The sequence below is a fragment of the Enhydra lutris genome, unplaced genomic scaffold (assembly GCF_002288905.1).
Source record: "Enhydra lutris kenyoni isolate GAN:26980312 unplaced genomic scaffold, ASM228890v2 scaffoldscaffold14, whole genome shotgun sequence".
NCBI classification, from domain to species: domain Eukaryota; kingdom Metazoa; phylum Chordata; class Mammalia; order Carnivora; family Mustelidae; genus Enhydra; species Enhydra lutris.
Window position 1 is genome coordinate 30,707,358 of NW_019154098.1, and position 60,948 is coordinate 30,768,305.

Here is a 60,948-nt window from a genome sequence, read left to right on the forward strand (position 1 = left end):
ACCTTAAACCTTCCTTTTAAAACATTTCTTTAAGATTGTTAAAAGAAATTGATATGGAGGATATAAGCATTTTTAATACTTTTGATATCTATTACCATTCAACTATCTATTGCTGTATAACAAAATATCCACAACCAAGTGGTTTGAAATAACAACTATTTATTATTTCTGTACATAATATTGGCTGGGTTCACTCATCAAGTTGCATTCAGCTGAAAGTTCAGTTGAGGTGGGAATACCTGAGATGACTTCATTCATGTGTCTGGCACGTTGCTGGGATAGTTGGAATAGCTAGGGGCTGGCTTGGCCTCTCTCTGTCTATGTAGTCTCTCATCATTTATTAGTCTTTCCTGAACTTATATGGCAGCTAGATTCCATGAGAGTTAAAGTGGATATTACTAGGCTTCATAAGACCTAGATCTAGAAGTCAAAACAAGTCATGGCGCTGGTTCAGGTTTAGGGGGGAAGAGAAACAGACTCCATTTTTTAATGAAGAAACTACAAAATCACATTGCAGAAGGGCATGTGAGATTGGAGGCGTTGTTGTGGCCAGCTTTGGAAACAAGTGACCACATATTGCTATATTACTTTATAAAGTACCAATTTATTATAAAAAGTGTAAGCAAAACACTCCTCCATCAGACTGGCATGAATTAAAAAGTGTCAGCAAGGATGTATAGCAGTAGTAACTCTCATGTATTCCTGGTATGGATATAATCTTGAATGTCCACTCCAGAAAACAATCTGGGATTGTCAAAGGCCAGAAGTATATGCCGTGAAGAAATGGGTGCACTGATAGATCAGAATGCATGTATAAGAAAGATCATAGCAGCATTACTCATAATTCATTACAACCCCAGACTGAAAACAACCCTAAAGTTCATTGATTTTAGAATAGACTTTAAGAAAATGTAGAATATTACAGAGCAACATAAATGAACAGATTATATATTCAGTAAGATGGATGGATCCTTCAAACATAATGTTGAATATAAAATACAAGTCATAAAAAGATTTATGGAATTTGATTTCACTTACGTAAAGTTCTAAAGCAAATGCAAACTATTTTTAGGGATACATTTACAAGTGAATATAACTATAAAGAGCAGAAAAGTATTACCATATTAAAGCCAAAGGATGAGTTTGGCCTGGTAAGGGGGTGGGGGGGGCAGAAGGATGGGGACGATGATCCAGACAGAGGAAATAGCTGGACCAGGTGATAGGAAGGAGTTGACTGAATTTGAGAAATTTAAAGGAAATCAGTGACCAAAAGGAACAGGAATTTAGAGTGCATTTTAAGGATTTTCAGACTTCATGCTAAAAACAATGATAAGCCATTGAGTGGTTTTAGGCAGAGGACAAACTTAATAGATTTTCACAAAGAGTTAATTTTGTCTGTCATATGTAAAATAGATGAGAGAAAGTTAAGAGTAGATACAGGAATAGAGTTAGGAATCTATCTTAAAGGGCTTCGGGTGAGAGATTATATGGCTTTGAGGGGTGCAGTGACAGTGGATTAGGAAAGAATTGGAGCTGAAATAGGCTTGGAAGGTGGAATCAATAGGACTTGATGACTGGAGAGTTGAGAAAACAGTGATTTCGCGTGACTCCTGTTTCCTAGCATGATCAATAAGGGGCCACTGATGAGGAAAGGGAACAGTAGTGGACATCTGGATCCTGATTTCAGATTCCTGGGAGACATACAAGTACAGATGCTACTCAATCAGTGAATAAATAAATGATCTGAAGCTCAGAAGAAGTACCTGAGCCAGATAGAAATTTGATTTTTTTTCCTTTTCACGTACCATTGCAATAAATGAAATAGGGCATAGCTACTACCAAGTAGGAGGTAAAGTGACTCAGAAAGGACAAGTAGAAGCAAGAAGCAGTGAAACTATTAAAATTATCTATGTGCAAGGCATTGTATGTGATGTGGGACACATAGAGGTAAGATATGGTCCCTAGTTTACTGCCAAGGGGACAGGACAGACATTTAAGCAGACCATATACATCTTACCTGGTAAATGACAAGAAGCACAAAATGCTCTAAGATCCAAGAGGAGGGTAATGAAATCTGGAAAGTCAAATAAGAATTAGCCGGAAGAAGAAAGTTGGGAAAGGCAAGCATGGCAGTACTGAGGCTTGAAGCAATGTCATATGTGTGTGACTGCAGCAGGCCAGTGGTATAAACACACGGAGTTTGAAGGTTGTGCAGCAGGTCAGACAAGAGAAAGGCCCCAGTTATGGAGTCTTGCGTGCCTTGCCAAGGAGTTGGGGATTTAATCGGTAGGAATAAGAAATGAGCTGCTATATGCATGGGGAGTGATGATATGGAAAAGGGGAAGTACACATTTGATAAACATTTAGCACCGCTCTTTAATTCAAAGAGCCCGTGTGGAAGTCATATCTACTTCATCTCAGAATTCTCTCAGCTTTAGATGCAGTTGACGGATTCGGGGGGGAGCTGATGGAACCCCAAGTTTTTAAATCTTTAAATTCCTACCAAAAAAAGAAGAAAAAAAAAAAGAAAAAGCGAGGAAACAACTAAAAACAAAACAAAACAAAAAGAAACAACAACAACAAAAAACACAGCAACTAGGTGGTAAAGCCAAAACGCCTGGGCAAAATTTATGACAAAGCTACGGCACCCCCAAATAAAAGCCAATGGAGCCAAATCCCCGTTAGCTTCTCAGGGTCAGGGCGGGAGGAAGAAGGAAGCCAGCAGGCGGCGGCTGCGAAGAGGCCAGAGGTCTGCCATAGGCGCTCGCAGGGGAGCTCAGGTAGGTGCAAGCAGGTGCCGGCAGGTGAGCTCCGTCATCTCCGCTTCCGGCGCGGCAGTTCCAGGTTCAGCAGCCGGCAGCGCGCAGCTCGCGTGGGAACCAGCGCTTTGTCGGTTCCCGCCGCCAGGGCGGCGCTCCAGCCCGAAGAAGGGCGGGGGCCCGAGCAGGAGGAGCGCTCCCTGGGACTCCCAAAACCTTCGACTCTCCAGGGCTCTGATCTGACGCCTGGCTCCACACTGAGGAGAAGCTGCGGCGTGTAGAATAAATCTCGGCAACAGCTGGACAACTGGGACAAAGGACAGAAAAGGCCCAGAGGGGGAGGAAACTTGGTCAGAGAATTCCAGACAGCAAGCCACCAAGGTTTTGACCACTACTCAAGAACAGAAGAGGGAGCACGCGGAAGTTAGAAAAGATTTTCCTCCACTGGCCTCACTGCAAATGTTCAGAAAAAAACTAATTTCCCATAGAAATGAGCACGAGGAGGGTATCGAGGGAAAATCCCATATAAAAATATAAGAAATAGGAATAAGGAGCAAACTGACATTCCTACAGACAAGGAAAGCAGGCAGGAAAGATGTGCCAACAAAACAGCTCCAAACTGTAACCAACATTTCAAAACAAGCCTAAAAGACATTGAGAAAGTGATTCAAGATGTGAGAGAACATCATCAATCAGAATTAGAAAAGCTCAGCACTGAGATGACAGAACTCAGAAAAGAATTAGATGATTAATCTGTAAATTAAAAAGAAATATGTTAATGCTTTAAAAAAGAAAGTAAAAAAGGAAATTTCTAATTTAAAAAAAAAAACAAAGTATTTTAAAAAATTAAGAAGAAAGAGATTTAAAAACAAACAAACAAACAAACAAACTGTCAAGTTAGGACACAGGTCTTCTCTAGCAGCTTTAGACTGGAAGCTCTGGTTTTTACCTGTTGCTGCTTTACGACCTTCCTCTTAGCCATCTTTGTATCCTGTGGCCCCACTCAACTCTTGTCACAAAACAGGTACAGAATACTTTTGCTAAGTAAATGGAGCTTAATGCCTATAACAACTCCCTCATTCCTGATCTCTAGGACTCAGAGAAGCCTTGAAAGATTGATACTTGAAAGTATCACTAACCCAGTGCCCTTCCACCATGGCATTGAGTTCATTTTTCATTCTCACATAGGAGAATAAAAAGGGGAGATTTCTCTTTTAGAGATCAAATACCAGGAATCAAGGCATTTTCACATTCTTTTCTTTTTCAATAGTCCTACCTCTCCTTGTGCCCACTGTATCCTGGTGTATAAGCTCTTTGTATCACGTAAGAAATTTTCAGGACACAAACGCATTCTGCCTAAATAACACATATTAATTCATTCAGAGATCCACTCAGCAAAGTTATTAAGCAACAAATAGTTATAAGACAGTAATGAACAAGACCACAGATTAGGTTCCTGCCTTCTTGAAATCACCTTGAGGTGAGAAAGATTTAAACAAGTAAACAAATAAACAATGTCATTATAGATGGTGATAAGCACTGGTAGGGAAATAAACAAGGTGTTGAAATGCTAGAGAAAGCTGTTCTAAATGAGAAAGTCAGGGAAACCTTCACTAAGGACGTCCATAGTCTCTTATCATCTGGTTAGTTTGATAATATCAAAATATTTAAATGCTTTCCAATGAATCCCTCTTATTATTCTCCTTCAGGGCTACCTACAGGACTCCTCCCCCCCAACTTTTCTTTATTTCCTCCAAAAGGTACATGGGTATAGACATAAATATGCTTCATTCCTGACCTTGTAGAACTCATAGTTCAGTGGAAGGGACAGACATGTAAACAGATGAAGTAAATACATATGACAAAGGGTATACCACAAGTATGAACAGTGTTACTGTTCTTCTACTTAACTCTTCTGCTTGGAGAGCTGGAGTCCCTGGAAAACTGTATTTCCTTGTTTGGGTTTCAGGCTGAAAATTCTGCCTGGCTCCCTACAGCATCTCAATATTTACTTTTTATTTTTTGGCTAGATCAGCAGTAACCGGACTGGCATGCAGTACTAGCTTAGTTCCTTCATAGCCAGTAGATACCAGCACTGCCTGAGATATGTAACTTAGAGTAACACGGAAACTTTATTTAAAAGTTGTTTTCTTAAAGAGTCCACATTTTTTGCATCAAGATTTCCAAATAAATGCTAAATAGGACTTTTAGCCAGATAATTGGAGCTGGTTGTTATCATATAAGAGAATGTGTACAAATGGCAAATGCCATTATCAGAAGCCTGTACTGCATTTCAGTACCTATTTCTATCAGTTAATATGTTAACCAACCACATCGGTCTGGTAATCAGGCAGTAAGCATTTATTTGGACTGCAGGAATTTTTAAAGACAGATTAATACCAACACAGAATATTCTATAAAAGACACACAGAATTAGAAGTATTTGAACAGATACACAGGTATTTTAATTATGTTTTGAAGTGGCTAATGGTTTATATTAGCTTGTCAACTCTTTTAGATTCATCACAATTCTTTCAGATTCCTCTGAAATACTCCCAACTACTGGTAATTGCTACTTGCCTCAAGAATGGGGTAGCCACATTCCAGGTCCTGGTGTTGGAGACAGATAAGAGCAGTGATGGTTCCCTTTGCCTAATATCCTTCACTGTTCTTATTTCAAGGTGTCAGAGTAGAATAGAATTAGCTGTCAATTCCAGCTTTATATGAGGTGGTAAGTGAAGAAAGAAGGGGATTCAAGTCCTCCAAAGGCGCCTTTTCTCTCTGATACTTTAATAAGGATGACGGCAGGACAGAGGCTTCTGGAAATTCTCACACAGGCATTGGGTGGAATTAGTACATAAGGAGTTGCAAAAAGGTTCCTCCAGTGCAAGAGAATAAGGTCAAGAAAAAGTTATCTTCTGCAGATACACACTCCAAGAAGCAATAATTATTTTTTTTGGGGGGGGGCTTAACACCTAGATGCAAGATATGTCTGTGCTTTCAATCTAATTAAACTAGTCCATTAATTCCTCATGTCCATTTCTATCATTGCACTGACCACACTGAAGTATAACTACTGGTTTATGTCTACGTCCTTTCTACCTAACTATGAGTTCCTTTAAATAGAAACAGCATTTTAGTCTTTTTTTTTTTTAAACCCATAGAATCTAGCACTGTGTCTGGCACAAAATAGGAACAAATGTGTTTTGAATAAATGAACTGGAAATATAACTAAAGAAGGCAGATAGTAAAATGCAATAGGCGGGGCGCCTGGGTGGCTCAGCTGGTTAAGCATTGCCTTAGGCTCAGGTCATGATCTTGGGGTCCTGGGATGGAGCCCCGCATTGGGCTTCCTGCTTAGCACGGAGTCTGCTTCTCTCTCTCTCTCCCTCGTCCCCTTCCCACTGCTCATTCTCTCTCTCTCAAATAAACAAAATCTTTTAAAAAAATGCAATAGGCATCTGCATGCAGTATATAAAAGGGGTAACTGGATTACAAATAATGTTATTTAGTGTTATTTATAAATATCTAAGAAAGCTATATAAGAGCTATTAAATCACAAAAGCATCTTAAAAAATACGTGTCCCGGGGGTGCCTGGGTGGCTCAGTGGGTTAAAGCCTCTGCCTTCAGCTCAGGTCATGATCCCAGGGTCCTGGGATCGAGCCCTGCATCGGGCTCTCTGCTCAGCAGGGAACCTGCTTCCTCCTCTCTCTCTGCCTGCTTCTCTGCCTTCTTGTGATCTCTGTCTGTCAAATAAATAAATAAAATCTTAAAAAAAAAATACGTGTCCCCTATAGTAGTGATAGGTATTTATTAAACTATTCCAAAATACAGCTGAATTTCTTCCAAGAACATGTAGGTCTGGATATTCAGGCTCTACACACATTTATTCATTTCCATAGCAGCTACTGAGTACTTGTTATGTGCCAGGTACTAAGACAGGAATGAGGACTATAAAGACAGATATTCATGGTCCTTATACCCAAGTCCTTATACACACGTAGTCTTTAGTATAGAAGGAGGAAAAAAAAATGTAAAAAAAGAAAAAGTGAGCTAGACTGTTATAGGCTGAGATAAGTTTGTTGCCAGTAGAAAGGGCGCAGAGAGACTGATTACTTCAGATGTGCCCCGCTAGTGGGAAACACAGAATGGGAAAGACTTAAAAGTGAAAAGTTAGGGGCGTCTGGGCGGCTCAGTGGGTTAAAAAGTCTCTGCCTTCGGCTCAGGTAATGATCTCAGGGTTCTGGGATCGAGCCCTGCATCGGGTTCTCTGCTTCTCTGCTCGACAGGGAGCCTGCTTCCCCCTCTCTCCCTACCTGCCTGTATGACTACTTGTGATCTCTGTCAAAAAAAAGAAAATATATATATATAAAGTGAAAAGGTGGACAATGAGGTGGGAGGGGGCAGAAGGGCATTTTAGTTTGAATGACCTGCTGGAGAGAAAGTAATGAAACAATGACATGTCTGGTTCCACATAGATTTTAGAAGGTTTTTTTCCTTACTTCTGTAGAAAGTAGAAGATTCCATTGGGATCTTGATTGGGATTGCATTGAATCTATAGATGGCTTTGGCAGTATTGATATTTTAACAATATTAATTCTTTTTTTGATGGGGTAGAAGGCCAGAGGAGAGGGAGAGACTCTTATGCAAGCTCCACATTCTGTGCAAGCCCAGCATGGGCCTTGATCTCATGACCCTGAGATTATGACCAGAGTCTAAAGCAAAAGTCAGAAGCTTAACTGACTGAGCCACCTAGATGCCCCAATATTCTTTTATTCTGTCAACATGAGGCACATTTCCATTTATTTGTATCTTCTTTTATTTCTTTCACCAATGTCCTATAGTTTTCAGAGTAGTGATTTTTCACCTTGTTGGTTAAATTTACTCCTGAGTATTTTATTTTTGATGCTATTGTCAATGTGATTGATTTCTTTCTTTTCTGGAAAATTTGTTGTTAGTGTATAGGAACACTACTGATTTTTATGTTAATTTTGTATCCTGCAACTTTACTGAATTCACTGATTAGACCTTAGAGTTTTGGGTTGAGTCTTAGGGATTTTCTCTATATAAAACCATGTCATCTGCAAAGAGAGATAATTTTACTTCTTCCTTTCCAATTCTAATATCTATTATTTCTTTTCCTTGCTTGATTGCTCTAGGTAGAACTTCCAGGACTATGTTGACTAGGAGTGGTGAGAGTGGACACATGTCTTGTTCCTGATCTGAGAGGAAAAGCTTTCAGCCTTTCACCACCATGATGTTAGTTCTCAGCTTGTCATGCATGCCCTTTATTATATTGAGATGTGCTCCTCTATAGCAAAATTATTAAGAGCTTTTATCATAAATGGTTGTTGAATTTTGTCAAATAATTATATTGGAAAAAAAGACTTAAAAAACACCTAGATGTCTAGATGTGGATAGACATGTGTAATACACACTTTGTCTATTGAGATATGATTATTTTTTCATTCTATTAGTGTGCTGTATCACACTGATTGGCTTGCATATGTTGGACCATCCTTGCATGCCAGGGATAAATCCCACTGAGCATAGTGAATGATCCTTTTAATGTGCTGCTGAATTCAGTTTGCTAGTATTTTATTGAGAGTATTTCCATCTATATTGGCCTGTAGTGTTCTTTTCTAGTCATTTTCTTTTCTGGTTTTGTTATCAGGATAACGCTGGCCTCATAAAATGAGTTTGGGAGTGTTCCTTCCTCTTTGCTATTTTGGAAACGTTGGTGTTAATTCTTACTTAAATAGTAAAAATCACCAGTGAAACCACTTGGTCCTGGGCTTCTCTTCATTGGGAGATTTTTTTGTTACTGATTCAATCTCCTTACAAGTAATTGTCTATTCAGATTTTCTGTTTCTTCCTGATTCAGTCTTGATAAGTTGTATGTTTCTAAGAATTTGTTTTCCATTTCCTGTAGGTTGTCCAGTTTGTTTGTGTTTAGTTGTTCTAGGAGCCTCTTATGATCCTTAGTGTTTCTGTTGTACCAGTTGTGATGTCTTTTTCATTTATAATTTTGTTGATCTGCATCCCTTGTTTTTGTTCCTTGGTTAGGCTAGCTAGAGTTATCAATTTTGTTTATCTTTTCAAAGAAACAACTCTTCATTTGTTTAATCTTTTTATTAATGTTTGTTCTTGACTTCATTTATTTCTGTTCTGTTCTTTATTATTTTCTTTCTTATACTAACTTTGGGCTTGTTCTTCTTTAGTTCCTTTAGGTGTAGGGTTAGGTTGTTTATTTGGGATCTTTCTTGATTCTCAATGTAGAAAAGCAATAAACTTGGTGGTTTGAGCAGAACTTAGCATGGAAAGGCACAAGGTTCTGAAGAGATAAGTTTCTAAAGAACTTGATATAGTAAGCTAAGAAGTTTTGACTTTTACTATATGAAATAGGAAGTGCAAAGTGTATTAGTGTTATTAGGGCTGCCGTAACAAAGTACCACAGATTGGGTGGCTTAATAACAGGCTAGAAGTCCAAGTTCAAGGTGTTGGCAGAGTTCTTCTTTAAAGGCCTCTCTTCTTGGCTTGTAGATGGCCATTTTCTCTCTGTCTCTTCACCTGGTCTTTCCTCTGTACATGTATGTATCTTAATCTCCTCGTCTTATGTGGACATGAGTCATGTTTGATTAGGGTTCACCGAATGACCTAATTTTAATTTAATTATCCACTTTAATTTTTATTTTTTAATTAATTAATTTATTTATTAAGGAGAGAGAGAGAGAGTGTGTGTGTGTGTGTGCTGAGCAGGGAGCCAGCCACAGCACTGGACTCCAGGACCCTGGGATCATTACCTGAACTGAAGGCAGATGTTTAACCAACTGAGCCATCCAGGTGCCCTAATGACCCGCTTTAAAGACCCTATCTCCAAATACAGTTACATTCTAAGCCGCAATGGGTTAGGACTTCAACATATGAATTTTGATAGTTGGGGGGCACAATTCAGTTCATAGCAAAGTTAGATGTATATTTAAGTTATCCAGACAGTAGAGGGAGGACAGGTTAGATAAGTGCAGGATCTGGGGCAATGAGAACCTCTGAAAGACTTTCCAGTAATCTATATGTGAGATGATCAGGGACTGAACTAGAAAGCCAGAGGAAGAGGATGTGTTGAAGGGAGATTTTAAAAGAGTTATCAGGAAGACTGGTCTGCAAGCTAGAATTCGAACTTAATAGCAAAATCCTCAGTGCCCTTGACATTTTTGCCAAGATCCCTCAATGCAGACTCATGTTCTGCCATTCAACATCACACATGGCACCCTCTAGGCATAAAGACCTTCCCAATGTGATCTTTGATCACGCTAAGCTTTTTTTCAAGGCCAAGCCTGTGTTCCTGCTTATCTCTCTGTCAGAAACATTCTTTCCTCTTTTCTTAGCTACATCTATTCAGGTAGAGGTAGTCAAACACTACCTTCCCCACGAAGCTCCAACTTCCTCTGGCAGCAAATCATTCCCTCCCTTGGACCCCCAAGAGTCCTTTGTGCTTGGACTCTCTCACACTATGCCAAGATTATTTTACATTTTGCACACCTGCTACCACCCATTAACTATAAGCTCCATGTAGGCTGAGATTGGTTTCTTTTTTTGTTTCCCTAGAGCCTGACTTGGTGAAAGCCAATGGAAAGTATTTAATCAATATCTAATAAATGAATGAGAATCAAATACCACTGAGTACCAGGTAAGGCCTTGCCTGTTCTTCTGTAATATCTCTTTTTATCTAAAACACTAGGAAGAGACTAAAGCAAGACAGTCAGATTTTCCATATTTGGGGCTAAATCTCTTATAAAAAGAAACAAGATATTTTCATAAACCAGCAAGGAAAATTCCAGGGGAAAAGCCAGGCAAATCAACAGAGTTTCCAATCTGTCACCACTTTAATCCAACTTGTAAATCACTTCTAGTTTAATTTTAAAGGACAAAACACCACTGTCCTCATTTTTTTTTAACCTTTTTTTTTTTTTTTTTTTTTAAATTTAAGAACTTAATGAGTGGCTCCCATTTCCTATCTGATCAAATCCAAGTTTCCCAGTATGGTTTTGAAGACCTTCTACAGTCTAGCTGTGTTTCACTATCTAATCCATGGTCCACAAACTGTCAGAATTATCTTCCTGAAACACAGAATCTTTCATTTTCATACTCAAAAATACTTTAAGCTTCCTCATGACCTCAGATAAATTTCAGATTCCTCATATAAGCTTTCTACTATTTGACCCCTGTCTTATTTTCTGGCATATCCTCCCCTAGTCTTCAATCTTCAGCTACCTTCCCAAGCTGTCTTTCTCAAATATTTCTGCCATTTTCCTGTTTTTGTATCTCTACATACAATGTTCAAATTGTTCCTCAATCACCTGCAAGGCTCTCTTCCATAGCTGTTGTAAAAAGTCAGCAGTCCAAATACAAAAGATATCCAACCCACCAAGATTTCTCCATTCTCTCTACTCCCTTTGAGAATCAGTCTCTGGGATCAGCCTGATTGGGATCCATGATCTTTTCATATTCCCTACAGTTTCTGCTAATACTCTATCCTTCCGTAACGGTTATATACAGAACTATTATATCATTTCAATCAGTATACACACAACTTTTAAAACACCCTCCCTAGACTGCACATCTATAGCTCTATTTCACTGCCTTCCTTTCTAGTAAAATTCCTCAAAGGATATGTTTATATATGTTGTTTCACTTTTTCTCCCATCTTTTGAGCTTGCACAAAGTAAGCTTTCATCTGCTACTCACTGAAACTGCTTTTATCAAGATCAACAATAACTTGCATATTTTTGAAAGCCAAAGGACAATACTCAGTTGTCTTCTTGAACCAACAGCACCAATTGACACAGTTCTTTGCTCTTTGCTGCTTGAACCACTCTCTTCCTTTGGGGCCTGGGACACCATTTTCTTGCTTCTCCTCTTCTCTCCACCAACTGCTGGCCCATCCTTCTCTAGCTTTTTTACTTGATTTAAGTTGTCCCAACCTTTATAAATTGAAGTGCCTAAGATTTAGCCTTCCTTCCAAACACTCTCATACTCCTGATCTTGTCCAGTCACAAGTTTATAAATTTCACCAATAGGTTAACAAGATCTAGTTTTCTGTCTCCAGCTTTTACCTATCTCCTAAATTCCAGATTCCTATACACCACTGCCTAATCAGTTGTATTTAGATGTCTAATAGGCATCCAAAACATAGTATGTCCAAAACTAAACTCTTGACTTCTCTCCTCTAAAACATGCATCTATCACACCCTTCCTCATTTTAGTAAATGGCCTCTCAGTTCTTCTACACCTTGGTGTCATCTTTGACCCTGCTTTTTCTCATCTAATCCATTAGCAAATTTTGATAGCTCTGCATTTAAAGATTTTATTTATTTATTTGACTGATAGCTCTGCATTTAAAATATATTCAGAATTTTGTTACTGTGCACAACTTTTTCAATGCTATCACTCTTGTCTAAGCCACCATCATCTCGTGCTTGAATTATTTCAATAGTCTCTTAACTGGTTTCTCTATATATATGCATTCAGTTTTGCTTCAGTACTTTTATATTTAATATTCCTTTACCTGGAATTTTTCTCCTCTAGAGAGCCACAGGTTCCCTACTCTCTTCAGGTTTCTTTTCACATTCTACTTTACCAGAGAGGCCTTCCCTAATCACATTATATAAACCGGAAGTCTTTCTCCACAATTGTCTAACTTCTGCCTTGCATATTGTTCTTCGTAGTATTCATCACCACTGGACAAAGTATGTATTTATCTGTTTGTATCCATCTCCTCCCCCTTGAATATAAACTTCTTTAGAGAGGGTAGTCTGTTTTTATATTCCCAGGGCCTAGAACATTGTATTTGATTTATACAGAATGAATAAATAATTGCCACCTATTAGTTTGAAAGCTCCTATATAGCTTTACTGATTATATATTCCCATTAATACCTTCCATATGGTAAAATTTCAAAATGTTAATCAAACTGAATTGCATCTTATTTCTCTCTCCTTCTCGAAAATGTCCTCTGTTCCTTTTTTGGCAAGTTTCCATACTGTACCTGCTTGCTTTCTTCTTCTGCTCCAGCTCACTTGTGCTGGAAGCCTTGGCTGCTATTTCTTTAACTTCCTCTTTTCCTGTCTATATTCTATTACAACTTTACTTTCTGAGCTTCCAGGAAACTTTGTACCTAATTTATAATTTAAATTTTATCATGTAAGTATGTATGTACGGGCAAAAGCATAATATATATAAGGTTTTGTACTGTCCATGGTTTTGGGCATCCACTAGGGGTCTTGGAATGTACCTGCTATGGGTAAGGGGGGAGGGTCTACTGTACAAGGTTACATGCATGGTAAGTGGTAACAACTATATCAACTGATCAAGAATAGTATCTCAATTTGTATACTACACATCACCACTTGGATATCTAATAGGGATCTTATTCTGTCTGAAACAGAATTCCTGACTTTAGCACCCATACCTATTCCTTTATCATTCTCCCTTCATCTACGAGTCACCAGTGGGAACCCAGTTTCTTATGCCCAAAGTCTAGGAATCATTTTTTTAACCAAAACAATTCTGAGATAGTAGATTCACAGGCACTTGTAAGATCCTGTGTATCCTTTATGCAATTTCCCCCAGTGTTAACATCTTGTAAAATGATAATACAGTCTGGCAGTTCCTCAGGTGATTAAACATAGTTGCCATATATCCCACCAATTCCATCTTTGGATGTATAACCATGAAAACTGAAAACGTATGTCCACACAAAAATCTGTACACAGATGTTTACAGCAGCATTATCCATAGTAGCCAAAAGAGAGAACAACCCAAATGTCCATTAGTGGATGAATGGGTAAACCGTATGTGGTATAGCCATATAATATTATTTGGCCAGGAAAAGAAAAGAAATGCTACAACTTGAATGAATTTTGAAAATATTATGCAAAGTGAAAAAAGTCATTCAGACAAGGCCACATATTATATGATTCCATTCATATGAAAGTCCTAAATAGGGAAATCTATACAGACAGAAAAATAGTGTTGTTTAGAGCTGGGGCAGAGTGAACAAGAAGAGATGAGATGAAGATGAGGTCAGTGCGAGATAACAAGGCGTGGATAGTCTCAAGCATATTTAAGTTTTAAAAGTCATGCTGGCTGCTTTGTGAGAATAAATCACAGGTGGAAAAGAGGGGAAGCAAGGTAATTAGTAAAGAAGCTACTCCAAAAATCAATGCAAGATAGGATGATGGTTTGGACTAGGGACTTTGGAGGTGGTGTGTGAACTGACTGGATCCAGATATGCTTCAGATGTTAAAGCCAAAGGGTTTGTTGGTGAATTCAGTGCACAGTGTAACAGAAAGAGAAAAGTCAAAGATGACTCCAAGGTTTTGGGTATGAGCAACTGGACAGATGGAACTAGCATTCACTGAGTTGGAGAAGAGTACAAAAAGAGCAGGTTTTGATGACCTACATGGGGGAGTTTGGTTTTGGACATGTTAATATTGAGATATTGAGTAGCCTGCTAGATATATGTGCCTCTGCGGTTAATATTCTGTATTGGCTTATAATTTGGAAGTTGTCAATGTACAGATTACACTTAAAGCCCCCAGGTTGAATGATATCACCGAGGGTATTGACTTACATAGAGAAGAGGTCCAAGAGCCTGAGGCAGTCCAAAATGAAGAGGCCTGAAAGATGAAAACGGACTAGCAAAGGAGACTTCAGAGCACTTAAAATAAAATCCACGCTCCTTACCTTAATCATGACCTGGCCCTTCCCAACGTCTTTCATCTCACAGGATATTTAGCTTTTGGAATATACCAAGTCCTTTCCTGTCTCGTGACCTTTTTGTTTGCTAAGCCATCCACCAGCCCTGGTTTTACCCTGGCTCCAGTTTTAGCCGCTTCTTTGTCACTACAGCTCTCAGTTAAATTGTTGTTCTGAGTTTTTTCTCTAACTCCCCCCCAATTAATAGGCCCAGCCCGACCACCCCCACCCAATTATGGCTCTTACCATAATCGATAATTACTTGTTTCCCGCCTAGAAACCCGTCCACCTTAATTTAACAAAAGATTAAAAAACGATCACTATATGCCAAATAAAACCTCAAGAATTCCTTCTACGCAACTTTCCAGAGAGCAAGGGCTTCGTTATCTCGTCTTCTGCCGCATCCCAATGTAACCGACTATTCCTTAGCAGTCAATTCTCAGATTTTTGCAAAATTTATTAGCCGAACGGAGAGTAGGTACCGGCAAACTTGCCAACAGAACTTGCGCCCGCGGCTCCGCCCAATCCCAGAGTAGCCCAAAGGAAAGGAAGATCCGCACGCATGCGCCGTTGTTCTCTGAGCTCTTCGGACTGAATCCCACCCCTTACCCTTGAATTGTTTAACCACTGCGCCTGCGCAACACGGACCTGTTTGTTCTTTTGTTGGCGCTGTCAATAAAGTTTTAGTGGGCCGACTCCCTTTTTACTTGGCAAGATGGCGGAGTACGACTTGACCACTCGCATCGCGCACTTTTTGGATCGGCATCTAGTCTTTCCGTTGCTCGAGTTTCTCTCTGTAAAAGAGGTGAGGGGGGCTTTGACCGCGAGGAAGGCGTGGGAGCGTATGAGGCGCGGGGCGAGGCCTAGAGGCGGTGGCGATAGCCGTAGGCCTGATACACGTGTGAGGCGGCCGCGAGTTTGGTCCTGCGTTCGGGAGTAAGGATCTGCTGGTAATTTAGCACCGTCCCAGTTAATTAGCACCGCAGAATTTGGTTGTGATGAGAAGTGAGAGGACAGGCGGCAGCTTACGGGAGGAAGAGGTCTCTGCTTCACTACTGGAGGTGACAGTGCCAGAGGGACTTCCGCGTCAGTTCCTCTCTCAAGTTGACCAACCATTCGCCGCTTCCCTGTAGTAACGCTTGCTTCAAAAAGCAAATTGGAATGTTACAGATCTTGTTTGCTCTTTCGGGAGCTGTGGGAAGGGTGTGCTTGGCTTTGTTTTTGTTTGCCGATCTTTGGAATAATTTTCTTACGCTTAAATACCTAGTATTTTAATTTACATTAAGTTGCGAATTCTTCGCAGAGAGTTCCTGGTTTTTCGGCAAGTAGCCACTTCCTAGAAGCGTGCCATATTTTGTCGGATGGGGACGCCTCCCCCCACCGCACCACCCCCGCCAAAAGGAAAAAAAAAACAACAACTGGACGGTTTTTTTTTTTTTTTTAACTTAAAAGTGGTTTTCCGGTGTATACAAACTCGAGTTAACATGAAGATTAACTTTCATTTAGCTACTCAAGATACCTAGAATTAGCCTGTGGTTCTGGTACCTCATTTCAAAACGTCTCAATCCTGAAAGTTTTGAAATACTGGGCTTAGTTATACCTTGAATTTGTTGGGAAGTTGGTACGTTTTAGTAATTATAATAATGTTACTATGTTGAAGGGATTCGATTATTGGCCAGAAAAGTAAATGCATTCTGTATCTGAAAGCAGGTTACAACATAAGCCTAATTAGGGAACTCTAAATTTGGGGAGTGGATTTATGGCTCAACAGTAAAACAGAAAAGCTCTGCAAATAAACATTAAATTGTTTTGGTAACGTCAGATCTTCCTGGAAGTTACTGTTCATTAGACAGGTTTAATCCTCAAATTTATCTGCTCCTTTTCTAAACACATAGCAGGATTCTAAAGTTGTGATGTTAGGGAACAAGCAAAGTTTATTTTCAATAAATTTCAGGAATGTAAAAATAAAGTAATATAAAGCTTTGTCATGAGAGGTTTTTTTTTTTGTTGTTTGTTTGTTTGTTTTTAATTTCTCCTTAGGTAGGATGTACTTACACCTGTATTTTAGAGCTTGCATAAAACAGTACATTCTGCCTTTTTTCCTTTTCTGGATGTTTGAGGATAATTTACCAAAGATCAAGGAATAGAAAAACGCCATATTTGAAATCCTTTATCAGCTACTTGTAGAAATGCTTCTTCTTTTTTTTTTAAATATTTTATTTATTTATTTGACAGACAGACATCACAAGTAGGCAGAGAGGCAGGCGCAGAGAGAGAGAGAGGAGGAAGCAGGCTCCCTGCTGAGCAGAGAGCCTGATATGGGGCCGATTCTAGGACCCTGGGATCATGACCTGAGCTGAAGGCAGAGGCTTTAACCCACTGAGCCACCCAGGTGCCCCTGTAGAAATGCTTCTAAATCAGCCAAAGTTCATATTCTTGTACTGTGTTCTTTACACTTTTGTCTTATAAGGCAGATACATAACAGGAAGGAATATGTGAGTGTAAATTAGGTTTTCATAGGGTAAGACCAAAACTATGAAGGGCAGCTGAGAAATGGTGGAAAATAACTGCTCAGTACTTGCCTCTTTGTAGATAATGTTGGTAAAATGGCTGGAATACACCAAGAGGAAGACAGGTTTACTTAGCAGTTACTAAGTATAGCCTATCATGGAGTTGTGTTAAATCCAGGATAACACCTAGACATCTCACCGCTGAAAAACTTACCTATCCTTTAGAGGAGATAAAGGTCTATAATTACATATGAGGCAAAAAAAAAAAAAAAAAAAAAATTAGTAGGGGCAGAGTGCTATCAAAATTGGAGATTCTATTGGGTGATCAAAAAGGACTTTGAGGATAGGTTTTAAGTTGAGTTTTAGATGGTTAGGATGGAGGCAGGGATCATGATTCCTAAAAGTAACAATTTGATATATTTGTAATATGCTGGATAATGTAAGCTCCATGAGAGCAGGATCTTTGTTTTGTTTTCTGTTGTGTCCTTAGCTGTAAAATAGAGGGACGTAAAAGCTTTTAATGAGTATTTAATATCTCTGTACTTCAGAGCTGTTTTTTATTTTAAGAAAGCCTGTCTCACGCGTAAAGTGTTGATACTGCCACAAATCTTATGGGGTTAGAAAAATTACATGAGATAATGCATATAAAGCACTTAGCCTTCTGGGACAAAGTGAGTATTCCTGAATATTTTCCATTAGGAGGCTAGGCCATCCTGTGTGAGAGTAGAGTGAGATAAGGAGTGGAAATGGGGACTGAGAAAACTGACCAAAGTATAAGGATTGGGAAGTGTGGATGGCCCAACTGAGATTGAAAATTATACATTTGTAAGAGTTGATGACAATCACTCTGTGAGTGATAGGAGCAGTGGAAGGTTAAGTAGTGTAGAAATGTTTGGAGGTAGACTTACATGTCATTTTAGAGATTGCTTATTAGCAAAGAAAAGCACAGATGTGATTAAATAGCATTATTGCCTGTTTCTGAAACATTTTATAGTCGTCCCTAGCCAGAACTTAAAAGACAGACGACTTTTTTCCAGAAATAAAGATTGACATTGAATTGTGTTTAGTTGGAGAGAATGGATGGAGTCAATGATAGTACTAATGAGAAGATCTTTGAAATAGCTAAAAATGGATCTAATGTGGTAAATAACAACCAAAAAGGGGGATATAAAAATTAAAAAGAACAGAGGGTATAATGAAGCATTTTAATGGTAATGGTGAAAGAGATGATGAATTTAAGTTGAAATCTTAGAGATGAGGTACTAAATGGAAGTTGTGGAAAGTTGTGGGAAATTTTAAGACTTGAGTTTCTTAGGAATCATCAGTATGGATGTTGGATTTGTAGAGGATGACAGCAGGAAGAAATGTCAAAAGAATATTTTCTTTTTTTAATTTTTAAAGATTTTATTTATTTGACAGAGAACGAGACCACAAGTAGGCAAAGCAGTAGGCAGAGGGAGAGGGAGAAGCCGGCTCCCTGCTAAGCAGAGAGTGCCATGTGGAGCTTGATCCCAGGACCCTGGGATCATGACCTGAGCCGAAGGCAGACGCTTAACTGACTGAGCCACCCAGGTGCCCCTAAAAATAATTTTTAACTGATGAACATTTGCAAACAGTTTCAATTATAGAACACTAACTTTGTCCCCAATTAAGTGAATTCCACCCCCCCCCCCCAAATTTCATACTTCCATGAGTAGATCTCTTTTACAAAAAAGTTTAGTCCATTATTTTTTGCTTCAAAAAGAAAAGGAATTGTGAAAACTCTTATAGTACTTATACTATCTTGGTTTTCTGGGTTTTTTTTTTTTTTGAAGACTTGTTTATTTTATAAGTACCGCGCGCTAACCGATTGCGCCACTGGAGCTCCAAAGACTTGTTTATTTTAGAGAGAGAGCTTGCAAGAGAGCACTTGTGGTGGGGGAGGGCAGAGTCAGAGGGAGAGAGAAAATCTCAGACTCCCTGTTGAGTGTAGAACCCCATGTGGAGCTCTATCCCAGAACCCTGAGATAATGACCTGAACTGAAACCATGAGTCCATTTGCTCAGCTGACCACCCAGGTGCCCCTAGTTTCCTAGATTTTTGCCTCTTAGCTCAAAAGTCTAGAATATTTACTGTCTGCCCTTTACAGAGTAAGTGTGGGTATAAGGCAGAATTTAGGGAAGGTGATAATAAGCAGTTACGGATTTAAGAGGCCAGTAAGATCTGATGGCTGAGGAGCAGGGTTTTGAATCTACAATAAATAAGAGACAATACAAATTAAAAGCTATTAATGGAGTGGCAAGAAGAGGTTGGCATGCTAGGGAAAGATGTTTTCACAAGATTAGGTTCTATAGGGTACACTGAAAGGAAGCCTTGATTTTTTTTTTAAGTAAACTTTTTATCAAATATTACATTCATACAGAAAAGTGCCAAATATAAGCACCTTTTTTCAAAGTGAACCCACTTATGTGACCACCATCCAGATCAATAAATGAAACATTACAGTATCCTAAAAACCTTCCCCTGATCCCTCTTAGTCACTACTCACACCTCCCAAAGGTAAGCGCTAGTCTGATCTAGAATAGTTTTGCCTGGTTTTGATTTTACGTATAGGAAATTAAGCATTGTACTGCTTTGTATGACTTCTTTTATTCAACATTGTGAGAGTCATCCAAGTTGGTAGGATAACTGTAGTTCTTTGATTCGAATGCTGAATGTTAATCTGTTAAAGGGGTATATTACAGTTTAACCATTCTAATGTTGATAAACTTGGCTATTACAAGTAGTACTGCCATGAACATTCTTGGAAATGTCCTTTGAATATTTGCACCCATTTCTCTTGGGTATCAAGGAGCAGAATTACTGGGTCAAAAAGTATTTTTGATTTTAGAAGATGAAAACAGTTTTCCAAAGCAGTTGTACTTCTGCCAGACGAGTAAGTGTTCAGTTACTCTAAATCTACACCAACACTGGTATTGCCATTTTTTTTGGTTTGTGTTTGTAATGTGGCTTAATTTGCATTTTCTGTACAATGAACGAAGTTGAGTTATTTGGTTTGTTGGCTGTTTGGTTATACTCTTGTAAAGTGGCTATTAAAATTTTATAGCCATTTTCAGTTCTCTCTTCTTACTATTTTGTTAGAGTTCTTTGTAGAGTTTGGAAGATTCAGTTTTGATCTCATGGCTGTACCATTTGATCACCTTCATCTTTTTACAGGCTTGAAATGTGGAATCTTCCTACATTTTTCTTTCCTTAACAAAATTGGATTTAGTATGCAAAGCTTTTGCTGAAGCTTTATCCTGATGACAGCGTATTTAAAAAAAAAAATTTTTTTTTTTTTTAAATTTTGGTTACTATCTCCTTGAATACTATTATATAGGATCCTTACATTTTGCTCATTGCTCTAAACATTTATGTGAGTTTGCTAGTGTACTTATTTGGTCCTTGACCTATAGGTTAAATTGTTTCCTGACTTCCTTGCAAAAACCTGGTATGACATGGTTGACTTAGAGAATGGGTGCTAGTTCTGTTTTAGTGGTATGGATAGGGAAGGATTATGAAGGATTCAAATGGTTTAGAAAAAATATATATGGGGGTAGACAAAAGGCCACCCCAAGGAGAGATGAGTACCTATCATGTGGATATGAGATGGTGAGAAGATAAAAAAATTTAGTTGATTACTAATTACCTGGTGTGGCAAGAAAACAACTACATGTGCTGTGCCTGTCGGTAGAGTTGGTGTGGTTTATCAGTTTGTTTGGGAGAACTTCGGCATACTCATTAGAACGTAATTTTCTCTTGCAGATATATAATGAAAAAGAATTATTACAAGGGAAATTGGATCTCCTTAGTGATACCAACATGGTAGACTTTGCTATGGATGTGTACAAAAACCTTTATTCTGATGATATTCCACATGGTAAGTTTTGTCAGCTTCTCTCATGAACTGAGGATGTGTGTTAAAGTTTTATGATTTATAAAAGAGCTTTAGTCAAAAGTCTTTAATAACTATTTGAATGGTTTAAAAGTTCTATGAATGAAAGTTAACATGAAGGTTACATGTCATCTAAAGTATATTATTTTCTCACCACAAAAGGTGTGAAACTTCTTTAAAACGTGAATTTCAAATATGTTCAGTTTATAGAATGTAACATCAGAATTGGGGTTATGAATCATATTGTCTCCTTAGAAATGATCTGAGAATGTTGCTGGTCTTGGCCTGCTAACTTTTTCAGTTAGTATCTGTGTGCCTTAGAGACTTCTTTTCATCTTGAAGCGTCTGGGTAGAGCCAAGGTTCTCAAAAGTATTGTTCCCAGTACCAGATCATCAGTGCACCTGGGGAGCTTGTTAGAAATGCAAATTTGGGGGTCATACCCCAGATCTACTCAATCAGAAACTGTTGGCTGAGGCCCAGCACTTAAATTGGAGAACTACTCTGGTATGGTGTTTTCTACATTCTTGTTTTCTGTGGTAATAGATGTTCCTTTAAAAAAAAAAAAAGTTTTCCCGTAAGTTTGAAAAATGTATTATTTCTCTTATGAACCTGATATTTTAAAAAATTCTAAGAATGCTTTCAATAAAGAAATACAATTTACTTTGTTTAAATTGACATTTTCCAAAATTTGATCACAGATACCCTTTTATGTTTAAGAAATGCTGTTGTAGTAATCCTTCTAATATATAACACAAATTACTACACTAAATATTGTCACCTTTTTTAATTACAGTAAATGACAGTAGCTCTTTAAGTTTTAGTTTGTGATGAAAAAGTTAGCTATTTCTTAGTGACAGTTTAAAACACATCTGCAGGGTAGGTTATCTGCAAGTTTTCTCTGACTCTTTATAATACAGTTAAAAGAAACTAGAACTGGGTTTGAGAGATTATAGAATTAGATTTATAGTGAAAAGAGATTACTGACTGGATTTAAATTCCATTCAGCCTAATTGAAAATCTATAGTCATATGTAAACCCTCCGAGTCTCTGTTCAGAAACTCTGGGATAATATTCATCTGAGAACATTCAGTGAGAACAAATATAAAAACATGAAGCTTCTGAAATGTGGAATTAGATAATTGTTCCTTAGCAGCCACCCCTCCCCCAGACTGTATCTGCATATTCCTCAGTTTTCTTTAAGAATTAGAAGAAGATTCCCTCTTTAGGGAAAGAAAGAGGTACTAGAAAGAAAAGAAAATGGATCTGGGAGACTTATTGAGTTGGTGTTGCTGCCATATGAATATATTGGGGGTAAATAAATTTATGCATAATTTGAATAACTTGAAAATTTTCCAGAGACATCCTCATGGTGAGCAGTATAGTTTAACATTAGAGTACTCCTTTGCTTTTTTAATTAGCTTTGAGAGAAAAAAGAACTACAGTTGTTGCGCAACTTAAACAGCTTCAGGCAGAAACAGAACCAATTGTGAAGATGTTTGAGGATCCAGAAACTACAAGGCAGATGCAGTCAACCAGGTAACCTCCCTTAATTTGAATTCTGAAAATTCTCTTTTCTGGATTAAGACAAATATTAATTCAAATTGTTGGGGGAAATCAGAGGGGGAGACAAACCATGAGAGACTGTGAACTCTGAGAGACAAACGGAGGGTTTTTGGGGGGTGCCGGGGGTGGGGTGAGCCTGGTGGTGGGTATTGTGGAGGGCACCTGTTGCATGGAGCACTGGGTGTGGTGCACAATGAATTTTGGAACACTGAAAAAAATTTTAAAAATTCAAATTTTGTCTAATATTCCATCATAAAATTCATGGCTTAATTGATACTTTATCTGTTTGTTTTCACTTATCCTTATGGTGTAGGGACCAGGAATTCCTTAATAAATAGTAATACTAATTTTATTTTTAACTTCTTTACCATTTATCCAAATCTGATTATGCTGGAGCGGTTTTGCCTTCTTCCTCTCTTTCTGGGGGACATTGGCAATGTCTGGTGACATTTTTACTTATCCCAATTGAAGGGGTGCTACTAGCACCCAGCAAGGAGAGGCCAGGGATGCTGCTCACCATCCTGCAATGCATAAGACAGTACCCTACCCCAGCAAATTATCCTGCCCAGAAGTGTCAGTAGTACTGAGGTTGATGTACCTGTGCCTGGGCAGTACCAGGAGGGAAACCTGAGCTCACTTTATCACTTGGCTGCATTCTCTAGTATCTTTCCAACCTCATTGCCCAGCCCGGGAAGGGAGGGTAGTGTGGAGCTGATAAGGTTATTTTATTCTTAACTTCCTCTTAACTAGAAATAAACCTATTGCTTGGTTTCCCAAAAATGCATGTTGCCTCATTCTGACTTAATGTTTATCATTAATTGAAGCCCTTTGGGTTATTAGGAATCTTTAAAACAAAATCTTCTAAAATTGAATATTGTTGTGGTAAATCTTAGCTGCCAGTGTATTTACTAGAGAAATTGCTGAAGTTTTTGCCATGTTGTGTCTTTAGTTCATACAATATGTGACCCAAACAAACTTTTAGGGAGATGAGCTCAAGTTTTCATTTATGATTTAGGGAAGTGTTAACCAGATAATTTTAAGCAAAACACCAAATAGTGCACAATTACTATACCATATTATAATGTAATCTACTACATCACTAACTACACCATGTTTTATCTATACAGGTAGATATATACCTATTACACAGATAGCTGTATCTTACAAAGCAATGATATATAGCTATGTGTATGTGTGCTATACTTCTTATTACACTTAGAATATAATGGCTTAAACCCTCAGGTCATTTGTAAGTGCACACAAAGGAACAGCTGAAATAATCCGGCTGTTAGGGTACAACAGAGCATTTAGAATTTAAGTTTTAAATTTAGTCTAGTCACTTAAATACTAGAAACTAATGTGATTACAGTATGAATCAAGATGAATATAGATTTATTTACCAATTATTAGAGAAGATTCCTTGCAGTTTAACAGGCGTGGCATTGAGATAAATGAAAGGATGGAATTGTGTTTTAAAAACTTGCAAAGGAATAACCTCTTCCTTCCAATTCCTGTTTCTAAATTTCACTGAACAGGTAACATTTTACCTCTCATACTTTCCTGGAAATACCCAGTCAGCCAAGGAACAGTGATTATGTATCTGAAAGATACAAGGAGTGTAACACAAAGTTACTCACTGTGATCCACAAGTGTTAAGTTTTTTTTTGAAATCTTATGTTAAAATTTCATGCATATTTCATATTCAGTATTATGATATACTCATGTAATTTTGGTGATGATATATTCCTTCCCCATTAAATCTTCAGGTAAAATTACGCTCTGGAAAAACATACCATAGCATTCCCTCTGTGATAAGCATTAAGAGAATGTTTTCTTTTTTGAAAATGCCCAGTAAGCTGTGCCCATCTGTCACTTGTTCCTTCATGTCTTTGTTGATCACTTTGTCTTTTACCAGCCTGCCTGGCAACATCTTAGTTATTATGCAAAGCCAATTTAAGAAAGGTTCAATTGGGTTGACACTGATACAGATAATAATTACAGTAGGGTGTGTGGCATCGATATGTAAATTAAGCATAATTGTTTAATTTTGTAGTGTTCTGTTTATTTTATTCTGAAAGTCTTATTTCTAGAGTTTTAAGTATTAAGGTATTTAAATGGCTTTATGTGGGTTATAGGATAAACTTTGAATATGCTTATTTTGTTTTCTGTGACCTATAAAATGTAATAATTTTTGTTTCTAATTAAGAGATGGTCGGATGCTGTTTGATTACCTGGCGGACAAGCATGGTGTAAGTGGTATTTTAAAAATTTTCTTCAGTTGTGCTGTTTTAATAGGCTAATTAAAGAATAGTGCTGCTTAGATAGGTTTGAGGCTTGAAAGAGTATTATTTCTAGATTAATTTATTAAATATAAGACCTGGTATGTTTTTGAAACTTTAGTTTTTAAAAATTGATGCTGATGGGAAAATGAGGTGCTTATATTTAACTTTAGATCATAGAATTGTTCAAAACTTTTTATTTTTTCTAGAATAACCAAGGAATAGGTACTGTTTTATATTTCTGATGGATTAACAAAGAAAGATAGAATAAATTTGAATTAGAAATGTTTTGAGCAATAGAATTGGGTAATATTTTGACTGCCTTGTAGAATATAGTAATTCTTGATGTTATCAAGGTCTTCATAAATCCCCAGTAAAGGAATTTTATTATAGCCTTCTGTAGTCATTTCCCACTCTCCTTTCCTTTGTGTTAACTCAAAGTATGAGGATTTGCATATAATTAATTCTTTACTTGCACTCAAGTTTTATCTCTCATTTAACACCTGTAACAAGAGGTATGCTGATCACTGCGCAAATTACTCTTTCTGGTTTCCAAATATAATGTTTGGTATATTTGACAGTGTTCTAGTTCATAGCGCTTCTCTTACATTACTTTTACTTTGCTTGCATTGCTAGCTTTAAAAGTTGCTGTAATTTGGGGCTAGTTTTCACAGAGAACTGAAATTTACTTGTACATGTTATTGTACAGAATCACAAACCCTTACAGGGATTCATGCACTTGGTACTTGTTTAAGCTCAGTCACTAACTGAGAACCTCACACCTCAGACCTTTCCCTGCAATTCAAATGCTCATTGCAACAAATTAGATATTGTTACAGTTCATAACTCTTTGAGACCAGAATTATGAATGATAAATCTGTCAGTTGATAATTCGTGTTCTAAGATTCATGTGTTTCTTCATGCCTTTTGTTTTATTTATTTTTTTTGTGACACTTGGGATATACTGAAAATACTGATGTCTGGGGATATTTAAAGGAGTAAATGGTTTGAATTTTAAAACTCAGAGTTAAAAATATAACTGATGCTTTTTTTTTTCTTCTTTTAGTTTAGGCAGGAATATTTAGATACACTCTACAGGTATGCAAAATTCCAATATGAATGTGGGAATTACTCTGGAGCTGCAGAATATCTCTACTTCTTTAGAGTATTGGTAAGTAAATTATTTTTCTTCTCTCAGATTTTGTAGGATTCTCCTGTTTTGTCAAAACATGTCTATAGATTTGAGTCTGTACATAAATTTTCAAGAATCCTTGGTGAAAGGAGGAAAACTTTCCTCAACAAAGAACAAATAGAAGTGGGAAAGCTTGTATCAGGACCTCAGAATTTGAGGGAGAGTTAACTTGTCCTTGAAATACAGAAAGTAAGAGCTGCTAATTTATTACTTCATGTATAATTGTATGATTAGCATTAGCAAAATTCTGTCGTGATCAGTTTGTTAAATTACTCTGTAGCACAGTGAACAGCACATTGTGGATGCTTAATAAATATTTTTTTAATAAACCCATTATTCCTAATTTAAATTAAATATCTTAGGCTATATACATCCCCTGAGTTTGTTTCAAATAACTATGAAGTTCTAATGATATTTGAAAAAAAATTATGCCTTAATAGTAGCTTTTTTCCATTTACTTCTACCCTTAGCTATTAGAAAATAAAACTCAATGATTTAATAATGTAAGAGGAAGGTGAGTTTGAATTGTACTATTAGAGCAAATTTCTAGCCATAAAGAACCCTGTTTGTTATTTTCATTTGCCTGTTTGACAAGCTTCTAGATTCAGTGCTTTAGTATGGGAAAAAGGAAAATTACATGAAGCCAAAGGAAAAAATCGGGCTTTTTTTTTTTTAAGATTTTGTTTATTTGACAGAAAGATCACGAGTAGGTAGAGCGGCGGACAGAGAGAGAGGTAGAATCAGGCTTCCTGCTGAGCAGAGAGCCTGATGCAGGGCTCCATCCCAGAACCCTGGGACCATGACGTGAGCTGAAGGCAGAGGCTTTAACCCTCTGAGCCACCCAGGCGCCCCAAAATCAGGCTTTCAAATGAAAATTTTTTTTTCTCATTCTGCCTTCTGTGTAGGTAATTGTATCAGTGCCTTCTGGAGTTCTCGAAATGCCCTTGTTTTAACTAGCTTCTTATTTGAGAAATTATAATTTGTTCCTCATTTTGGGTTAGTCCGCAAGTACCTAAGTCTCTGATTTATCTAGTTAATCCTAGATGTTGGGAAATGATCTCTAAAGACAGGGACTTACTGTTTTCTAACCTTGGAAGAATCTGTTTCTTCTGTCTCTGCTTTCTGGTGCCTTTATTCTTTTAGCCCCATATACCTGCCAGAAAGAAAAGACTTATGGCTTCTATCTTTGGTTTTTTTTTTTGGAAATTAAATATTCCTTTTTGGGGGAGCTGGGAAGGGAAGAGATTGGTGTTTTATTAATACTGCTAATTTCCACACTTAAAAAGTAGTTAACTTCGTTTTTTAAAGCTACCATCCTTCCTTCAAAAGGAAATAAAGATTCTCAGTTTATTTCAAAGTTTGATTTGAAACATACTTATTTTCTCTTACTTTGTTTGTGAATATTCTTAATTTACAGATTAGCTGTGGTTAGTTTGCAAGTGCATTGAAGGTAATCGGTGATGCTAAACTTGTAGTGGCTTATCAGAAAATTCCATCAGTTTTACTTTGAATATTATGAAGGATTTAGGAGAGCAAAAGTTGATTACTTTGGAAATGTAAACAGCTTAAACCAGGATTGTAAAATCAGAAGCCTGATATGATTACAGCTACATGAAAAGAGTTGGTTATTCATATCATTTGTTAATGCTGGGAGTGAATTTTGAGAATGAAGATTTAGTGTCATGTTAGAGTTCTAGCACAGTAAATTTATTGTTGCTGGTTGGTGAGTGAATGTGCCGTTTTGCTAAGACATGGAAACTTAAGGTAACTGCTGGAAATCCAGATACTGAAACTCTTCTAGCATATCCACCCTTGAAAGCAGGTTGGTATGAAGAGCCAACTGTACTGACATGGACTTGAGCCAGAGTAGTACGCATGAAACTTTGGGGGATTAAAAAACTTGCAATGCTGCTACAAAAACCTTTTATCCTAACAAATATAACATATTCTAGTTTTAACAGTATATTATATTTATGTAGTGTAGTTTTATAATTAGTCTGAAAATGTTTACAAATGATAGGTATATATACTTAAAGGTTTGTGAAGTTTTTTTGTTTCCTTTTAAATATGAAGATCCTACTTTGTTCCCTAACTTAAAAAAAATTCTCAGTTTTAAGCTTTTGCATTGTTGAAATTCAAAGGGCATTTGGTTGGATGATTGATTACCATGATTTGAACACAAAAATCAATGTTTTACATTAAGAGTAGTTAAAATCTAGTGATTGGGTAGTGCTTAGAAATTATGTGAAATTTATTTTAAATTTATGTCCCATCTGTGTGACAAAACATTTGAATAGTTGGGAGTTGGCATATTGATAGGGGCTAACCAAGCTAGTTTTAAACAAGGGATAATTTTACTTCTCTTTTTCTTTTGTTTAGATAGGCACTAAAATATATGTATTTGTTCAAAATCTTAATAGTAAAGATTAAAAATCCTGAATTGGATTTGGGATGAAAAATGTCTGTGTTTTACATATTAGTTAGTTACTTTGGTTTTTTTGTAATACCAGTTTTTCCATTTCTAAATGCTTGTCTGGTGGTTGGTTATTCTTTTAAATCTATAGTTAGGGAAACATAAGCTATGAAAGAACCATTGTAACTATGATCTGAGATTAGAATTTGACTCTCCAGGTGACCTATTGTAGGTCAGTTTTGTGTAAATTAAAGCTGTGTGACCCCAGAATGTACCTTTATTTTTTAAAAATTTGATGGATTTTAGAATACATCAAGGAATATTTACCTGCATCCTATTTGATTGTGTTCTAAGAAATGAATTAATTTGGAATGAAATAGTGGAGAAGAGTTGGTAAAGATTTTTGAACGTTTTGGTTATAAAAGTTACTACAAAAATAAAAGGGATTAACACTGTTTTTTAATTATTTTGTTAAAATCTGCCTTCTCTGTCCCTTTGGTCTGACTCAAAAATATAACTCTCCCTTCATCCAGGAGATATTTAAAATGAAAGTGATTTTAAGATGCTAGAACTATTGGTGATCATATTTTAGTAGTGTAATTTTTGTTATTCTTTTCACTCAGAATTTAAAATTTATCTTCTCTAAGTACATGTCATTTGATTTGAACGTACTTTTCCTTGACTGAAGAAAGCTTTAGTAATGATGACTCTTGGAAGTTTTGGGTCTGATGTGCCCTATTTGATAATGTTGGTATAAAAGATGTCTCTTTCATATTGATTTCCAGATGCACAATTTATCACATTTTACTCTCAAACTGGAATGTGTCTTGAATTGGTTGTGATTTAGAAACATAAATTAAAAAAAAAAAACTTCTAGGGGTACCTGGGTGGCTTAGTCAGTTAAGTGTCTGCCTTCAGCACAGGTCAGAGGATCTAGCCCTGCAACGTCCTCCCTGCTCCGTGGGGAGCCTGCTTCTCCCTCTCCCTCTGCCTGCCACTCTGCCAGCTTGTGCTCTCTCTTGCTATCTCTGTCAAATAAATAAAATCTTTTTTCTTTAATTTTTTTTTTAAAGATTTTATTGTTTGATGGAGATAGCAAGAGAGAGAGAGAGAGAGAGCACACAAGCACAGGGAGTGGCAGGCAGAGGGAGAGGGAGAGAAGCAGGCTCTCTGCTAAGCAAGGAGCCTGGGATCATGATCTGAGCTAAAGGCAGATGCTTAACCGACTGAGCCACCCAGGCACTCTGAGCTGATATTTTTAGTAAATTGAGCTAAATGGAAACTGAATCAGTTTAACCAGTGTGATCCAATAAGGACTTAGGTAATTACTGTTTCGGGTAGAAAGTTACAGGTCTTTTAGTAGGCTAGGTGGCTATGTAAGGTATAAAATATACAGTATCTTTTTTTCCTAGAATATTTAGAATTTAATTAATTGTGATTGCTTAAACAGGTTCCAGCAACAGATAGAAATGCTTTGAGTTCACTCTGGGGAAAACTGGCCTCTGAAATCTTAATGCAGAATTGGGATGCAGCTATGGAAGACCTTACACGATTGAAAGAGACCATAGATAATAATGTGAGTTACATTTTTCCAGGGTGATTCTCTGAAATATTTATGTAGCCTTCATACTTTCTGATAAGGAAAACACAGTGTACCTTTTTTTTTTTTTTTAAGGGGGTGTTGGGGAGGGAGGAATGGAAAAAAAAAAAGGAGAAGGGTGAAAGGAGGGAGGAAGGGGAAAAAAATGTTCAGATTAGCTTTTGTTGACTTGACATAAAATTACAGTGGATTAGTAGGTTGACTCGTTTCACTGAATCTCCCTAAAAGAAGCTGTCAGACTGTTTTTGGCTCTTAGAGATAAGAACTCAAGTTTTCATTTCTCTTACAGCTACTGCACCTTTTTTATTTGTACAGTGAAAATGGCATAATTCTATTAGTACCAGCTCAGTGATAGGTCCTCAGTAAAGTCCTGTGTAGAAGGTAACAGTTTTCACCTACAGTTATATCTAATAAAACTACTTATGGAGTATTGAGTTCAGTCCTTTTAAAATGTTTTCTGAAATAAGTATAATTTATAGCTTCTGTAAAAATGACTTAGCAGACGTTATTGAATCTATTTCTTAGAGCAGGGAGGTAATTTCTAATGTTGAGGTATGTGCAGAGGGTCTGGGGGATAGGACTTAGATCATAATGGCCATAGAGCATGCCTTAGAAGGTTCTCATTTCTAACTAAAATTTGGAGATCAGTGATGTTTATTCTGTTGCCTCTTTCTCATATATTAAGATTTCCTATGCATGTATTTTTTAACCCTCTAGTCTGTGAGTTCTCCACTTCAGTCTCTTCAGCAGCGAACGTGGCTCATCCACTGGTCTCTGTTCGTTTTCTTCAACCACCCCAAAGGGCGTGATAACATAATTGATCTCTTCCTTTACCAGCCACAGTAAGTTATTTCACTGCATAATTCTGGCTTTCGTTATATGAAATTACATGGATTTTTTTTTTTTTTAACTTAAAAATGTACTTCTCTCTAACATTTGAATTTGTTGTCAACCTTTTTTCCCCCTGTACATGGTAGATTGGCTTGTTAATTGAAAAAGCCTACATGGGGGTGCCTGGGTGCCTCAGTTAAGCCTCTGCCTTTGGCTCAGGTTATGATACCAGGATCCTGGGGTTGAGCCCCACATGGGGCTTGCGTGCTTCTCCTTCTCCCTTTGCCACTCCCTCTGCTTGTGTTCCCTCTTTCTCTCTCTCTCTCAAATAAATAAATAAAATCTTTAAAAAAAAAAAAAAGCTTATGTGTAACTCAGGTAAATTATTTGAAGAAAGTATATTTTAAGTCTGTTGAAGAGCTATTTAGTGTAGTTCCTGTGCCATCAGAATAGGCGTCATGTAGAATCTCATGATTCTGCCTTACCCTAGAAGAACTAAATAAGAATCTGCATCTTAACAAGATTCCAGGTAATTAACATATTAATGAAAGCTTTAGAATTAGGGCTCCAGGCCAGATTACATGGAAGAAATGTATACATCCCAGAATCCCTTATATCATTGCTCAATTATCCAACCTTTGGTGCTAAGAAAATAACTACTTCATGAATTAGACTATTCTGTTTTTACCTGCAAATCATTTTTAAAAATTTATTTTTCCATTTGAGCTTAAGTGCCTTTGAATCTTCTAATTCCTTATTTGGTTAGAACAACAGAAAACAAAATTGCTTGGTAGAAACACTTAGATAATTGAAGATAATTTTTCTTTATCTCTTCTTTCAGGCGAAATATCTATGATTTTATCAAGTGTGTAATTTTTCAGACTCTTTAGTATTTTGATTGCCCTTCTTAGATAACTGCCGGTTTATCCATAATCATCTTGAAATATGGATCTTCAAAATTCTAGGATTGTTACTTGAGTTTTATAGATTACAGGGGCGATATTAGCTTCTTGACCTGTATGTGTGCTTAGATAAACCTAGTTCAGGATTGGAATAACTAGCATTTGGTTCATGGTATGGCTTATATTGACTATATTGTTAGCTAAATAAACTTCATATAAACATTCTTGAGCCGTACATTTGTTAAATGTTAATCTAAGTGAAGATATAGTTGTTACATTTCACTTGATTTCTGCTTAATATTTTCTGTCAAATTATGATTTTAATGTTTTTCTCTAAAATGCATGTATACTTTATAAAGGTATAGCTTAGACATAGATGGTATAATACCCTTCTGAATTAAACATCAATGAAGATTGAATAAGCTGTTTTTAAGTTGTTTTGTAGTTTTCAAAGTCTTGGAAATATCTATGGCATTATTTTTGGAGAATTTGATGGGATATTCTAAACTGAGTCATATAAATAAATGTGACTTTAATTAATAAATGTACTTTAATAAATGTACATTAAATGTTCATTTTAGTAAGATTTTTTAAGACTAAAATATTTGACCTCTGCAGGGAGTTAACGTAATCAATAGCACTTTGAAAAATAAGAGAAATTGGGGCGCCTGGGTGGCTCAGTTGGTTGAGCGACTGCCTTTGGCTTGGGTCATGATCCTGGAGTCCCGGGATTGAGTCCCACATCGGGCTCCCTGCTCGGCAGGGAATCTGCTTCTCCTGTTGACCTCTCTCCTCTGGTTCTCGCTCTCTCTCTCTCTCTCTTTCAAATAAATAAATAAAATCTTAAAAAAAGAAAATTTTAAAAAAGAAAAGAAAAATAAGAGAAATTAAGTTATTAGTGGTAATGCAGATGAAAAATACTCAGGCAACTGAGAAATACCAGTATTTTTTTTATGGAGAACCAGGGAACCATTTTTGAATGGTATATGTTCTGTTCTCTGCATTAAATGCTAAATATTCCCCTGGATCTGCTAAAAAGAAGCAGTCTTAAACAGAAATAGTCTGTTTTATTTTTCATGTTAACTTGGCAGTGTAAGTTCAGTATTAATAGTATTTTAACAACATGTTGACCCAGTATATTAAAATCAAACATAGGCAGAGGAGTTTTTGTAACAGGAAGTTACGCTTTTCTTTCTTCAAAAAAAAGAAAAAAAAATACATGGCATTAGGTAAGATAAAAGACAATAATACATGATCTTTGCATCCCATTTTAAGTATAAATGATAAGAGGTGAAATTTTATAATTTTACATTATATTTCTTTTTTTATTAGAGGTATTTTATGGTACTTAAGTATGCCTTCTAGATTCACATTATTCGCTGATGTGTACATACAGCCTCATTCTAAGCTTTTATTCCGTAAATCCTGTTTGTGGGAAGTTCACTGTTGAAATTATATATATACAGTTTTTAAATTGTATTTATTACATATTTTGCCATTTGCTGAATGCCATGATAAATTGTTTATAATCTGAAAAGGTATATAAATCATAGTCTGTATGTTGAATTAAGTAAAAGCTAGTGGAAAAAATTTTAAAAACCAGAAACAATTGTACATTAAAGTAAGATCCTATAAGGGTATAATACTTGGTTCTGGGCTTTAGTATAGTAAACTCAGTTGATTTTAAGTACTCTTAAAGCAGCCTTCCTTCTCTTGGCTTCCTATGTGTAAAACTTACAGGGTCAGAACTCTTAACAGTTATACTTCTCCTTATGAATTACTGATGGTATTCTGGTTTATAAATCAGTCTTGCTGAGACTGGTTCAGTTTTGTTCTTCATAAATCGACCTTTAAGCCAGATAAAGCTGCTTTAGAGTATTTGGAATCGGGGTGCCTGGGTGGCTCAGTGGATTGGGCCTCTGCCTTTGGGTCGGGTCATGGTGTCTGGGTCCTGGGATCCAGCCCTGCATTGGGCTCTCTGCTCAGCAGGGAGCCTGTTTCCCCCTCTCTCTCTGCCTGCCTTTCTGCCTACTTGTGATCTCTCTCTCTCTCTGTCAAATAAATAAATAAAATCTTAATTACAAAAGTAAAGTACTTGGAATCAGAATGGAAGGTGAATTTGGACTGTACTGTTGTTAATGGCACCATCAGGTTAAGCTGGCCTAACCTATCTATCTTCACAGTAGGACTGTTCTTTCACTAGGACCAAATAATGGACATTTTTTTTGACTTGTCACCCTAAATATTTGGATGGGCATTTCCAAGATTTGCTTTTTTATTTCTCTTTTCATGATTCCATTTCAGATCAATACTTCTCACTGTGTTCTTACCCCCACCCCCCATTCTAATTTAAATATGTTAATGTCTTTTATCAAGTTAAGTCTTTCCTGGTCTGGTAGCTTTCTCTTATCAGAGATTGAATTGATTAATCTCTTTCTGCTGTGGTGCATTGTGAATTTAATCTTCTCAAGGCAGTGATTCTTGAGAAGTACCCTTTTGAGAAGTACTTTATGCATCCATTACATTTTAGAAGAGGCTTTTTCATTTGTGACACTGACAATTACAATCTCATGCAATAGTTGAGACATACCAGTATTGGCTGAATCTGGAGTATCCAGGAAAATGACTAATAAATCATTGCAAGAAATTTGGAAATGTTGGTTAGTAAAATAGTTACATACCTGTCTTTAATGTTGAACTATCTATGTATCTTACAGAAAAGATGTTTTCTGAGAATATTCAAAAAGAATTAAGGATATATTTCTCAGTATTTATGGAGATTAACCAGACATGCATTCAGATGAAAAGAGATTGAAAATAACACTAACTTTAGTATTTTGTCTGTGTTCTGATTAATAAATTCTGTAAGATTGTCTTAAGAGTTGATTGATATCCCCAAAATTCCGTGTGGGAGGAAGAGCCTTTTCTGAATGAGCAGATTTGACCCAGTCGTTGGCCCATAACACCTGGCTGTAATCTTGATACTTAGGGGATGGGTTAAGGATAAGGACAGCTCTCCTGAAGTAAACCATAGGAACTATTATAAATTGGCTTTCCATGATACTACTTATTTGTAGGCCCACTCTTCCGTGTTTTTTTGCAGTTACATGTGTATTTAGGAAGTAATATTAAATTTAACAGGCTCTTTGAATATTTTCAAGTAATGAAGCATGCAAACAAGAAAAATAAAAGTATTCAAACCCACTGAAAATTCTGTAATACAAGAGGGGAACGATATGGATCAATTCCTGACAGCCTTATGGATTATATGAAATTTAGAAGGTATATAGAATATGTTTAATTAGTAGAACCATTTGTTATGGATACTAGAAATACAAAGGTAATTCAGTTGAGATTGCAGAAAGTGTTAAGATAAAAATCAAACTGGGGCTCCTGGGTGGCTCAGTGGATTAAGCATCTGCTCCACGGGGAATCTGCTTCTCCCTCTCCTGCCGCCCCTCCCCCCACTCATGCTCTAGCTCATGCTCTCTTTCTCTGAAATAAATAAAATTTTTTTAAATATCTTATTTATTTATTTGGCAGATAGAGACAGCAAGAGAGGGAACAGAAGCAGGGGGAGTGGGAGAGGGAGAAGCAGGCTTCCCACCGAGCAGGGAGCCCATTGTGGGGCTCAGTCCCAGGACCCTGGGATCATGACCTGAGCCAAAGGCAGATTCTTATGACTGAGCCACCCAGGCACCCCTGAAATAAATAAAATCTTTAAAAATAAAATAAATTTAAAAAAAAGAAACTTAGAAGTCAGTTTTAAAATGTAAAAAAAAAAATTAAATTAAATTAAATAAATACACTTTGCAAAAAGTAATAACATAGAAAGGTAGATTATGCACCTGGGTGGCCTAGATGTTATAGGGATTTGTCTAATTTCCTAAAACTGGGAAATTGAAAATAATTTGGTAATTGACAAGTGGTAAATTGATTATAGTTGACTGATTTTTTAAAGAATAACTTAAAAACAAAAGTTTAATGAGAGTAGTGAGTGGCATTGTGTTACATTTTTGCAGACTTTTCAATTTCTGACATAAACTACATTTTTCCTACCTGATGTTATTTTGTCTGAAGGATATGAAGAAAACCTAGCCTTACACATACAGAATTACAAAAAAGCTGTTTTAGTAGCCTTTTCAGATAGATGTGAATATTCTTTTTTGGTAATCAACAAAAGTCAACAAGTAGTAGTACTTTAGAAGTTATTATAAGTGGAATCGGAAGGAAACCTTATTCAGTTTTTTGAATCTCAGTGATACTGGTAGTCTAAACTATAGTGGTCAGTCTTGCACCTTAATGGATCTTGTACCCGTGCCTGTATAATATCATCCATTGGTTGTTTGGGAAATGTTAGAGCCATGAGCTATGCAGGTATTCCAAATATGTTGATATACATACAGTACTTAAAAAAAAAATCACCCATTAGTATTACCACTAAATCTATTAGAAAAGGCTCAACATACTGGTTAGTAGTCAAGCTCTTGGTGACATATTTTCCAAAATTCTTCTTTTTTAGGGAAGATCTAATTTTACCATTTGTTTTTCTTTAAGTTTCGGCTGACTTTATTTTCTAGAAAATGTCTGCCAGATACCCAGTTTTGAATAGCTTTGGTTTATCAGTGATTCATTGTTTCAAGTAAAAGTAATGTTCTGTGAGAAAAACAGTTAAGCTTACAACTCAGTTGTACAAGTGCTTTTCATTAAGATAACTGTGACACAAAAGTATATAGCAGAAGAGCATTACACATACTTCCCATTAAGTCATACAGATTATTAAAAAGATTAGTATGCAGGGGTTGGGTTGTTTTTTTTTTTTTTTTTTTCCGTTAACAATCTGTACTGCCTAATCAAGGGCGTAGTTGCAACTTGCTTTTTTTTTTTAAACTGCAAGAGTGTGGTAGTGGAAAAAAAAAAAACACACAACAGTTACTACCAGTATAGAATGCCATTATCCTTATTTGTTCTAAGGTACTCAGAATGTCATTTGTTTGTTTGTTTACAATTCAGTGAATTTTAGTAACTTTGCCAAGAATTGGCACCATCACCATAGATCAGTTTTTGAACATTTTCAGCTGCTCAATAAGAATCTTTGTAGCTTTGGAACTTTTTTAAAACAGAAACAGCCTTTTAACCCAATGTGGAAAATAAACTGCTCCAGTAGGATTACAGCTTTCATTTTTCACTGAAATATTGTGCTTCCTCTTCACTCTGTAAGGTCAGGTTACCATCAGTAGTCTTCCTCAATAGTAATGTCTCCATGGCATGTTTTGAGTTTTGCTTGATTCTGACTTTTTTCATATTAGAATATACCTAGTTGGCTTGACAGATCATTGTTTCAGCCATTTTTCTAGGTTGTATATTCTTCAAGTGGCATAGCTACTAGTAAGGAGTGAGTAATTTGCATTTGTCTGTAGTTAGTACGTGCTTTTCAGTTATCTTTAATAAATAGTAAAAAGTGGTGAAGTTATATTTTTCCTGCTTTCAATTTCTAATAGCACAGTAATACAATTAAATGTGGCTCATTGAGTATATTAATTGATAAAATTGTTAAACTGATAGTTTATGTAGATCGTGGACTTCAGGACTTTTATAAAATAAAAAGTACTTTGTGGATAATTTATACTTTGTCCTTGAAGTGAAAGTTTAGGTGCCAGTGCAGGTTAAATAAAGTCTCTTACATCATATATATTACCATTTCTGCAGTTATGTATTCTGAATCCAAAATGGAGATGATTTGCATATTTGAAAAATGTTGAACTTTTAAATGTAACGTTATATATAAAGATAAGGTATCAGGCGTAAGAGAAGTGTTCATAGACTATTAAGAGATGAGGCTTTGCCACTAAAGGTAGATGCTATTAGAGAAAAGGATGCATTTGTAATAGAATGCCCTAGTTATTACTCTACAGCTGTAAAAAGAAAGATTCAAAGTTCAGTTTGAATTATATACTCCATTGAGTGTTTTCTAAATAAAAATAATGTAAAAACCCTAAGAAATTTCAAGTTTTACTGTTAATAGTCAGCTGGGGAGTAGTCAGAAATTGTCCTGACTGACCTTTCCATCTTTATCTTTCCTATTTTCTAATTGTTACTGATGAGAAGATTCTTTTTCATATAAGTATTTTACCTATATTTTAGCTCAGGATGATGACCTTTAAGATTTCTGTCTAAAATATAAAATAATAGGGGTGCCTGGGTGGCTCAGTGGGTTAAGCAACTAACTCTTGATCTCAGCTCAGGTCTTGATCTCAGGGTCTTGAGTTCAAGCCCCATGTTGGGCTCCACAGAGCCTACGGAAAAAAAATAGAAGAAAAAAGAAAATTAGTAAAGTTAGATTTCAAGAATAAGGGTGTTATAGCCTCTGTTCTTAAATAGTTTATAATCCAGACAAATAATATAAGAAATAGCCTGAGAACATATTTAACTAAGTACTGATAGTATTGTGCATTATAAACACAGGGTAAGTATAACAACCGGTTAAGATGTGCAAAGGTTAGAAGAGTCCAGTAAAGATGAAAACTGACCCTTAAATTTCAGTTGACAGGAAGGGAGATGGTAAGAAAGAAATAGAACAAAAGAGCACAGCAGACATATGTAGACTGTTAAACCACATCTGTGGTTTTGCTTATATTTGAACTAAAAATACATCATCACTAATCCTACAAGATTGTGAATGAAGATAACTTAAGAGTCACTCTTAATCCCTACTCCCCTTCCTTATGTATTGATCTATGTAGGTGAATACATAGGAAAGATCACTTCTGTTCCACTAGGTATGGAGTCCCTGCTATGTTTAGAAGTCAGGACCCATGGTAATACTATGTATTAGGGATCTGGACCGTGAGCTGAATCTGGCTCACTGCCTTTTTTCTTAAGACCTGTTATCTATCTAAGAAGGGCTTTTACGTTTTGAATGGTTGAAGCACCATTGAAAGGTTGAGCACCTGGGTGGCTCAGTCGGTTGAGTGTCTGCCTTTAGCTCAGGTCATGATCCCAGGGATCGAGCCCAACTTTGGGCTCCCTGCTTAGTGGGAAGCCTACTTCTCCCTCCTCCCCCCCGCCGCCTTGTGCTCTCAATCTCTCATTCTCTCTCAAAATCTTAAAAAAAAATGGTTGAAAAAAGAAAAATATTTTGTGACATATAAAATATGAGACTACAGTTTTAGTGTCCATAAATTTGTATTGGAACACAGCCAGCATCATTGATCTGTATAGTGTCTTTGGCTGCTTTTAAACTGTAAGGGCAGAGTTGAGTTGTGACAGGGATCATACAGTGTTGCACCCTTGTTGCTTCACACTGCTACTCAGTGATGCCATTGTGTAGTTACACCTGGCCAATGTTTCAAGGGCCCTGTGTATTGCCATACTGCAACACTTTATCACCAGTGCATACTCATCATGTCAGAACAAGAAAATTGGACTTCAGAAACGCTTTTAAAGCAAAGTGGAGTGGAGATTATTTTGTTTGAACTAGAAAGCAAAGCACTGAGTTGACACTATAGGTATGCTAAAAGAATACAGTTTAATTCACATTGCAAGACTGTAAGCCCTCATTATAATCCAACGGACAGCAAAGCAACTATCAGAAAAATCAGAAATTTAAAACAATATTTCATCATAGCAGAATTTCCCCACAAAAATTAATGAAAATGAGGCTTCAAGCAGGTAAGTTTCTAAGTGGCTTTTGTTTAGCCAGGTAGGGAAAGCCATTTACCAGTGGTGATTCTAAATCATGTTCAGTTGCAGCAGCCAAAGAAATAATGTCCAGAGAAAATGAACTTGTTTAAAAATATTAGCTTTTTGCTGAGGACAGTTACTCGGAGTTGAAGTTATCTGGAGCAGCATCAGTCAATTAAAAAACAAGGCACATGATTTTTAGTGATTTTCCTTGGCTCTTGAGGAGTCAACAGATTTTACTAATGTGGCCCAGTTGTTGATTTGAGGAATCAGTGTTGGATTTGAAGTGACTAAAGAATATGACTTTATGAATAAATAGTCTACGTGGAAGAGCTTACAGGTGAAAATATTTTCAAAGTTGATAAAACACTAATTTAGTACAACCCGAAGTGGAATCTGCTAAGATGTCTTAAAACTTGGTGGCAAATATGTATGGAGGATAAAAAAAAAAAAAGGTTGTTAAAAGCCTATGGTTATTCATTACATTATTCATCACCAGGTACTTTGTGGAAAATACTTGAATCTGTGGTGTGTTATTTCAGTCTTTCTGTCTGACTCTATCTTTCCTTCAAGAGAGTGAGTGAGCAGGGGGGAAGGGCAGAGGGAGAGGAAGAAGGAGAATCTTAAGCAGGCCCCACACCCAATATGGAGCTTAGCCATGTCAGTCTCACCGCCCTGAGATTGTGCTTTGAGCTGAAATAAAGAGTTGGATGCTTAACTGCCTGCGCCACCCAGGTATCCCATGTGGTGTATTTTTGAACCATTTTTGTCAACTGAGCTTCTTTTCCTCCTGTGGACTTAACTGTTATCAGTCCATGAATTTTTGTCAGAAATAGAATATCTTGACTTTCTCTACTTAACAACAGGTAGGTGGCTTAGCCTTAGCAACGGCTAAGATTGGATTTTTTCTGAATGAGAAAAATTGCGCTCAGACATTATTTTCAAGCCTTGGGTGGCTCTGGAAATCTACTTCTGCTGTAACTTAATTTATTAATGTTTCTTAATTCACCCTAAAATTACTAAACAAAATAGTATTTATATGGAAAACTATATTGCAGTAATCACTTCAGTGACAATTAACATAGCATGAATAACAAGAAATGTCCAGCTGCTTTATGTTTTCTGTTCTTTCACATGGTAGAACAAGAAAGGAGACCTTCATTCCCACACAGATTTGCAGCAGATAGATTTTTTAATCTCAAATTATAATTCCAGAAAGTTTTAGACCTCATTGTAAATACAAGGGAAATTTCCATATTTCAAAATTCACTTAACTGTGCTGTTGAATTGGAAGTGATTTATCTGTAGTGTAATGTACCCTAAGGGACAATATGAAAAGAAGAGTTGAACAGTTCAGTAATGCCTTCCAGGTGATAAGTATGATAAATTAAAATCCTGTTTCTATCAATTGGTACCAGTTTTTGGTAGTACTAGGTTCATGAAAAACATTTACAAAGACTGAGTATGTAAATTTTCATTAGAGAACAGCATTAACAGAGAAACATTTGCAATAAATTTTAGTGTTAGGATTTCTAACTTTGAATGCAATTAAGCAAAATTGTCCCCAGTAGATAAATGCTGTTCTTCTCATTAGTAGATAAATTATAAAAAAATCATACTCCACTCTTAATATTTTGAGTTTTATCAATAAAATGTTTTGGAAATTTTTTTTTTTTTCATATAAGTACTTGTGCAATATTTTCAATTATGCCTCCTGACCTGCAAAACCTAAAATATTTATTATCTGGCTTTTTACTAAAGTTTTGCTAACCCCTACCATAAACTCTCAAAGAGAGTGGGATATGATTTCCCAAGAAGTTACCCTCCATTAAAAACAGTGAAGATACATGTGATGCAGTGATGCAAAGCTAGGACAAGTAAAATATGTTTAACATTTTATACAATAAATTTAGTTTTTTAAACCGTATGGATAAGTTTATGAGTTCCAGAAATGCTTACTAAAATTACTTACTTCAAAATCAGTATTGAGAAAATAGTCAGCCTTTCCTGTGCTTGTGCATGACATCTCTGGCAAGAGACTATTGAGACAAAGAATTATTCTGAATGAAGGTTGCAATTTAAAAATTTCTACCTGAAAGTCAGGCTTAATATTTCAGATAATGAAACTTTTAGCTGATTTATTTAGTCATTTTTTCCTAGAAATTGGTTTATTCTTGAGTGGGTGTTGATTCTTTTTATTCCCTGCCTTATTTAGAGGGAATTTAAGGAGAGACTAAACATTAGCTGTTAGACTACTGTCAGATTCTAGTGTCTTATACGGAGTTGAAACAACATTTTATGGGGAATCTACAGTGTAATGAAATACAAAGATTTATTAATATCATAGTTTAGAAAAATCTGGAAGATACGATATCTAAGCTGGATCTTGAAGGATGGCTAGAGTTTAGGCTTTCAGAGGGATGTGTTTGGGAGAACAGTCTATGGAGTGAGCTTTAAGTGAGAAAAACGAGAAGCAGTCAATGATGGTCTGGTGGGAGATGAAGCTGGGTGGTACTTTGTGGTTTATATATTCAGTCAAGAGGAATGGACTTTATTGACATGTATTTCCAAGGTTGGCATAGTGCCTGACACTCAGAGGTACTTCTTGGATAAAAATCAGGGAGCTATTTAAAGAGTTGAACAGGAGGAATACAATATAAACACCGAATGACAGAGGACGGCCAGGTGCCGCTGTTCAGACTGGCAGGATTTGTTAAATATTAGCAATGGCCCTGTTGATATTTGTCTGATATATAATCCTTCTCTAATTCCCAGTGCTACCAATTTAGCCAAAGCCTTATAATACTGTAACAGTTTACTTTTCCCTATAGTTTTCAGTCTTTCATCATCTGAATCTTTATTTAAGTGCCTCATTTTCTGATTATGGTGACTGATCTACACATAGAAGGTTTTGACACATTTTTTCCAAAGGGTGAATGACTGAAAGTCATAGCTTAGCAGCCTTTTGGAACAGACAGCACATACAGGGGCCTTCCAAAATCCTTTTACTCAACAATAATAATAGGATTATTTACCTCTGAAATCAGTCTTGCAATTCACTTCATACTGGGGGGATACAAGCTGGCATTCTCTGCAGACTTCTGTTTTTTCATTTCCTTGAAGGTGATAGTCCTGTAATATCATTAAGTGTTTGCAGTTACACGTTACTGAAGCAGTGCAGTGTAATGGGCTGTTCAGATGTTTCTTTAAATCACATGTGGTTACAGATTTAGAGAAACTGGGTAAATTATTAATATTGAATTTAAAAAATATTAAAGTTTTTTATATTTTTACCTTAGGTATCTTAATGCAATTCAGACAATGTGTCCACATATTCTGCGCTATTTGACTACAGCCGTCATAACAAACAAAGATGTTCGGAAACGCCGACAGGTGCTAAAAGATCTTGTTAAAGTTATTCAGCAGGTAAAAACTAAAATCTTTATTGCGTTTTATAAATCTGTCCAAGCTAGGTGTAGTATCTGTTCCTAGAGTAAGACTCATAATTCTTAAGGTAAAAATGTTTGGAAAATAGGAGAAAGGATATATAGAGAAAGAGGAGCCCAGGATACTCAGAGGGGCATTTACTTCCTTTAATTCTAAGATATACTTACATTAGATGTGGTATGAATGAATATTGCTCCTTGCTAGGTGGATACTTTATACACTGTATATTAGTATTGTCTTTATTGCAAAGAGTGAAGGAGATGTGGAGCCTGGCACTGTTTGTTGGAAGATGGCTTACCTACATAATTCCAGAGTAATGATCTTTACATAGGATACAATAATAATAGTCCCCAAGTTGTACAAAAGCTGCAGCCCTACTGATTGATTTTTAGTGAGCTTCTCAGCAATAACTGTGGGTTAGAAAAAAAGTTACTTGACCTAAGAATGAATTAAATACAAAAAGACAAATTCAGCAGTGTATGAATACCCTCATACTTAGATGTTCTTCAGTATTTATTGACTAAGGGAGACTTTTGGTAATAGAGAAACTTGAAAGCCTTTGGAATAGTTCTAAGATGAGAATTTAGAGAACTCAGTCTGGAAGGTATTATAAGCTTAAGGTGTTGCCTGGAATCAGGGTATGAGCGGTTGCTTTGAGATGACACAGGGTAATTTGTTAGAAATTAATAGTAAGGGAGGAGAAAACAGGAAGATTGAGATAGTCTAGGGCCAGTCTACCAAACAGTGTTGAATCTGATCCAGCTTGACCTTTGGCTTAATTTTACAGGAGTCTTACACATATAAAGACCCAATTACAGAATTTGTTGAATGTTTATATGTTAACTTTGACTTTGATGGGGCTCAGAAAAAGCTGAGGGAATGTGAATCAGTAAGTATGAATTTTTACTTATAAATTAATAACATTCTTTAATGTTTGGATATTGTAAGAGTTAACTTGCAGTGTTTTATTAAAGTAATTATATCAGAAACAGTCTTAAAATGATTGTTTAGAAACGTGCTGGGGTAATGACATTTTTACTGTTATTACCATACATGTATCCCTTTTGTTAGTATTTTTTTAAAACTTTGGGGGCATTATATATTCATACATACACCCATAATTCCATGTCTTATCCTATATGAGTAAATGTGTGAAGTATGTATTTATAAGATCATATAGAATTGCACATCCTAACTGATTCTCAATTTGTCTCATAAGTGGGCCTATCTTTAGAATTTTTCACACAATTGTACTTAACATTTGCTATAAACCAGTAAAGTTATAAGGACATGAATTTTTTAACAATACTGTCTTCTGTTGATTGGTAGAACTTGAGCAACTTGAAGAGTTAGATTTCTGGGGTTTTATTATGTTAGTTTGCAAAGTTTTAAGAAATTAAACTAAAAACTTACCTTTTAAATACATTTACCAAATCCATAAGTTATTAGTTGTCAGTTTCATTTTTGAACCCAAATGTTAACACAAAATATAAAGAGTTTATTGAAGGACTAAGATTTTATTTCTCTAAGGAAAAGAAAATTATCATGTAAGTATAATTTCAGAGGTGACTTTCACACTTTGGACAAAATATAAAATAGACTCCAATGTGGTAATTTGTGTTCATATAGTTATATGCAGTGTTATTATATATTGGTGTATATTTGTTAAATATACACTAATGAAGTTAAAATATTCTCTTTTAATTATGATACTGTCTGTGGAGTAGGAGCCACCCCTTGAATTTGTTTTCCTTTGTCTATTCCCAGGTCTACTTACTTCACAGAAATGTGCTTATTTTTAGTCTGTTATAACTATTTTAAGAAGCTAGGAAAGATACGTTATCTACAAAGAATTTATGTAGGATAATGGACAGGACAAAGCGCCTTTGTCACAAGGTTGCCCAAGTCATCAGTAGAATAAGAAAACATGGCAGTGCTTCAGGTTTTCTTGCAACATTCATTTACTACTTTAAATTGTTAGAGACTTGAACATAGTGTTCTAGAAAGTGCTATGGTGTATAGAACTTGTGATATTAGGTGAGAGAATTCTAGTAACTGGAACAATGAGTAAAGCACACAGGAAATACTTTGGGTCACATTTTTGAAAATTGCTTGTCTGTGCTATTAATTTTTTTTGTTATATTTTACATATATAGGTACTTGTGAATGACTTCTTCTTGGTGGCTTGTCTTGAGGATTTCATTGAAAATGCTCGTCTCTTCATATTTGAGACTTTTTGTCGCATCCACCAGTGTATCAGCATTAAGTAAGAACACCCTGATTTGATTTGTATTTTTCTACTTTTAAATTCCTGGAAATTTCCATTGACTGTAAAATTATACTTAATAGGATTCTAGTTAATTGGATTTTTATTTTATTTCCCTTTGCTTTAGAAGAAAAAGAAAACAATCTGATAGTCATTTATTAAAAATCCTAACTTTTGTTTTTATTTGGGAGTGCTACAGACTCAAAAATACCTTCTTTAGCTTCTCTGTGTGTGGCAAACCATGATTTTTGAAAATGGTAACTTCAAGGCAGTATTATGATTGTCACTTAACCTTTTTGAAGAGTACTGTTATGCCCTGTGTAGGGAGAAAAAGGAAATAGACGGTTTTAGAATGGTTTCAGCAGGAGTTCAAATAAGGAAGAAGTTAGTGAATCAGGAATACTGTTGAAAGACCACATTTGGTAATCATTTCAGTTAATTGAGTTTGTTTTATTTAATTATATATTTGAATTCTCATATAGTAAACTCCTGTGACATCCTAAAATGTTGAAACATGGAAAGTATGGTGAATTTCAGTTGAAATTTTCTTTGTTGTGTGAGAAAATTATTGGCGGAAAAATTGTGAAACTTACATAACCTATTAGAAACTAATTTTACATATTAGAATTTGAAAAATAACTAGCGCCCTTTTGGCCACAGATGAAGTCAAACAGTAAATATGCTCCATAAGTGTTTAAAAAATTACTTTAATGTTTGACTCTTTGGAATTGAGTGTAGACCAGAGTTTTTCTTCAGTGCCATTTGTTTTTGCTGAGGCATCCGTACTTGTTTGCCTAATTTTAGGGTTGTTATTGAAGTGGTTTTTTAGAGTTAGAAGTGCAGTGCAATCTTGGGGCTTTTCCTATGGGAATTAAAGCCTTGACCAGTTTTATTAGTACTTTATTAAAGCTAGCAAACATATAATTTAAAAAATCTGATTCTCTTAAAGAATACATGCAAATTCCTAATATGTCATTGATTGTGAAATAGATGAATCATATGTAGGATTCTTATGGACAATAGATAACTGAATTCATGCACTGCCCCCCCCCCTTTTTAAGTTATATAATTCAACCTTGTGAAAGACGGATGTTAATATTTTGTTTTTTTCCTTGTGGACTTTCCCCCACTTCTTAGGACAGTATGGTCACTTGGGTGTTTTGTTTCATCTAGAATTTATTTAATTATCCCTGCTATGACACTTTTGAAAGCAAATTCTCCTTTTTATATCTTTAGCACCTAGTATACTGAGTCTGTACAGTATAGGTGTTCAGTAAATATTTGTTAAATGAATAAATTATTTTCTTTATATTAGTGAATTTGTATTTTTGTCCATGATAATGCTTTCTCACTTTGGTGTTTGCTTCTGAGGTACCATGAGTAAGAAGGTTTGTTCCAGTTCTGACTTGTTCCCTTTCTTAACCCTGGACCTTGTATTCATTATTTTACGTTTATGAGATTCAGTTTACCATGTTTAACAGTAAAATAAAGTATTTGTCCTGTGTACTCAAGAGAGAAGTACAGCTCAAAGGAGGTTAATGGAGTGGATAATGCTTCCAGAAGCTTTTATGTGACTTTATCATTACCTAAGAATTTTTAAAAGCTGGTATTAGTGTAGTTTTTATGTTTTTCTTTGATTGCTGTGGTTCTTTGATTCCTATAGTTTTTCAAAGTTTTGGACAAAGTCTAAAGCATTTTCAGACTAAAGTTGTGGTAACTTTCTAAAGTCCAGAAATCTTTTCTCTTTTCCAGTGATAATGTTTCCTTTTTATTTTAGTTGTTTAAATATTTTTAGCTACCTTTGGAATGTTTTCTAACTCAGGTGATTTTGAATGCATGTATTAATGCATTTTCTTCAAATATTAAGAAAGAATTTTAGAGTTGGAAGAAATCTTAAAGTTTCTGATCCAGTAGTGCACAGTTACTGAATCGACAAAAAGACTTTTTTCTGCAGCGATGGAAATGCTTTTATATCTATATTGTTCAGCATAGTAGCCAATAGTCATTTGTGGCTTTTGAGCACTTACATGTGGCTCAGGTTTCAAGTTCTAGAACCATGGTTTTTAAATTGTGTGTGTGTGTGTTAACAACTTGTTTTCAGATGTGGCATTGTATGTGTGTACATCTGTGTAAGTCAAATCAGAGCCCCTTCATGCTGTTCAGCCTGTATCTCTGTTGAGCTTTCCTCCTGATGGCCAGAGCACTTCTGTGGAGTCCTAAGACTTCTGGAAACACCAATTAAAAAAAAAAAAAAAAAAAAAATCCAGTACAACTTCTTTCTTTTCTAGTGGTTTTGTAGCTCCTTATTTATAGCTGGGAAGCTTAAGGCTCAGAGACATTAAGCTGCTTAGGTCTTATTTAATGACAGAACCTGGACTAATAGGTCTCTGACATTCATTGTATTGTACGTCACTATAAATTCTTTTCTTTTTCATTGTGCACAATTGATATTTTTAGAAATATCAGATTTAGACTAATTTGTCATTAGTCTTTTCATTGAAAGCCAGAGGATAAAGATGGAAACCATAAGTCATTGTTTAACTTTGTGCCTCAAAATCAATTATAGAGTTTTGTTTTACAAATACAGATTTCTCTGAAGCCACCTCAGACTTTTTAGGTCAGATTTTCTGAGTATGCTCTGCTATGATGTGGAACAGAGCTCCTATACTCTACCCTCAGAATGGTTATTGCGAAGCACATCTGGGATTTAAGAACCTGCATCAGATTGCCAATTTTTAGGTCACATATTTACAGCCTATTAAAGTAATGGAAAGAAAAATCAGTGATTTAATATTTTTAGTGTATAAAGAGTGAGGAAGATAGGGGCAAAGCGGAATATATAGCTTCAGGTGAAAAAAGAAGTACTCATCTTAGACCAACAATGAGATCTCTGTAAGCTTTATTGGCAGGGGGGAGGGTGTATCTAGTAGAACTTAGTCCAGGGTTTAGATTTGTTGTTTTGTTTGTTTATTTGAGAGAGAGCTTGCAAGCAGAGGGGAGGGGGTAGGGAGAGAGCAATAATCTGAAGCAGACTCTGTGCTGAGTGTGGAGTTCATTAACATGGGACTCGATCTCATGACCTGAGATCATGACATGGGCTGAAACCAAGAGTTGGACAGCCAGCCTATGCCACCCAGGTCATGATCTCCTGGTTGTGGGATTGAGCACTGCACGGCGGAATCTGTTTCACATTTTCTCTCCCTCCCCGAGTGCTGCCACCGTGCCCCCCCCCACTCCTATGCACCCTTCTCAAATAAATAAAATCTTAAAATTAATTAATTAATGAAGACTGAGCCCAATCCCTAAAAATCTGAAATTTTCTCTAGGAGGAAATCTTGGCTGGCATCTCTATTTTTTTAAAGTGCCTGTAAATAATTCTGATGTAAAACCTCTTTTATTAATTACACGTTTTATTTTGAGATGGTTATAGATTCACATGCAATTGTAAGAAATAATAAAGAGAGCCCCTTTGTTCTTCACACAGTTTCCCATTTACACAGTTCACATTTCCAGTATAACATCTTGGAATAACATCATGCAGACTATAGTAAAATATCACAACCAGCATGTTGACATTGATATATTCTCATCTATTAACCATTTCTGTAATTTTGTCATTTTTAAGAATATATAGAAACTTTTTAAAAAGTTAATGTTCATCCTTCCAGAGAGGATAAATACAATATGTATCATGATTATGATGTAATTAGTAATAGCAGTATAACAGATACAGGTGTTCAAAGAAGGAAATACTACAAATGTGAATGAGTGGCTCTTCTGGCCAAGCACTGGTTAGAAGGTAGGGAGCACACTCTCAGAGCTTTAAGTCCAGAGGAAGAAACATACTTAATAAAGATAAAATTACAAATTATGATAGGTATTTTGAAAAAAAAATAGAGTAATTAGAATGACATGGACATAATTTGTGTGTTGGAAAATCAGAGAAGTAATTTAGATTGAAGCTTCAGTGAAGCCTGATAACCCACTGAATGGAATATTTTTAAGCTGCAAAGTACACTTTTTTCTGCTGTATACTAATTATGACAAATTATTCATTATTTTGTGCTGACCTATCTTTGCCTCTAATTAATTTAAAATTATTTGATATTCTGTCTTTTTGAGGGTAAAGGGGGAAGGGTTTATCTCTGTCCTCCTTTCTGTCCAACCAGTGGACACATTTTAAATTCTGAAGAGAATAGTGCATATTATAAAACCAATGGTTGTTTATTAAACAACTCTTTCTATTTGTGATTTGGAACATTGTCAGTTGATAGATTTCTTGACTAACGGCCGTAAGCACATATGATAGTCATATCTTTATAAAAATGCATATTAAGAATGTTTTTATCAGTTTATATACAACCTTATAGATTTGTAGGATAAGTTACCAATCTGTTTACCATAAAGTATGCAACATCTGTCAAAAAAGATTACTATGGTGGGATTTAATTTAGTATAGCTGAATAGTTTATCAGATATGGTGTGTGTCTGAAATTTAAAAGCTGTTGTAGAATAATTCTTGGACCAGTTTTCAATTGTAGATAAAAACAAAGTATGGAAGTAATATTTTGAATGTATGTGATAAACATGTTGGAGCATACATTTATATAATTTTTCTTTAGTGAGTTTGGCTTTTCACAAATGAATGTATTTGCCAACTACTCTTGTGTTTCTTTAAGTTATGAAGTCATTCTACTTTTTGCTTATTTTATCAAGTAACATTTTAGGTCTTCCTATTTTTCTTAAAGTTCTTACTACTACATAGCAATTTATATTCATAATTATACTTCCTGATATTAAGGAGAAATATAGAAAGGTACATTTCCAGATGGAGATAATATAGTTGCAAAAGCCTTTTATTATTTCTGTGTTAACTATAAAGTAGTATGTGGCATACCTCAGACATGTTGTGGGTTTGGTTTCAGGCAACTGCAGTAAAGTGAATATCATAATAAAACTAGTCAAATGGATTTTTGGTTTCCTAGTGCATATAAAAGTTGTGTTTATACTGTCATCTTTTAAGTGTGCAGTATAGCATTATGTCTAAAAAAAAACCAGTGTACATAACCTTAATTAAAAATGTTTCATTACTAAAAGATGGTAACCATTATCTGAGCTTTCAGTGAGTCATGATCTTTTTGCTGGTGGAGGGTCTTACTCCGATTTTAATGGTTACTGACTGATCAGGGTGGTGATTGCCGAAGATTGGGGTTGCTGTGACAGATTCTTAGGACAGCAGTGAAGTTTTCTACATCTATTGGCTCTTCTTTCACATATGATTTCTCTGTAGCATGTGATACTGTTTGATAGCATTTTACACAGTAGAACTTTAAAAATCGGGAGTCCATTCTCTCACACTGGCCGCTGCATTATCAACTAAGTTTATGTAATATTCTAAATCCTTTGTTGTCGTTTCCAATAATCTTTACCAAGAGTAGATTCCATCTCAAGAAACCACTTTCTTTGCTTATCCGTAAGCAGTAACTCCTCATTTGTTACTTTTACCATGAGATCACAGCAGTTCAGTCCCATCTTCAGGCTCCACTTCTTATTCTGATTCTCTTCCTGTTTCCACCACATCTGCAGTTACTTCCTCCACTGAAGTCTGGAACCTTTTGAAGTCATCTGTAAGGCTTGGAATTAACTTCTTCCAAACTCCTGTTAATATTGCTATTTTGACCTCTTCCCATGAATCACAAATGTTCTTAATGGCATCTTAGTGGAGAATCCTTCCTTGAAGGTTTTCAGTTTACTTTGCCCCGATCCATCCAAAGAATCACATCTATGGCAGCTATAGCCCTAGGAAATGTATTTCTTAAGTAATAATACTAGAAATTACTCCTTGATCCATGGACTGCAGAATGATATGTTAGCAGGGACAAAAATAACATTAATTTCATTGTAGATCTCCATCAGAGCTCTTGGGTGACCAGGTGTATTGTCAATGAGTAGTTACATTTTGAAAGGAATCTTTTTCCCTGAGCAAATCTCAACAGTGGGTTTAAAATATTCAGTAAACTATTTTGTAAACAGATTTGCTATCATACAGGCTTTCTTGTTCCATTTATAGAGCACAAGCTGAGTAGATTTGGCATAATTCTTAAGGGCCCTAGGATTTTTGGAATGGTAAATGAACATTGGTTTCAGCTTAAAGCTGCATTAGCCCCTAATAAGCGAGTTGGCCTGTCCTTTGAGGCTTTGAATCCAGGCATTGACTTCTCCTTTCCAGCTATGAAAGTCCTAGGTGGCGTCTTCTTCCAGTGTAAGGCTATTTACTCTACCTTGTAAATATGTCGTTTGGTGTAATCTGGATAACTCATTGTAGCTTCTACATTAGCAGCTTCATCTTGGGTACTTTTATGTTACAGAAATAACTTCCTTCCTTAAACTTCGCGAACTAACAACCTCTACTAATTTCAGACTTTTCTTCTGTTGCTTTCTTACCCCCTCAGCCTTCATGTAATTGATAAGAGTTAGGGCTTTGCTTTGGATTAGGTTTTGGCTTTAGGGAATGTTGTTGTACCTATTTTGATCTTTTTTCAAAACCACTGAAAATTTCTCCCTATCAGCAATGAGGCTTTTCGCTTCTTATCATTCATGTATTCACTTGAAAAATTATCTTTTCTCCCATTAATTTGAAATGCTACCCGTATCATATTTTCTTTCTTACTTTTTTTGTAAGATTTTATTTATTTGTCAGAGAGAGCACAAGCAGGGGAAGTGGCAGGAAGAAGGAGAAGCAGGCTCTCTGCTGAGCAAGGAGTCCAAGGTGGGACTAGATCCCGGGATCCTGGGATCATGACCTGAGCTAAAGGTAGATGCTTAACCCACTGACCCACCCAGGTGTCCCTATTTGTTGTCTTTTTGATAATAGCCTTTCTAATCTGTGTGAGATGATAACTCACTTAGTTTTGATTTGTATTTCCCTGATATTTGTGATGCTGAGCATCTTTTCATGTACCTGTTACCTGTCCATATGTCCTCTTTGGAAAAATGTCGGTTCAGATTCTCTGCCCATTTTTTAGTCAAATTACTTAGGGGTTTTTTGCTATTCAGTTGTAAGAGTTCTTACATATTTGGGTATTAACCTCTTAGCTTTATCATTTGCAATCTGTTTTCCCATTTGCTGGTAGCTTGCCCTTTCATTTTGTAGATAGGTTCTTTTGCTATGCAGACTCTTTATTTTGATATAGTTCCCCTTGTTTATTTTTGCTTTCGTCATCTTTACTTTTGGTGTCAGATCAAAAAAATTGTTGCCAAGACTGATGTCAGGGCACTTACCACCTGATGTTCTTGTAGGTATTTATGGTTTCAAGTTTTATGTTCAAGTCTTTAATCAGTCTTTAATCCATTTTGAGTTAATTTTGTTTATGGTGTAGGATGGTAGTCCCAATTTCAGTCTTTTGCATGTGGCTGTCCAGTTTCCCCAACACCATTTATTGAAGAATATATAATCAAAGAATTTACAATTACCCATTGTATTCTTTGCTCCTTTGTTGTACATTAATTCAACATATATGCACGGGTTTATTTCTGGGCTTTTTATTCTGTTCCATTTGTCTATTTTTATTAATACCATACTATACTAATCAGTTTTGATAAGTATAGCTTTGTATTATAATTTAAAATCAGGATGTGTGATACCTCCACCTTTGTTCTTCTTGCTCAAGATTGCTCTGGTTATTTAGGGTCTTCTGTGGTTCCATACATATTTCTTATTTAACATATTCAATATCTTGTTGCATCACTTGAGAAAGGAGTGCTCGTCAGCTTAAAGAGATGTATAAGAGATATTTACACAAAATATTTGAATGTCTGTTTTAAGCTGCCTGTAGACAAGGTTGAGATTTTCTATACAATCTGAATACAGGAAATTGTTTTTGTGCTTAAGATCTTGATCAAATAGATCTTTTTCTCAAAATTCTTTATTTTGATATATTCTGTCTTTTAGTTTATTGATAAACTGAATTATTTTAAATATAAGCATTATACACGGTAGCATAAGCCAACTTTTGCTCTTTAAGCTTTAATAGGATTTTTATTTTTAAATCTTTACTATTTTTGCATAAAATCAGTAGGCTGTAAGAAATGTCAATTTTGAGGATTTCTGTTGTTTAATTTCTTTTATTCTGTGTATTTTCATGTTATTTAAAAGAAACTGGACTGTTGCCACATTCTTTTATTCACTCTCAGAATAATTGGTAGCCTAGATAACCTGAGATGCCATCAATAACTTACTAATACTTCTTGGACCTTATTTCAGGTTTTGCTTTGACCTGATTTAATACATAAAGGATCAACAAGTACAATGCAAAGCTGTAAATCCCCAAAGTAGGATTATGGGTCAGAGCTTGCATATAGATCTTTATGGTCCTTGATGCATATTGCCATATTGCCCCAGCCATGTTGGAATATGAGACAAAGTATGGATGTAAAGAAAGGAAGGATGAAGAATTCTATGTGGAGTTACTATGCACAATAGACTTTTCTCTCTTTTATGTTAAAAATCTGACCTTAAATATTTCCTTAAATAATACCTCCCCAAGCCTCCAGTCTAGAATTAGTAAACTCTTTTGCATCGCACATAGCTTCTTCTACTTTTTTATCTTTATACTTAGAATAGTTTATATATTTCAGGGATGAAGTGACTGTCCTCTACTCCCCATCCCCCAGCTTAAACTTTATAAAAGTGGGGAATAGACTGTCTTTTGTCATTAATATCTAACAGTTCATATTTTGTTGAATGAATGGCAAGGAAGAAAGACAGTTGATTTGGTTTGGCTGGCATATGGTACTCATGGAGAATAATGAGAGGTTGGAAAGTGAGGTTGTAGCTAAATTGTAGAGAACCATGCATGAGAAATTTAGAAGTTTGGATTATATTGTTTTGATAGAAGGGCTTTGTTAAAGTTTTGAAAGGAATTTGGGCATAAACTGGTTAGTTGGCAATTATGTAAAATAGATTTAGGAGAGATTGAAGAGGTAGATTAGTTAAAAAACTGGGAAATAGTAATGGAGCCTGGACTAGGGGAGTGACCAATTTAGGAATCATACAGTAAGTGTTTATTACTTGCCTCCTGTAAACTGGGCATTGGTGCTGATTGCTGGATAGATAGCAGTGAACAAAGAAGCTATGGTTCAAGCTCTTCGGTTATATATACAGTGTATCACGGAAACAGATATTCAACAGAAAAAACTACAACTTTTATGATTGCTCCAAAGAAAATAGAGGGGCTGTGAAAGTATCAAATAGATATGTTATAGTTTGCAGAGGTGTCTTGGAAGACTTATGAGCGTACTGATTTAGCAGAGACTCATGTAACAGCTAGCTGAATGAAGAAGATGGATGAGCCTTTTAAGGACATGACAAAATATATGCAGAGGCCCCAAAGTGATTAAAAAGTTGGCATGTTTAATGAACAGAGAGGTATGGCTGGTGGAGAGGAGTCCTCCTTGTAAGAGTAGAATGATTAGATAAGAGGCAGTGGCTTAAAGAAAATTCTAAGTCTTCTCAGTTGTATATGGCAGCAAGAAGAGGAATCCAACAGATAACCTAGGCTTCAAAACTGATTGTTTCATTAAAATATTACTTTCTTAATAACCCTTATAAACAGATTTTATATTATAATTAAAAAACATGTTTATAATAACAACTCCACATAATTTGTAGCTTACTGGGAATACTTTTACTTCTCTTTAAAACGAAATATAGTGATCTTAAACATTGGAGTTCTAATATATTTAGTACAGTTTCTTTTGTGTTTTTCAGAGTAAAATGCTTTTGACCTCACTTTAAAGAGTTGTGTTTTGGAGGGATGTAGGAGACACACAAAAGATAAATTGCTATAGGACATGATAAAATAATGAGTATATTTTGGAAAATCTGTTCCTTACCTTTAGAGTTGAGCTTTAGGTTAGAGTATCAGATACTTGCTAACTATAGCAGTGCAGAGACAATGAAATTTACACATTTTTAAAATAAGTCAGACACTAACAGGAAACACCAGCTGTGGGAATTTTTACCAGTCAAAAAAAATGCCTTTTTGTTCAAGTAAATTTACACAATTCTCTATTTTTAGTAGCTTAAATAAAAGGAGGGCTAGTGGAGAACAGTGATAAAGAGAATAAAATGAAATCCATGAAATTGAAATAATGGTCACGGATTAATTGTTCTTTATTTTTGCTAAGAATGTGTACTTAGAACAAAATTGATCGCAAAAACACAGAGAACAAAATTTTGAACACATAAATCTAGGGAGTTTTATGGTTGAGTTGGCTCATATTCATCATCAAGATGTTTTTAACTCAAAAGCATATTTTAAGGATAGATTTTAAATGACTATCTTTGTAGATTTAGTTTGTAATTATTTTATTGATAACCTAATTTTTACATTTTGCGTGAAATTCTATTAACTCTTTTTCAGTAAATGTATAAAATAGGAATAGCACAGATAATATTCTCATAAGGGTATTTTTTTATTAACTAGGTTATTTGGGTTGGAAGCTCTAGAATTACATAATTATGTGATTGCCAATGTCTTGACTACATTTTAAAATCAGAAAGGCTATCAGATGAGGAATTTTAGTTTATAATATTCTGAGTAAAGACTTTGTTATTGATATTCTAGTTGTCTTCATCAAATGAATGGTAACATTAGAGGGCCTGATAAGTGTATAATGTCTTCAATGAAGAGAGGTGAAAGAGAACAGTTAATGTTGAAACACCCATATATGCATACATATATACTGTATACTCTTAAATACTATACATGCCTACTCTTCTGTCAGCTGGGTGATTTACTTACTACCACCGAGGGGTGCCTTTGTTAGTCCTGATAAATTAAAAAAGGCCTCTAACGGCCTCTTTTTCAACGAGATCATCTCCCTTGCTCCTTTCCCACTCTCCCTCTTTTTCATTCTGTGTATATGTGTGTCTTTCTCTTTCTCTGAAATTCAGTGGCCACTTAGGTTATATATTGTGCAATTCCCAGAGTGCCCTCAGAGTTTACAACATAAATATATACACTAGCCCTAAGATTTGATTATTTCATTGTATTATACTTATCACTGATGTTCCTTGTAGTAGATTTAATTTGTGTAATCATTATGCATCGTAAAACCTTTTTCTCCCTTAAGTCATTATTAGTGGAGCACCTGCTAAGTGTAAGGTGCTGTTCTAGAAGCCAAGAGATTTCTGTAAATGTGGAATATGGTCCCCTCTCCTCAAGGATCCTTCAGTCTGGTTGGTGAATTGGGATAGGTCTTGCACAGTACAGCATAATAGCACAAACGTGAAGAGTGCCATATTGAGTCCTAGTATTCGAAAGAAGGCGATCCATAAATGCCTGAAAGTCTCCATGCAGAGTGTGCTTCAGAGACTGTGTACATGAAACTAAGTTTTTAGACTCCATTGACAGTATTTTTACTTTTTTCATCAGCATGTTGGCAGACAAACTGAACATGACTCCAGAAGAAGCTGAAAGGTGGATTGTAAATTTGATTAGAAATGCAAGACTGGATGCCAAGATTGATTCTAAATTAGTGAGTATTAAATTAGACTACTTCTGTTAAGGTGCTGACTCTTATACTTTTTTGGGTATTTTTCATTAGGACATTTTGTTCTATTCTGTTAATAATTTTTGCTTTGTGTTAAGGCAGCAGCAGCCACCTTTTTGTTGTCATTGTTGCTGGATGAATATTGTCATCTCTGTACAGTGCATGAAAATGTGTGCAGTAGTCAGGTAGTGTTGCGATGCCATGCTCGTGACCTGCCTGGGAAACTCAGTTGTAATATTACAGGATCAATTTCCCTCTGTCTCATTTTAGGGTCATGTGGTTATGGGTAACAATGCAGTCTCACCCTATCAGCAAGTGATTGAAAAAACCAAAAGTCTTTCATTTAGAAGCCAGATGTTGGCCATGAATATCGAGAAGAAACTTAATCAGAATAGTAGGTCAGAGGTAAGAACCACATATTTTCTGTTTTGTCTGGAATTTAGCAATGACATCAGTATTCTACTGGACTTCATTTGAGAACATATTAATATATTGTTTATTTCTGATTTTGTATTTCTAATTGGGGGTGTGAACATTTTTTAAAAGATATATTACTAAACTGAAAATAATTTTTCTTAAATGTATTATATGTGTTAGTTACGGAAACTGAGAAAATTGTGTTCCTAGTTTATTGTATCTGTTTTTCTTTTCTTTCATTCTGCCTGTGTGACTTCATTGACTCCTTTCCTAAGGGTTTACAGCACATCATTTTGATACTAGCATATGATAACTTACATATGTAGAGTTCTTTTAAGTGGTTGAAATTTGTGTTCTTTTTAAGTCTGAAGAAATACTTTTACAAAAATGTTGGGTCTTATTAGCTATTAGTGTTGATCTTTAAAAACTTGATTTTATCTGATACTCATATTTAACTATGTCAAAAAAATATATCCCCACTTTGGTTGACTGTGCATATTAGATTTTTTTTTTTTTTTTTTAAACAGATCACAAGTAGGTAGAGAGGCAGGCAGAGAGAAAGGGGGAAGCAGGCTCCCCGCTGAGCAGAGAGCCCGATGTGGGGCTCGATCCCAGGACCCTGAGATCGTGACCTGAGCCGAAGGCAGCGGCTTAATCCACTGAGCCACCCAGGCGCCCCATGCATATTAGATCTTGAAGGAACTTGATTGGCCTTGTAATTTTGGGATCCCAGACCAGTTTTAAGGCTTTTTAGCCATTATGATTATGTGTAAACTAGAGCATAGGAAGGTTTTTTTTGTTTGTTTGTTTTTTGTTTTTTTTTTTTTTAAGAAAACAAAACAGCTTCAGTGTCCTCCTGTGATTAAAGTTTTAGCAAAAGATTCGTGTCCTTTGAATAGTTCTTCAATTTTAAAAGAGAGGAAGAATTGGGAAATTATGTTTATGCCTTTTCCAACCAAGTCCAGAATAACTCAACCTAAAACAGCTTTTTTTTTTTTTTTTTAAGATTTTATTTATTTATTTGACAGACAGAGATCACAAGTAGGCAGAGAGGCAGGCAGAGAGAGAGGGGAATCAGGCTCCCTGCTGAGCAGAGAGACCGATGTGGGGCTCGATCTCAGGACCCTGAGATCATGACCTGAGCCGAAGGCAGAGGCTTAACCCACTGAGCCACCCAGGTGCCCCTAAAACAGCTTTTATATAATGTTCTTTTTTGTATGCCTGAGGATCAATTTGTATTGACTTTCATTATAGTACTGGTGATACTGTCATTGTTACACTTTATAATTGGTCAAAAACTGGTTTAGATGGTATTTTGATGTGTGGTTTTTTTTCGTTCTAAGTAGCATAATTGACATTTAGAAATTGTGGAGGTTGTTAAAATCTTAGAGAGTGTTTCTGGGCTAGAATACTAAAAAGGAAATGCTAATATCACTTTTTTCTAAGCTAGCTTTTTAGAAAGTACTTTCTTCTCACCTTATACATTTCTCTTTGTGTGTTCTAGGCTCCTAACTGGGCAACTCAGGACTCTGGCTTCTACTGAAGAACTGTGTAACGATAAGATGACAAAACTATAAAATAAAGATGAAATAATAAAACCATTATATTAAAGGGTTACCTACATTTATGAACAATTAACGTATTAGAGCATAAATTTTGGGGAATTTGAATAAAATTGGCTGTGTTTCATTTTATCTTGTTGTGAATTTCCTTGTATATCCAAATGTGTGTTTTTTTTACTTTTCAGTTTGGAATAATTGTAGATTCACAGAAAGTTGCAAAAATAATAGAGGTGTCATGAACCCTAAACCTATTTTACCTGTTGTTGTATCTGTGTTACTGTAATACATTATCACAATCAGAATCTAGATATAGGGACAATGTGTGTAAATAGCTCTGTGCCATTTTATCACTTGTGTAGATTTTATCACTTGTGTAGAATACTGTAGATTTCAGTACAGTCAAGATAAGGAACTCTCTTCTTTTCTCCACCATCATGGTGTGTGGGCTCGGCTGTTCCTTACCATGTCTTCTCACAAGACCTCAGGATCAAGTGATTCCCGGCCAAGGAACAAAAGCAGAATTATTACATTCCCCATGGGATTGAGATGAAAACTGGTAATAAAATCAGGTACAACTCCAAGAGGAGGCATTGGAAAAGAAGCAGGCTGGGTCTATAAGGGATCACACATGAGGTGGCACACATTTATGTTAAGTGAAGGTCACATGCTCATATCCTGTCACTCTGTGAACATCACTGCTACCTGAACAATAGACATTTTTATGGGGGAAATGGTTTCTCTGTTACTTCTTCTGCACCAGTAGGTTGGTTCAATAGTAAATATGTGAGACATTTTGTTCTGGAAAAAAAAAAAAAAAATAAAGAACCATCATCATTATGAACTTCTCCCTCTGTGGTCATACCTACCTCTACTAGCTTTAACCCCTAGCAACCACTAATCTGTCCTCCATCTCTATAATTTGTCATCAGTAAAATATTTTAGAAATGGAATTATACAATGTATGATTTTTTGAGTTTAACTTTTTCTACTCATAATGACCTTGAGATCTATCCAAGTGTTATATATATCAGTAGTTTTTTCCCATTTATTGCTAAGTCTTTCTCCATGGTATTAAGGTATCACATTGTTTAACCATGAACCTTTAAGGAGATTATGGTTGTTTCCAGTTTGGGGCTAGCACAAATAAAGCTGCTGTTTCTTAATTTCTTAAAGTGGGCAGCTACAAGGACTTAAAAGGAGTATAAGCTAAACTTTATAAATGACTCCTTGAATCTTGCAATGCGTGCACTCGCGCGCACACATGCACACACTTGAACACGTTTTATTGGATACCCAAGATCTTTAAATATATAAAGCTCTGGGTCTCCTTTTCAGAGAAGTGGTTTGATTTTCACTTTGGTTGTTGAACTAAAACCTAGTCAGACAAAGACATTTCTATTTCTGCACTCAGAAAGTGGTACAAGGGTAGGAGATGCATGCATACTGGGTTTTTATTTGGCATCTGATTAGGTCACCTTCACCCCGCAATTAAGTTTAGAGAATATGGACCGGATTTGGTCCATGTGCTGTGGTTTCAGATCCCTGGTTTATGGTATTGGTTCTACTAAACTAGCCCAAAGGTGCTGAAGTAAGGGGGAGAGTTGCTGGTTAGGGTAAGCCAAATGCTGATTTTTTTTATTCCTACCTAGCCAGTGTTGTGAAAATGCCAACTTCAAAGGATCGTCTATAATACAAAATGGTCAAGGTTCATAGAGGAAGTACCAAAAAGGGGCGTATCTGTAACTAGATCAAAACATGCCCATCTTACCTTGAGTACAATAGCTAACAACATGAATCAGAAGTATAGATCTATAAGAAATAGTTACACAAAACTAGATAAAATTACATGTTATTCGAGCAATACAGAAACAGGAAGTATGTTAAGCTGCCTGTTTCCCTCTTCACCAGTGATCCAAAGACAAAAAGTTCTTAGAGGCATCATTAATGACTTTATCTTAAGATTATATCTCAACCAAACCACGTTAATGGCAAGGATTTCTAGGTGATTACATGGCGGTTAAAAGCAAGTCTAACAGTTGTTTGATATGCTTTAGTGGACCAGTAGGAAAAAACCCAAGGAGGAAAGATAGGAAGCTAATATTAAGCATTTACTATGTGTCAGGCATTTTCACATTTATATATCTGGAAAATTTTAAGAATGAAAGCTAATATTTGAGTGCCTCAATTTTGCCTGGAAACACTGAAATTTGGGTGTTAATATTTGTATATTATTGATGAAGAAACAGATGGTTACTCTATGTCCCACCTACTAAATGTTAAAGCAATGAATTGAATA

At 35.9% G+C, this 60,948-nt stretch overlaps 1 protein-coding gene across 1 annotated transcript; it reads left to right on the plus strand.

Annotated features, from left to right (window-relative positions):
* Positions 1 to 15,203: 15,203 nt before the first annotated feature.
* Positions 15,204 to 58,784, plus strand: LOC111146664 (eukaryotic translation initiation factor 3 subunit E). Its single transcript, XM_022502310.1, has 13 exons — positions 15,204 to 15,322; positions 20,811 to 20,925; positions 22,360 to 22,477; positions 24,711 to 24,753; positions 25,850 to 25,954; positions 29,839 to 29,964; positions 30,706 to 30,830; positions 42,704 to 42,830; positions 43,639 to 43,740; positions 45,008 to 45,117; positions 56,556 to 56,658; positions 56,944 to 57,078; positions 58,595 to 58,784. Exons 1-13 carry the CDS (start codon positions 15,233 to 15,235, stop codon positions 58,631 to 58,633), a joined length of 1,338 nt encoding a protein of 445 aa, XP_022358018.1. The 5' UTR covers positions 15,204 to 15,232; the 3' UTR covers positions 58,634 to 58,784.
* The last annotated feature ends 2,164 nt before the right edge of the window (positions 58,785 to 60,948 follow it).

What these genes read in the sequence shown, in the direction of transcription:
- LOC111146664 (XM_022502310.1), top strand. Translation starts at nt 15,233, where the DNA reads ATGGCGGAGTACGACTTGACCACTCGCATCGCGCACTTTTTGGATCGG. An exon ending in AGGCAGATGCAGTCAACCAG is followed by an intron (nt 22,478 to 24,710) that starts GTAACCTCCCTT and finishes TTTCTAATTAAG; the next exon opens with AGATGGTCGGATGCTGTTTG. An exon ending in CCAAGATTGATTCTAAATTA is followed by an intron (nt 56,659 to 56,943) that starts GTGAGTATTAAA and finishes GTCTCATTTTAG; the next exon opens with GGTCATGTGGTTATGGGTAA.